Below are 69,642 nucleotides of genomic sequence, written 5' to 3'. Positions count from 1 at the left end.
GCAATGTATACATGAGACACAATAAATCCTTTTAATATCAAAATAAAATCATATATTTAGAAATTTTTGTTTGCAATCAAGATCATTGAAAAACACATCATTTGAACCAATATTAGTATACTTTGAAAATAAGAAATGATATGTTTCGGATGCGTATCGGAGCAATCAAAATAAATTCTGTTTTTCTTACATTAACATTTTATTTAGTAATCATATGGAGTTTAAGCTTTTATACAAAATCAAATTCTGAATTTCATAAAGATTTTCAATAGAGCCCTTTTAAGTCATAATTTGAGATATGTATCTTTCACATTGTGGCTCATCTTAAATTATTACGATTGAAAAGTACATATTTCAATAACATTAAAGCACTTTCAGAATCTTTGTGTTTAATTTTGAGTTTTGATACAAAATAAAGGATATTTTAACAAGTATTAGGACATTATGTATCAAAGTTAGGCGAGTAGAAAGATAGATCAAAATCAATTTATTTTTCCTAAATAGAGATATTCTTCTCTTCTCCTTTCTACAATGATTGTGAATGAATCTATTTTATTTCTTTTCAATAGGATCAAACAAAAGATGTTATGTAGCAATTCAAACATTCAATCAAATTGTCCAAGTATGAAGCATTACAAAATATTGAGAACCCATAAATCAAGACATCATACCATATGCAAAACATCTCATGTGTTAAATCATGCATTAAAATATTAAGAACAAGCATGTCAAGGATCCAAATCAATACTTTTCAAATAAACTCCCCCTATTTAAATATAATCTTGCAATGATTTCATCCTTAAAGTGTGTTTTCAAGTGATTAAGAAATTTGACTTAATTCTACTTTCATTTTCTTTGTTTTTCATTTATAACTTTCTTATGCTCTATACTCTATTTGCTCCCTATCCGGTGGAGTTGGGAAGGGGCACGAGGTACTACCACTAGCCTCCCTCTTGTGCCGTCCCTAATATGCCCTACACCGAATAGTTGGGTCAAATAGTGCCGGTACTACCACTAGCCTCCCCATTGGCACCATCCCTATGATGAGCAATATAGAAGGGTTAAAATGTTCACTCCAAACTCTCCCTGTTTGAGTGTAATTAATTATAGATTTTATCCCTTCCAAATGTGCCGAATATATTATGCTTGTTTTGCTTTTCCTTAAGATTGAAGCACTTGCCTATGCTCAGATTTTTCATCTCTTGAACAATGTCCATTTTCTTTTCTTTATCTCTCTCTCTTTTTGTCATTCTCAAGTAATTTACATGAAAGAGTAGAATAAAGAGATAATCTTATGTATCATATAGATGTATATTATGCAAACAACATTTTCATTGTGCACAAGGATTCATAACTTCTCAAGTTATTTTACATCAAAATTTTAAGCATATACTTGTGTATTTCATGGTTATGATATAAGCTAAGAAATCATTTAGTTTGGGCAAACCATGAAACAATTTCCAAAAGCATAAGTCAATTAATACATATATGGACATGATATCAAAAGATTAACAATTAATGATTTTAATCATGTCATAATAAGATTTAAAGTTATTGACTTTGCTCAGTTAATTTATGAGAGAGATATCTAGAATTACTTATTCATTATATATTCTTCAGGCCAAACTAGATTTCTTATGTGTGAACTTTTGACTGAAGAAGATCCTTTCTCTTGTTTGCATGTGAATGTTTATTGTATCTTATATGAAGATATCCTTCAAGTTGAAATCTCTCATTTTTCTTTCTTGAAGGAAGGTCATTAGTTTCTTTAAGATACAAAGCATTCATCCAACATAAATATTTTTTAACTCGATGACTCAATATAAGATATGACAATAGTAGCATGTTGAGTCACTTTACTCAAGAGATTCCCTAAATATAAGCAGGCACATATCACTTGAACTAAAGAGATAGATTCATTAACCAAGATAGTTCAAGGACAAGCATGTGAGGCAATAGACAGATTTATCAAGGTCAAATCAATTTAGTTTAGATTCTATTTGCTTAAGATAATTATCAATAAGATGTGTTAACTAAGTTTTAATCAACTTATCTTAAACGTTTGTTTCTATCAAAATTCAGATTATGACTTATTTGTTATTAATAAAATATGATTAATTAAAGTTAGATTGAAGTCTTGCACAAGGTCACATAATGAGCATACAATCTGGTCTACTAGCTGTATGATAAAATAATTATTCTATCATGCTTCAATACAGCTTTAACACAATAGATCTACTTTGCTCATCCTTTTCAAATTCTACAAAATGGGGTCATAGATATACCTTCTTCATGCCAATCTTCTATAAGAGTTTTCTTGTGGACTAACGTTGGTCAATGAAGATCCCCTTTCCTGTTTGTCTTAATTTGGAGTTTGAGAGAAGATGTTAATTCATTCACCATATTTATTTCAAACTCACCTTACATGAGCTAAGTAAAATCTTCATATAACTCTTCATTAGTAGAACCAAAAATGATGTCATCAATGCATACTTTGAGCAAATAAGATGCCACAAGTCCTTCTTTTTGATGTATAGATTTATCACTAATACTTTTTATCAAAAATGTTACTTAAGCTTTTATATATCATGCTTTTGATGCTTGTTCCAAATCACATATTGCTTTATCATATATGTAATGAGTGTTTTCAAATATGGTGGTTATCTAACATATATAAAGTAAGCACATAGGAGTCCATTTTACACACTCACTTGATAGGATATAACGTTTATAAAGCAAACAAATGATAAAGGTGATTTTTACTTCTAATCATGCAAGAATCTTATCAAGATCTATTTCATCTTTTCTTGATTTAATCTTCTAATAGTCATCATTAAGTGTATATCTGAAAAAAAAAATCCAATTTGGTTCTAATTAACAAGTTTTTCAGATTGTTATATGTAAAAGATTTAACCATATAATTTGATTTTAGTATTTTGATAATAAATCATTAGTCTCATAAAGAATAAAATGACTTGATATTTCTGCAACTAAAATCTTTTCATTGAATATTCTATATGCATTGCTTGATGAATGATATCCAAGGATAGACATATCTCTATCAGATTTGGCATTATTTTCATAATAACATGTACGACTGAAAAATATGAAAGATATGCAATGGTTCATTTTCCATTTTTCAGAAGATCAAAATTTTCATCAAAAATAGAAATCATATGTATGACAAGCAGTGATGATAGTCTTTTAAAAATTATTTAAGTAGATGACTATCATACATAATTGTCTTTTTCATTTCTTCAAGAAATCTATTAATCCTATTTTACTTATGGTGTCCTTGGTGCTGAAACAATTGTATTCAATATTATTTTCTATGCACAACTTGATAAAAAATTGGTTTTCAAGACTATCCCATGATACTTTTGCAAACCTTTTTCATTTGAACCCTTTTTGTGAGTTTGTGCCAATGCAGAAAATATTTCAATTTACGTGCCAAGAACAAAGCCAGTGTAAGCTTTTGAAAACTTAGTATTGGAAACAACATCATTAGATTTAGAAATTGATTTTGTTTGTTTCCTTAGTTAACATGCATAGCAAACTTTGACCTTTTAGAAGATAATCTAAGTAAGGCAATGACAAGGTCTTTTGAGATTAAGTACATACTAGCATGAGTTGATTTTATACGCCAAAGATGGTTTCTTTAATCTTGGTATTCATAGTGCATATATTCAAAAGCATACCAAGTACACATTATCATTTAAACAATAATGCCATGGATAAAAACTCTTAATCAAGCATATAGAGAATTCATAGAGTTATTCTTAATAAATTAATTAATCATTTAGCAACTTATCCAATAGTGAGTGGAGCATACTATAAAAATAAAGTGATTTGAATATATTTTCTTTTCATACCAAAAAAAAAATCACTTATATCACAAAAATGATTAATACTTTCAAGTTATGTTTTAATCAACTAATAAAGTAATTTCAATACGAGAAGATGTAAGAATTACTTATTTCATTCTTTCTTTCATTTAAATCATTCTTTTAAATTACATTTTAAATTCAATTCTTTAACACATGTCTAGAGCACCCATTGTTTAGATAACATCTTTCATTAGAACCTTGGATAGCTAGACATGCATGCTGAAAGAATAATCATATTTTCAATTTAGGAACCCAAGCTCTTTTGGGTCCTTGTAGGTTAGCTATAATTATTCCTTTTGGAACCCATATTCTCTTAATAGCTATTTTGTCCATGAATTTACAGATTTTAGGATTACAAGGGATGTATTTCTGTATCCTCTTGTTGAATTTAACAAACTTAGATCGAACATGAGTAGTAGGAAAACTTTTAATTTTCTGTTTCTCCCTTTTTGGTTCATCAAATTTGTAATGTATAGATTTAGGAACAACAGAAGAGATTTTACTTAGCTTTTGTTTATAAGAATCTGTTTTAGAGTAATTAAAAACTGTTTTAACAAACATATTCTTAAAAGATTTTTGGGTGTACCAAGGTTGATATCCTAATGTAACTTTATCAAATTCAGCTCTTTGATTATTTATCATTAGGTTCAATTTTTCAGAGCTGAGGATAAATCTTTCAACAACAAGTTTTAATCTGTCAACTTCTTTAGTTAATCTTCTGTTATCTTCTGAAAGTAGCTCATTGTTTTTCTTAAGTTTATCATGACTTTCAGTGAGAAGTTGATCTCTTTGATTTAGTTCTTGATTTTCTTTAATTAAGATTTCAGTTTTACTGGTTAGTTTCAGTTTTTCATCTATTAGAATTTGATTTTCAATCTTCAAGTTTTTGTTCTTACAAATAAGTTTCTTATATTCTAAATACAAATCAGAAAAGGCATCATGGAGTTCATCAAATGTAAAATTGCTTTCAGTTTCAGCATGTACCTCTTGTGCCACCAAGCATGGATTTTCAATGTGATACTGCTCTCCTTCTACACATGATGTTTCAGATTTGTTAGTGCATTCATATTTGTCTTCAAGCATATTCCATATTTCTTTAGTAGTCATGCAAGAAGATATGCAATTAAACTCATTTCTATCTAGTGCACAATATAGTAGGTTCATGGCTTTTGAATTTTGTTGAGCCATTTTCTCATTATGACTAGTGTTTGTGTGTGTTCCATTGACTATAATGCTCCATAAATTATAATCAACTGATTGTATAAAAATGCGCATGCGTATTTTCCAATGTGTATAGTTTATGCCATTAAATAGTGGAGGTGTATCAATTGATTGTCCTTCTCCTAGAAAACTATCTATTTGAGTTGTCATAATCTTTGGCTCTAGTCGGTTAAGACTACAAATAATATTTGAGCACCTGCTCTGATACCACTTGTTGCCCAAGGTGACAACCCAAGAGGGGGGGTGAATTGGGTTTTTCAAAAATTATGTTTCCTAATTTTTACTTTGAATAGAATGCAGCGGAATAATAAGATGTTATTTACTTAAGCTCTAGGCAATTACAAGTAAAACAGTAGAAGATTAAGCTAGAGCAATTATACTATGGCTTTAGGGTGCAATTGATCTAAAATTAACTTATAGTTGTATGATCAAATTTAATCTATGTGTATGGTGAGAATGGAGTGGAAGCTAGGCAAATCACTTATAACTCTATAGAAAACAAAGCTAGAGATGTTACACACTCAAGCATGAATGGAAGGCATGAAATACAAGAGATAAGGCATCACAAACACAAAGATGTATAGTGGTTCGGTGCACCCCAGCACCTACATCCACTCCCCAAGACCTCTTGGGAATTTCACTATAATCCCTTAGATTACAGTCGGTTGTTTTACAAGCTCACAACCCAACTTGTTGTTTTGCGAGATCACAACGAACTCGGTCGGTTTTCACAGGCTCACCGACTAGAACCAACCGATTGTTTTCACGGGCTCACAATCCAACCCAGTTGGTTTTCCCAAAGGCTCACCAACCACAACCTTACAATGATTGTTTTCCGGGTTCACAATCAACCCAGTTGGTTTTCCCCAAAGGCTCACCAACCACAACCTTACAACGTTGGTTTTTCCCTTTGGCTCACCAACAAACCTTATCCCCTTGATTCAATCCCTTGATTGAATCAAGTTACAAGATATTAGAACAAGAGTTTAAATCAAATACAAGCTTCTCAAATAAGCAAATATAGCAAATGTAAATAAGTAAAGAAAAGAGAAGAAGCCCTCAAACTAATTTGTAGATGGAGGAACTCGGCTTCTTCTTCACTTGCCCCTCTTCTGATTTTGCACGAAGTAGAGGATCTCCGAGGCAGCACACGGATGGAGAGGAAGCTTTGGGATTCACTTGGATGCTCTTCTTCTCTCTATTTTACTTTGAATGGCCCTTTTGTGCTTATGGGAGATTTTCCTTGTAATCTCTTCCAAATCTCTTTTCTAAATGTTTTCTCCCACTTCCATGACTTCTCCCCTAGCTCTCTTCTTGTTTTTATAGCTTTAGATGGCGTGGAAACAAGAATATAGCCGTTAGAGACAAGAAAAAGAGCCGTTGGACACAGTCTGCACTTCCTGACAATATTACCGTTGGGATCGGAGTCGACTCGCGCGATCAGGAGTCGACTCGCCTGTTGCAGGAGTCGGCTCGTGCTTTACTGGAGACGACTCGGCTACTGTTCCAAATTTGAATTAAAGTGCATGCCTTGACTGGGAGTCGACTCGACTTAACCCGGAGTCGACTCGCCAACATCTGGAGCTGACTTGGCATCTTCGGAGTCGGCTCATCCCATGAATCCAGAGGACATACTTTCTGATTTTCTTCCTCGAGTCGACTCGGATTCTCTTGGAGTCGACTCGGCTCTCAGAGCCCGAAAACTGATCCTCTGCATTTTTGGGGTCGCGCTGCCTTGGAGTCGACTCGAACTGTCTGGGAGCCGACTCGAATCTCAGAGGCAGTAACTTGGTTTTCTGTCTGTTGATGGTCGCGGAGTCTCGGAGTCGACTCGTGCAATGCGGGAGTCGACTCGAATCTCAGAGTCCCAAAAATGCTCTCTGACTTTTTCCTTGTGCTCCGCTGAGAGTCGACTTTTGCTTTCTTTGGAGTCGACCTGCCAACCATCGGAGTCGACTCGTGTTCCACTGGAGGCGACTCGAATCTCAGACCCGAAAAACTGCTCTCTGACTTTTCTTTGTGTACCTCTTGGAGTCGACTCTTACTACCCTGGAGTCGACTCGTTGAACATTGGAGTCGACTCGAAATCCTCAGGAGTCGACTCGAAGACTATTCTTTTGAATTTTTTCTTTGATTTTACTCTTCCAAATTGAATCCTTTGAACTTTAAGCTTGGGCCAATAAATTGTAGCTTTCTTCCAACTTGAGAGCTTTGGAGGCCTTCTTGTGTTCTCCCAACTTGCTATGTTCCTTGCAAAATAAATATCTTTCTCCTTGCAACATAAACATTAGTATCTATACTTCAAGGTTTTGTGATCATCAAAATCAATCTATGAATCCCACCTACTAACCAGGCCATCGCCGTTGGCAGGCGGCAGGACATGCTGACAGTGACCCTCCCTGTGCTGCTCAGGGACCCCGCGGGTATGGCCCGCACAGCGGCCGAGTATGTCCAACATCCCCCCCCCAACGCGATGCCTGGGTTTCGAACTCGAGACCTCTGGCTCTGATACCAGTTGTCAGGATCAAGCGCTACCATTACACCAAACCGACCGGTGTTAGTGAAGGCGCAACTCTATTTCCTTAAACCCCACCAAAGGCAGCGCCACGAGTCGACTCCGACCAAGGCCTCGCCCAACCCCGGACTCCGACCTGGCCTCGCCATGGGTTCAGGGACCCCTCAGGTATAACCCACCTACTAACCAGGCCATCGCCGTTGGCAGGCGGCAGGACATGCTGACAGTGACCCTCCCTGTGCTGCTCAGGGACCCCGCGGGTATGGCCCGCACAGCGGCCGAGTATGTCCAACATTCCCCCCCCCCCCAACGCGATGCCTGGGTTTCGAACTCGAGACCTCTGGCTCTGATACCAGTTGTCAGGATCAAGCGCTACCATTACACCAAAACCGACCGGTGTTAGTGAAGGCGCAACTCTATTTCCTTAAACCCCACCAAAGGCAGCGCCACGAGTCGACTCCGACCAAGGCCTCGCCCAACCCCGGACTCCGACCTGGCCTCGCCATGGGTTCAGGGACCCCTCAGGTATAACCCACCTACTAACCAGGCCATCGCCGTTGGCAGGCGGCAGGACATGCTGACAGTGACCCTCCCTGTGCTGCTCAGGGACCCCGCGGGTATGGCCCGCACAGCGGCCGAGTATGTCCAACAGCCTCCATCTCCAAATTGAATAGGGGGTTTGCCCTAACTAAAGTTGGAAACGAGCCATGCTTTGGGACCAGGTCGAGCTAAAGTGGCTAGGCCACATCCTACCCTCTAGGCTGGTTAACAAACTATGCTTGTGTTTAGTTAGGTTAGCCAATGAGTTCAGAAGCTTGTTGTGAAAATAAGTAATTGGCTGAGTTATACCTGGACCGAGTTTGACGCCATTATCTCCTATACGCTATATGGATGGTGAGGAACGGACAATCCATATCAAACTACCAGTACTCCTATTTGCTCGAACTATACACCATTTACCTCTGCAAAAGCTCATGGATATCCTGCCCCTAGCCCCCATATGCGTCCTACTCATCTAACCCTTATAATAGAAGGTTAATTGGATTCCATATCTTAGATGGGTCATACTATACAAGGTAAACTAGAAGGTTGGAGCATTTACCAATATGGTAATAATCTTCGGAAGAATAATAATAAACACCAAAGATAGTAAGGATGGAATACTTTACCAATATGGTAATTAATCAAGCAATAATAAAAAACTAAGGATAGCAAAGTTGCAAAGTGTACAAATATGGTAATCAATCATTCTCAAGAATAATAATAAAGTACTAAAGATAGAATACACTTTTTTTGGTAAGCCAGATACATCATATCGTCCTAGTATGGATACATCTAAGAAAGTCAGAAAGAAGAAAGTAGCAAAGAGGGGATGGTGAAGACTCATAGTTATTAGTGTTGCGCAACATATGATTCGACCCAATCATTATGCCCATTCGCCTCATAGTATATATATTTTCACCGAGTACCTTTATATGTAGTAGATGACCTAGACATTTTTTATTAAAATATAAAAAAATACGCTTTTTTTTGAAAAAAAACATATGCCTTCCATATGGAAAAAAAGAAACGTGTTTCTTTTTTCTTTTCTCGTCTTATGGCAATTTTTTTCACAACCCAAAGAGGAAAAAAAATGAAGGGAGAATCTCAAAAATCAAGACTTGAGGGACAGAACTCAGTAAAGCTCGCCCACCTTTATCCAACAACATTCCACCACAATCCAATACAAGTATGCCTTCCTTACTGTTTGCTTCTTTATCTTTGGTACACGACTATATGTATATATATGTGTGTGTGTGCGTGGGTGCGTGTGTATATAGGATAGTGGTGGAAAATTGAGTGATCGTCTATTACACAAGTCTCTGACCTCCGGAGAACAAGAAAAGAAAAACCAAGCTCATTAGGAATCTTTGCTCCAAGTTGGAGAAAAGGGTTTATGTATGTACCTTAAAAAAGATTTCAATTTATGTCGTCACATAATAAAGCTGAAGAGTAAGAAAATTGTTTGATGAGAGATATGGTACCTTCTATCATCATCTATCTACTTATTGTGATACATGACTGGGACACTTACTACATATATCCTAAAGCGCTATGGACTATCATTCAGCCATCAGCACATATCTCAAAGCAAGCAGCTAATGATCCAATAGTGATTTGCATGAAAGAAGATGGATCCTTTTACATGAAAGACACACCCTAACCAGATTGATATATGGCGACGCAAATTATTTCCCAAAAAAATCTTTTTAGTTACTTTAAAGGTTTGTGGAACCCATGCCTCTTTATGAAACAAAACAATCCATCCACTTTATTATTTGAACAAAATTACAGAAACACCCTTTCAATTTTAGCTAGTCTCACTTACATCCTCTCGACTTTAAAAAGTACCAAACTGGTCCTTCAGCTCATTGACTAGCGGACGGTGTGAGTTTACTATTTAATTAACCAAAATGCCCTCTCCATCTTTTAGACTATTTAGAATTGATTTTGACTACCCCCTCCTAATTCGATGGTTGTTCCCTTCGAATTGCCTAGTCCTCCATCCTCTAGCAATTTTCTAGTAAACACTAACAATCCCACCCTTCGCTTAGGTTCGATTGTCTCTCTTTTCTTGCACACCACCATAGTAGGCATCTGAAGAGCCTGAGAAGTCTCCATCAGGCCATGAAAGAAGCTTCACCTCTTCTTCAGCTAGTAATTCTTTTTTTTTCTCGAATTTTTTTCTTGATAGAGCTTGATTTAGTGCACTTTGTGTGCTGTGGGGTCTATTTAGACGTCGGCTCTAATTTAGCCATCAAAACCTAAGATTTAGATGTTGAAATTTGTTTGTTCATGCATGCAGTTGATTTTTCTATATGGTTCTATGGTTTAATGTTGTTTACTTGCATGCAGTTTTCATTAGTATGTGGTGTGTTGTGGTCTCTCTTACCTGTAGTCTAATGATTGTTGTTCGATAATCTCTTATGTATGATTTGGATACCACATTCACTATTTTTTTTTTATGTGTCCTATTCTCTTTTCAGCCTAACTATGTTATAGTAGAAGTATAAAAAAAGTCTTTTTGATTGCAGTAGCCATTGGAAGATAAACTATGTTTTTGACTGTAGTAGCCACAGTGGAACCCTTAAGAGCACATAGTTTTTGATTGATGTGGTGGCATTTTGAATGCATAGTGGAAGCATAAAAAAAGCTTTAACCACTGTTGTGATTTTTTATGCTAAACTAGCCAACAAAAAGCTAGTTGACTTTAAAACTTTGTTTCAGTTTTTTTAACTCCTAAAACAGGAATCAAGGCATGCTTGCAGTAATTTGTAACTTAGTGCAAAGCATAAAACTATCTCTTACAATGGATTTTATGTTATTTGTGCACCTTGGAAATGTGCAAGGGTGATCAAATTACATGACTTTGAAGTTGCCATGAAGAAGATTCAACAATTGGATGCGAGGGCATGGCAATGGCTTGCGCAATTGCCACTTGAATTGTAGTCAAGGCACGCATTCAACCTAAGATGCAAGTCCAACATGAAGCTGAATAACATATGCGAGTTTTTCAATAAGTATATAATTGATGCTTGAGACAAGCCTATAGTCATCTTGTTGGAGACTGTAAAAAGATTGTTAATGCAGCAATTCCAAACTAAGAGAGAAGGTTTGGATAAAATTGTAGGTCTTCTACGCCTTAGGATACAGAAGAAGCTAGAAAGAGATAAGTTAGAAGTGATAGATTGCCATTGTATATGGGGAGGAGGGCAGAAATTTGAAGTTGAGCATTGTAATGAGCAATATTGCCGAAGACTTGGGGGAGAGTTCCTATGGATACAGGAGATGAGGTCTATCAGGCATCCCATTTTACTATGCTGTGGTAGTAATTATGTTCATTGAAAAAGAGGCAGAGCACTTTATCAGTGCCGAGTACAACAGATATACATTTGCCAGGGCATAGGAGCATATTATTTAGCTAGTCCCCGACATATAGTATTGGCCAAGGTTACGGTACCCCACTATTGCTCCTCCTCTCCTAAGGGCTCCTCTAGGAAGACCCAAAAAGGCAAGAAGAAATGAATAGGATGAGCCAAAGGATTCTACTAGAATCAGAAAAAAAAAGGGTACCTCTCTAAGATACAATAATTGCCTTCAATAGGGCCATAACTCTAGGACTTGGAAAGGACCTAGGTAGGAGAAGACAAAGAAGAGGGATCAAGGCATTGAATCCAGTCAAGCCAGTAGCCAAGGGCACAACAAAAGGGAGAGAGGGCAGGTAGTATATACTTATGTTTCATGACTTAACCACTATTATATCATATGTACTTATGTTTCATATTTTGTCTATTATTTTAGGTTCAATACACTAGGCGATCATTAAAGAAGAAAGATGTAAGCTCCCAGCCTACCTCCTCATATCCATCAACCTCTCTGCCTTCCTTCTCATAGCTTGTAGCCTCCTTGGCTACCTCCTCATAGCTTGTAGCCTCCTTCTTGCCTCCTCACAGCAAGCACCCTTCTTACATCAACCAAGGCCACGATGTTCTGCATCTATTTTCAACATACTTTTAGTTTAGCATACTTTTGGCTATGGTCATGTGTTGGTATACATTGAGATACTTTTGGTTCAGCACACTTTTGGCATGATACTTTTGGTATAAATTGTGGTACTTTAGTATATCACTTTTGGTGTTCATTGTGATACTTTTGGTGTATATTGTGGAATAACATGATACATTGTCAAACATTATGGTACAATCTGTTTTTATTATTGGTATTGATTCTTCTCTTTTGATTATATGTTATTTGTGTTTCAATTCTGATTTTGAATTGTTTGTGAAATAGCAGTCGTAGCATGCATCCAAGTGTTATAAATGTAATAGGTATCCAAGTGTAACAGTCTGCATTTGCTAGGATACCTCTTTTACCATTTTGAAAATTACAGGAGGTGTGCTTGCAACATCTTAAAAGTAGAGGTGATATATTTGAGACATAAGTAAAGTATAGAGGGTATCAGTGTAACAGCTAGAAAAGTATAGAGGGTGTAACTGGAACAATGTAGGAGTTTAGTATATATCTTTACTAAATATTCAGTTATGTATTTTGCTTCAAAATGAGCGAGGCATTTGGAAGATGTTTAGGACTGAAAATCTTTGGAATGCTTCTAATGCAAGAATTGATCTTACTAGGTTGGGTAAAGATATTTATTTAATACAAAAAATGATATTCTCATTACATAATTATCTTAGAGATTATAAAACAAGTTGGGATAGCCCCCAAAATAAAACATCCAGCAGAGGGCAAACTCCAAAACATCTAGCCTCGAACACTCCACAAACCCCAAATATTCAACTTGGTATCCTTAACACATTCATTAAGATAATATAAAATAACTAGCCATAATAGCCCAAGATGTCAGCAAGCAGAATACTACCCATTTGATCCTTTTTTTTTTAGCTCGAAAGCTACGCCTCGAGCTACCTGTTCCATTGGAACAACTTGTTAATGATGTCCTCCTTTTTTACATTTGAAGGCGGATTATGCCAACGAAAGTAACTACAATCCTTGTTTACTTAGAACACTAAGTTGAGGCTAGAGATGCCTTCATGGTCTCCCCCCCAAATCCCAAACCTTCCTTTTTCTATCCATTTGATTTAGGATTTCTTTGATGTAGGGACAATGATTAGTAGAAAGAAATCACATGAGATTAGGTGATATCTTATGTGTTGGGAACATCTTGGCATTAGAACTTATAACCCACTAGCAACTGATGCCACAAATAGTTTGGTTATTATATAATTTTATACTACCATAAGACGGTCATGTTGCATTATTCCGATGATCAACGAAGGGACCAATTTGTAAATTTTAAAAATATGAAGGCCAGTTTGACATTTGTTAAATGTGACTGGCAAGAGGGATGTCTCAATAATTTTTTCTAATTTTTTTTTCGGGTTGAAACTCGGAAGCGAACTTCTCACGGCAGCACCTCCCATCGTCGTCCCTCCGGTGAATGGGGATATTAGACGACTCCATCTCGGCTTCATGGCCGTGCTCTTACCTTAAACTCTGGAGAAAAAATAAAGAGAAAAAAGGGGAGCTATTTTGATTTCGTTCTTGACCGCTGCTCTGGGTCTCGGAGGAGCTGGGGGAGATCACGTGGGTTTTGGGGTCTGGATTTGGGATTTGGATATCGGCTTCTTGAGGGAAGGGAGAGGGGGATCGAAGGATGGGGTCACTCACCAAGGTGGAGGAGCTGATGGCGGAGGAAGGATGGTCCAGAGAGGCGATCATCTACGTCAACGGCGTCCGTCGGGTGCTGCCCGACGGCTTGGCTCACCTCACGCTCCTTGAGTACCTCAGGGGTATAGCTTTGCTTCTTATCCTCTGTTCTTTTGGCTTCTTTAATATTTCAATATAGTTTGTTCTTTTTACCTTGGTTAAAATTATTTTTTTTTAGGCTTTGGATGGTTTTGGGTGTCGATACAAAAGCTTAGATTTTTGCTTCAGTAGCTTCAGGTTGACTGGAATTGCCTTAAGCGGCATTAGATTTAATGAAATTGTACAAAGTTCTTCTTTTGCTGTTATATGATGGAGAAGTTGGTGATAGTTTTGTGGTTTTTTGTTTTTGTTTTGAAGAACAGGAGTAACATATGTAAATCTGTATTTTTTCAATTTTTTTTTCTTACTTGATATCTTGAATTGTTATTGGCACTAAATGGTGGCATGACATGGAGTGCTACTTCATTTCAAGATCTTAGACATGAAGAAAATGGAACATGTGGAACATATGCGGCGATACACTAGTGTTATAAAAGAAATTATAATTTTGGAGAATGGAGAGGAATTAGTGTTATGAATAAACTTAAGGAGCAAGTATGGCTTTTTTTTCTTTTCCCCACAAACCAAGATATGTTACTTGGAGGAGGATACCTTGTTTACACTACCATTTGCTTTTACTTCTAATCCATATTTGTAACTCCAGTTTTGAATTAGACTTGGTTATTTCTAGGTTGGTTCTAGATCAAAAGTAGATCAATCCAATCCGTTGGCAGCCTTATGGATTAGCCATGGCCAGTTAAGGGACTGGTACTATATGTTGAGTTTTTGTGTGCATCTGCTGTTTCCATGTTAAGGGACCTAACATAGTGGAAACAAATTTTCATTTTTCATTTTCTGCTCTGTTGTTTTTTTTTGGCTATAATTTTAATAAGTCATATTAAACATGCCATACAACTTCATAGTCTCTAAGAATATTACACTTTTGTAGCATTTGGCATGTTTCATTACAAAATAATCTAGGAAGGGCTAAATGCATCAATATTGCACAAAATGGACATATATGATAAGTATGATGACCAAGGACACGAACATGTTGAACATCTATACTTTTTTTTTAATTTCTTTTTTTGATCTAGATAAAGAGGATTTAATGGAGAGGCCTGACATGCACTATTGAGTATTGACAGTCAATGCTAGAAGCCTGCCCATTGTGTTGCTACATGTCAAGCTAGGAAATAATTAACTTGATTATACGATGAATGGCTCTGCCCATTGTGTTGCTACATTTCAAGCTAGGAAATAATTAACTTGATTATACGATGAATACCTCTCATTGTTCTTGAGCATGAGCCTCAAATGTGGCGCAATTTGTTGATGGAGATTGTGGCTTGTCGGGTCTTTCAAATTTTGATATATTGTAGAAAATGTCTGGAATATTGATTTTGACAGGTTGGTTATGTTCTAGTCATTGAAAACATTATAGAACAAGTAAATGCTGATGGGTTTTCCTAACCTGTCATGATGTGTTTTGAAAGATGGCTTTTGCTTTGACACCAAGTAAGATAAGGAGCAGACAAAATCCTGTTTTTCATTGAACCATTATTTGAAGGTAGTCGTTTAAATTATATCCTCTGATATTATGCCATTGTGGACCACTCTATGAAACACAATGCTTGAGTATTGTGGTATATGAACACATACAGAATACAGATAAGTTCCAATATGTGTCAACAGATTGTACTTTGGAATGTATGGTGGAATTTTAAAAGGAATAAATAAAAAGCGGCAAGCATTAGCAGGTGGACAAAAGGTTGCAAGCTAGTATTTTGTTTTAGTCATTATTTTTGAACACTAAATACTGCTTACTTCGATATTAAAATATTGTACCTAGTCAAATTTAACAATAATAGAACTTGTTAGTCGGCACTTGATACCTTAAATATGAATTCAAGCAGGGAGTAAGGTGCCAACCTACATAGATCTGCATGTGCCATGGAATACCAGTCTGTGATGGTCTGAGCCGACCATGCTGTGTCAAGCCAGGTGCATGTTGACCCATACCTTTGCATTGTATGGGCCTGTGCACGGTACACACGCTGCCGGTTGTTAACTAACATGGTTATTGGCATTGACTGTATATAAAACCTTGTTGCTTTTCTTTTTTGTCAAGATGCTTTCCAGGTGAGTAAATTTTGGAGGGCTGTTCCTAGATTGCATGATTATAATCTGCTACCAGGAGGTAAGTCTGCATATGCACCAACTAGCCTCCATGATCAGCCCTTCTGTTACCTCGAGTTTGCACTGGTCAGAAATTGCCAATGATGTATAGATAGTTGCTGTAAAATTGTCAGTTGTGAAATTCTGCTCAATATTTCATTGGGGCTTTCTCAACTTAAGAGTTTTAATCCCATTTTGATAGGAAAACGGCCTGGGTGGTAATAGCAAAGATACATGAACTTATCATTTGTTGTTGGTCGTTCTCATTTTTATTAATTATTGTAACTTCATATGTTGACAAGTGATGCTTTTCTAATTGCAAATAAAGGGGCATGTTCACTTTTATGGCTATGTAAAGGTTCAAAGATTATGGAGGTGAATTTGTTGCAGATTAGGAAAAGCAATATTATAAATGAGGACAGAACTTTAACTTAGGCATTAAAGTATAAGAAAATTGACTTAGGTGCAATAACTTCTAAATATGGTGGTGGTCAAATATTGTTGGAGCATCTGAAATGCTGATAGTAGAGGCTGAGAAAAAAAACAGAAAATTTTGAATGTCAATTATTAGGTGTTGAGGAAGCTTTTTATGCCGAAACTTGACCTTTGATGGAAAATAAATTGAGGAAGATCTGTATGCTAAATCTTATAGAGAGAGAACATGGAACTAAATCCATTTTGTACTTATCATTCTGTTACTTTTTTTCTATCTTCTACCTTACATACAATGGTTCCTTATTGTGTTTTTTAAAAATATTTGTAACTTTTGTTTGCAATTAGCTTAGTGGAGAACAAGATTTACACTGTATGGCTAGAGTGAATTTTTATTATATAAATATTTGTTGTTGAACCAGATTATGACTTTGGTTTTTGTATGGGAATATAGATATACAATTGACAGGAACAAAGCTTGGTTGTGGTGAAGGTGGTTGTGGAGCTTGCACAGTCATGATTTCTTATTATGATGAACATATGAAAAAATCAGTGTAAGAATCTTGTCCTTATGCTTATGGCCAGCTCATGTGTTGATTCTTTATTATGTCAACTTGATATTGTGAGCTAACGATGTTTTGGTTGTTTTGTTTGGTCGGTAGATTAAAGCATCAATTTATCTAAGTGCAATGACTTATCTCTTGTTTCATTTTCTTCATGAAGTCATTCTTTGTTCTTTAAGTAAATGTTTTGAGCAGGGGAAGACCCTGAAATTTTTCTTTGGGGAGGGGGCAGTATAGAACTTATAAAAGTTTACTATCAAAGAATATATTGTGAATTAATGCGCGATATTTTTTTTGTAAAGAACTTATAGTGATTAATCTAATACATCAGAATTCACATATCATAGAACTATAAAAAAAATATATGCTGAGTACATAACATGGAGATATGTTTATTTTTTAACTTTACTTTCAATATAGATGACTTCCCTCCCAATTTTAGATAATTAATAGAAGAAGAGCTTAAGAGGAAAAATAATCATGAGAAAAAGAAAACATGAATTATGCTAAATACTGATATTTAATTGTTATCTAGTATATAGAGATTCAAGTGAATAAATAGTTACAAAAAACATTAACAATTAGATGGTAACATGTGAATTATTTTTACAGTCTTATAGATAAGCAAATGCAGTAAAAACTTAAAAATAAAGATATAAAATAATACATAAAGGCTAAGAATCTAAAAATAGATGATAAAATAAATCAGAAAAGAGATTGGAAAAGATGTAAGATTTGATAAGAATAAGAAATATACCTCATTAGTTCTTTCGTGCCACCACTTCTTCCAAAGTTTTCCCCTTCGTTTCTTTCTCATAACCTCAAGGCAGTTGTTTCCAAAATGGAATAGGAACCTATACTACAATGGCAAATTGAATAACATTTACTAAATTATGAGTGTATGTAATCTGTATAACTATCAATTGGAGCCATCTATCATAGGATTTATACTAAACTAAATAGGAAAGGATTATTAGTGGCTTGCACGATTTCTTGGTTTTTGGGAATCATAACTGATTTGAAAAGCAAACATGATTGTGCAATCAGAATTTTTTTAGAAATGGAAACCTCTATCGATTAATACCAGATTTGTGGATTCCTAGAGGCTTTTTTCCCCTCTTTTTTTGGGTTGTGGGCATGTTAATAGGAAGGTGGAACCAATGGGGACTTAAGCACTTACTAGCAAGGAGTTTTCAGAATCCTCGGGGGTAGGGAGTGCGACCCCCCGGAAGTTGCATATGTGTCTTCTTTTTCTCTGTTATTTGTATGCACTTAGGTTCAGCTTGTGCTGTTAAAATGCTTTGTGATGATAAGCTACTATGCAGGCATTATGCAATCAATGCGTGCTTGGCTCCGCTATACTCTGTTGAAGGAAAGCATATAATTACAGTGGAGGGTATTGGAAATTGTCAACGTGGCTTGCATCCTATCCAGGTGTAACATTGATTTCAACACCTATTTCCTTTACTTAATGCATTATGTTGAAATATAAAAATGCTATATATGATTGTTTGATTGGATGTTTATTAGTTTGAGAATATTTCATTTAATAATGACAAATAAATCAACAAATAAGGGTACTATCTAGAACTTCACATATATTGATAAATTCCTCTTTGTCCTTGATAATGTAGTGCCTTGTCGGCATTGTGATATGTACATGAAGACAATTCCATAATAAGCATGATATTATACATTTAATTTTTTTCAAAATTCTAATAGCCTGGTACATTGTTTTTCCACAGGAAAGTGATGCCCAAAATTTACAAACATAATAAGAAAATGTATTTATGAGCTTAGATGCATGGGAAGGAAAGGCAATGTAGTCCAGAAAAATGGGTATTTTTTTACATGTAGACTTATTGCAACAAGCAAAATGCAATGTAATGGTTTAAATGCCAATCCTAGGATTGTTTTGGTCCAATGCTTAGTCGAGATGCTATTGGGGGACGCCCCATCTCAGCACTTGTGAAGGTTTGACATCATGGTGAGTCACTAGGATGTCCTTTTTTTTCATGTGTTTATTGTTAAAGATTTCTTAGATGTTCTTTGGAGTTGTTTATCAACATTTAGGTGCTAAACTAGGACTTTTTTAGCCTATGTTGGGCTTGTGGTGCCACTAATAGTATTTCCATCCATGGTTTAAAAAATATTGTAAAAACAAAAATAATTTTAAATATAACAGTATTTTCAATCATGATATGAACAAGAAACTGAACAGATTTAAATAATATAACATTCAAGTCACTTTAGTTTTAGGTTGAGTTTTTGTGGGTCTAGTCATACATTTGCATCTTGTTGATAGCTGGGGCTTTGAATCTAATATCAGCCAAATGCTGTCTGCATATTGCTACTTGTACTATGTTTGTACTATCCCAGTCTCCTAGATATTTCTCTTGATAGTATGTTTGATACGAACTTGGCCATCCTATCTAGGGTAATTAATGGCTTTTTAGTTCTATGAATCTGAACTATGATTCCCCATGAGTATCATCAGATGCCTGGCATGATTGAGATCCCCCCTAGTCTCCTTTGACAATCTTGGCATGAGATCTCTTTAGTTAGTGTATCATGTCTTTTTGAACAATTTTGTGTCACTTTGTTATCACCATATCTGGTATTTTTCTTCTCTGCATGATGAAGATTGCATTTATATCCATCATCAATCATTCTAGATTATGCTCCTTTCAGTTTTTTCACTATTAGAAAGCATTAGAAAGCAATATTGGCTATATTTATCATTGTATACACTACTACACTACAATTATTTATTAATCTCTGAATATTCTAACTCCTGATTGATCTTTAGAACCTAGCTTCTTTACCTGCTTCCATTCATTTAAGGTGAGAACTTTTTTTTTATTTTTATAGTTAGCTTGTCTCTTCAATGTGGAATTTCCAAGGGCTACTGATGGAGATCCAAGTTAGTGCCATGGTGGGGTTGTGGCTTTAGAGATTTTAATAGATTTAATTCAGTTATCATTTTCTGTATTTTTCTTTTATTTTCCGGTTATTTTCAGTTTAGTGGGATATTTTAAATTCTAGAGTTGAGATTAAAATATCTCAAATTCTCAATGTTTATCTAGGAACCTAATAGCTGCAGCACATTACTGTTCATGTCACTATTCACAGTACAGTAACTGTGAATAGTAACTATTTCTTATTAGGCACATTTTTGGGATTTTAGAATGGGGTTGAATTAGGGTTTCTTTTTTGTTATTAAAAAAGGGACTCTTAGGGTTTGATCTAATCGCACTTTATGCAGATTATCAACGAAACAATGGAGTTTTTGGTTTTCTTACTCTTGTGATTTGATTCTGCAATAGAGTTGGGAGGACTTCAAACCCTAGGTATGATTCCTTGGTCCTAGACATCCTAGGAATGTTTTGGTCCAAGGCTTGGTCGAGATGCTATTGGGGGGCACCCCTGTCCCAGCACTTGTGAAGAGTTGATATCGTGGTGAGTCACTAGGGATGTGCTTTTTTCTTTGTTTTTTATGTGTTTATGCAAATGTTTTTTTAGATGTTTTAAGGAGTAGTTTATCAAAATTTAGGTGCTAAACTAGAGCTTTTTCAGCCAATCATTGGATTGTGGTGCCACAAACAGTATCTGTGTCCATGGTTTGAATAAAATTGTTAACACAACAATAGGTTTACATAGAACACTATTTTCAATTATGACGTGAACAAGAAACTCCCGAATTTAAATAAAACAACATCCAAGTCACTTTTAGTTTTAAGTGGAGTTTTTGTGGGTCTAGTACACATTTGTATCTAGTTGATAGCTGGGGCCTTGAATCTAATATCAGCCAGATGCTATCCACATCTTGCTGCTCGTACTATGTTTGTACTGTCCTAGACATTTCATTTGACAGTATGTTTGAAACGAAGTTGGCCATCCTATCCTGGGGTAATAAATAGCAGTATAGTGCTATGAATCTGAAGTGTGAACCCCCATAAGAGTGTAGGGAGTGTGAAGGAGCATACCACTCCAAAATATGATGACTAAGGGTCTACATGTGGGTCATTTGTTGAAGTAAGACCATGATGTCTACTTTCGCTCTCTGATGCCCTGATGAATTTGGCATATGCTAACCACAAGTAGTACTGGATCCTTAGACATCCAATTGATCCACTTGGTGTGCAACATCGTTAGTATCATTGGATGCCTGGCTTCATTGAGATTCCCTTAGTCTCCTTTGACAATCTTGGTATGAGATCTCTTTAGCTAGTTTGTCATGTCTTTTTGAATGATTTTGTGTCACTTTGATAACTCCTTATCTGGTATTTTCCTTCTCTATTTGATGACGATTGCATGTGTATCCATCATCAGTTATTCTAGATTATATTCCTTTCAGTTTTTTCACTATTAGAAAGCAATATTGACTATCTTTATCATTGTATACAGTTATACACTACTACACTACTATTATTTATTAGTCTCTCAATATTCTAACTACAGATTGATCTTGAGAAACTAGCTCCTTTACCTGCTTCCATTCATTTAAAGTGAGGACCTTTTCTTTATGGTCAACTTATCACTGCAATGTGGAATTTGCAAGGGCTACTATTGGACATCCAAGTTCATACCGGTTTGCATCATAGGGTTGCGGCTTAGAGATTTTAATAGATTTAATTTAGTTATAATTTTTCTATATTTTTCTTTTATTTTCTGTTTATTTTCACTTAGTGGGTTATTTTGGATTCGAGGGTTGAGATTAAAATATCTCAATGTTTATTATGGAACCTAATAACTGTAGCACATTGTTTTACACAGCACTGTTCACAGTACAGTAATCATGAATAGTAACCGCTTCTTACTAGGCATATTTTTGGGATTTTAAAATTGAGTTGAGTTTAGAGTTTTTTTTTTGTTATTAAAATGGACTCTTAGATTTTGATGTAACCAGACTTTTTGCATATTATGAATGAGATTATGGAGTTTTTGATTTTCTAACTCTTGCCGTGTGATTCCACAATGGAGTTGTGAGGCCTTCGAACCTTTGGTGTGATTGCTAGGTTCTGGAGCGGTCCGATATTATCTTCGGTTTTTTCTTGGTGATTTGGTAATAACTTGTGTTTTGCTTTACTGTTTCTTTTTTCCTTTTGCATCCATTTTGCCCCTTGTTTTCTTTCTGTTATTAATTCTATATTATTTCTTTTGATATCTAAACTTATATATGCACACATATCAGCTGGTTAAATCCTTTTGTTTCCTTGATTTGATTTCTACCACTGGTTAAATCCTTTTGTTTCATAAGCTCTGGGTTTGGGCTGAGAGAGAGAGGGAGGGGGTGGACGATGCTCACCAGTGATGCTGGGGGATGGGGAGAGGGTGAGCGTTGAGTCTTGATGGGGGGTGTTCTGAGCGCCGGGTGGAGGGGGAGTCTCGAAACATTGCAAGCCGAAGGAGGTGGCTCAATAAATAAACCAAACCAACTCTAATCGGTTATCACCCCCCAAGGCCCGGCTTAGTTTGATTACCTCTCTCCCCCTCACTCGGTTCGATTAAACCACTCCCATCCCGTAACGGACATTCTATACTAGTATGGGACCGAGACTTGGTATGAGTTGTGTACCAAGTCTTGGTATGCAAATCGATCCCCATACTGGGCGTACTGGCACTGTATTGGCATGGTATTAGTATAGGGTCTGATATTGAGACGACATACCTTGCTATAGACCCCTACCATGTAGACTGTCCTACATCAGCGACCCTAACTAGTTGTTGCCCATATCCTTCCCTCAATTCCAACCCCCCTCTCTTCCAAGAAAAAAGGAAAAAAAAAGGTAAACAGAGAGTTAGTTAAATTGTGGCGTGCCCTAGACAACTCAATGCTTATTTCTTACAATGTTATGAATGATGATTTATATTATGAATTGAACAAGTCTAACCACACATGGGCCTTTGTATTTTAATATTAATTGATTAATATGCAACTTTTGAATGACTTCACAGGACCCAAATTCTTGATCTTTCAGCTTTTTCTCATGGTCCATGCTAGAAAGGTTTATAACCACACGAACAGAAGAAGACTTCTGTTATCTGATTATGGGCAACTAATTTGCTGTTTTAACTTACAGGCATGCCTCCTATTTATATTTATGATTTTCTTCCTGACTTTCTTATTGAATATAACAATATCTCTATGTTTGTTCATGTATGAATGAGTTATTTCTCATCTAACTGATTTAGAACGGCAATTTTTGTAATCATACCTCTTTTGTTCACCTAATTTTTTCTAATTGGGTTAAGTTGGCCTTCGACATTTGCAATCTTGTGCCATATCGGAATTTACAAGCATTGATGCAGGAATCTGTAGCCAGAGCTCATGGTTCACAGTGTGGATTTTGTACTCCTGGATTTGTAATGTCTATGTATGCACTACTTAGATCTTGCAAAATGCCACCTAGTGAAGTGCAAATTGAAGAAAGCCTTGCTGGAAATTTGTGTCGCTGTACAGGGTATAGACCAATTATTGATGCCTTCCGTGTTTTTGCTAAACGTGATGATTCCTTGTATACCAATTCATCATCCAGAAGCACCTCAACCGGTGAAACCATTTGCCCATCAAGTGGGAAACCATGCTCCTGTGGAAAAGACGAAGTTAGCAATGGTGAAAGTCCAATTGAAGTTTGTTGCAAGCAACACATACCCTTTTCATATAATGAAATCGATGGAAACTTGTACAGTGAAAAGGAACTTATTTTCCCCCCAGAGCTTGTTTTGATGAAGAAGACGCCTCTTAGTTTGTGTGGGTTTGGTGGGCTCAAATGGTATCGTCCTCTAAGACTTCAGCATGTACTAGATTTGAAGTCTTGTTATCCAGAGGCAAAACTTGTGGTTGGGAACACTGAAGTAGGAATTGAAACAAAATTCAAAAATGTCCAGTATCAAGTTCTGATCTCTGTCACACATGTACCAGAGCTTAATGTATTGAGTGTGAAAGAAAATGGTTTGGAAATTGGTGCTTCTGTAAGATTGGCACAACTGCAACAAATTCTTAAAAACGTGATAGCAGAACGTGACACTCATGAAACCTCATCATGCAGGGCCATTTTGGAGCAGCTGAAATGGTTTGCTGGAAAACAGATAAGGAATGTTGCTTCTATTGCTGGAAATATCTGCACTGCTAGTCCAATATCAGATTTAAATCCACTTTGGATGGCTTCAGGAGCAAAGTTTCAAATTATTGATTGCAAAGGAAATATTAGGACTGATCTTGCCAAAGATTTCTTTCTTGGTTACCGGAAAGTTAACCTGGCACACAATGAAATATTACTATCAATATTCTTACCGTGGACCAGACCTTTCGAATTTGTGAAAGAATTTAAGCAAGCACACCGAAGAGAAGATGATATTGCACTCGTGAATGCTGGAATGCGTGCATTTCTCAAAGAAGATAATGGAAACTGGATAGTGTCAGATGTTTCTATTGTTTATGGTGGGGTTGCTCCAATTCCTCTGATTGCCTCAAAAACCGAGAGTTTTCTTGTGGGAAAGAAATGGAATAAGAAGCTAATGCAGGATACTTTGCAAATATTGAAAGAGGATGTTCCTCTTGCTGAAGATGCACCAGGCGGGATGGTTGAATTTCGCAAATCCTTAACATTAAGTTTCTTTTTCAAATTTTTCTCGTGGGTTACTCATAAAATGAATGAGAAAGTATCCTTTATGGAAGGTTTGCGCAAAACTGATCTATCAGCAATCCAACCTTATTCTAGGCCGTCTTCTACCGGAAGTCAATGTTATGAAATGACAAGACATGGAACAGCTGTGGGCCTACCAATCATTCATCTCTCATCAAAATTGCAGGTATATCACTTAATTCTAGATCTTTTTAATGTTAATATGATGGTCATTTCTTATTTTGATGACTGTCCTATATGTATGAGTGTTTTGGTGCATGAATCATTCTATAGGTTGTTAATCATCCTATTCCTGTGCTTTCATATTCTTTGTAATTCTTATCATTTGGTTGTCAAACATTAGCCAAACTGTTATCTATGCATGACAAACAAAGTCCGCCAAACTGGTACCGGGACCTGTACCGGTCGGTGTCAGCGGCCGGTCCGGGACGGTATTGGTTCGGTACCGTACCGACACACGGTATGTAGAGGCGTGTTAGTTCCGAACTGGCATGCTATTTTTTTCCAATGTTTTCTAATTTTGAATTATTGGCAATCAATTTTTTTTTTAATTTTTTTCAACGATTTTAAGTATAATTTGATATTTTTTGATATTTTTTGATGTTTCTATGATTCCGATATATCCTAAATAATGCCTCTTTATGTTTTAGAGTGATGCGAAACATAAAATAATTAGTAAGATGTTGCTTGCTAGAAGAAGCAACATGAAATATCCTAAAATCAATTAGTAAGATACAAAATATAAAATGATACAATCAATTACATATATTTAAAGTACCACATACTTACCAATATCTAAAATCTCGTCGAGTGGTTATGTTTTTTGTAGATATCCGGATCATTAGTATAATCAAGAGGCATATCAACCCACCCCTCTAACTAAGCGGCATTGGAGTCCTGTACGCTCGTCACATAAGAAACACGTTTTGGGTTATAACCAGTCTTGGATCTCTCACTGAAACTCTGGCTTTGAGAGATGTTTTCTGACCAATGTCGGAGGAACTGGTACCGGACACTGTACTAGTTTTCTGGCAGGATGAGTCAGTACGGGCCGTGCTCGGCCGGTATCGAGAGAGGGATCGTGCAGAGAGGAAGAGAGAGAGAGAGAGCGAGTGAGGGAGGGAGGGCCAGAGGAGGGTGACAGATATTGGTGGAGTGCCGGTGGAGGCTGGCCTTGGTCGCGGGGAGCGAGGCCGCGACTGTTACCCCTATTTTGAACGAAACAAGGTCTGACCGTGGCCTTAAAACTTTTTGCATTTTTAAGTGAAGTCGGCAAATCTTTTGCCGACTTCACTTAAAAATCGTAAAATTTTTTTGTTGGTAAGCGATTTGCCGACTTCACTTAAAAAACGCAAAATTTTTTAAGGCCGCGATTGGACCCTGTTTCGTTCAGCGGCTGCGCGGACAAAACAGGGTCCGCCGCGGCCTCGCTCCCCACGGCTGAGGCCAGCCTTCGCCGGCCTCCACCTGCGTCCCGCCCTCTCTCTCCTTCCCTCTCCGGCTAGCTCTCTTTCCTTCTTCTTCGGCCAATTCACTCAGATTCAGAGACCAGGAGCAATAATTCTGGTAGTCATGGATCTGCTGGCCAGAGAGGAAGTGAAGGACATTAGACCACCATTTATGAGACAGCCGTAGGGTGGTATTCGATTTACCGGTGAGTCTTAATTTACGTATACTACATGGGATAGAAACCATGTTGCACAATCTAGTAGAACCCGCGAGGATCCAATTGCATATAGGAGACGAGCTCCTCGAGGTCATTTAGGAGGAAACGATGCAGTTACAGATGATCTCGCATGTGAAGTAGGATTCATAGACGTATCAAGTTTAGAGTCGTATACTGGATTCTATTACCTGCAGCTACTGGCAGTTTATGACCTATACGGATGCAGATATGGATATGGTGCGTCTGAGGTATTTTTTGGTAGCTACTACCCTACATAGCTCGGAGCATCTTACGGGTCAGATTTTGCTGCCAGTTTATTAAGATGGCCCCCTTCACTGCCGTTTTATCAGCCAGTTTATTAGCTAGAGGACATCTCTCAGAGCTAGACTTCGCAAGAGATCCGAAAGTGCTTATAACCTGGAATACATTCCTTATGGAATGAGCATACAAGACTACATTGCTTGGTTAGAGGGATGGGCTAATGTGCCTCTTGACTATACTAATAATCCGGATATCTACGAGAGGTATTGCCACTCGACGAGATTTTAGATATCGGTATGTATGTTGTGCTTTAAATATATGTAATTGATTGTATTATTTTATATTTTTCACTTTATTACTTGATTTGAGGATATTTCATGTTGCTTCTTATAGCGTACAACATCTCACTAATCATTTTATGTTTTGTATTATTTTAAATCAACAAGGTGCATCATTTAGGTTAAACAGGGGATCATAGAAAATCAAAAAATATCAAAAAACATCAAATTAGACTTAAAATCATTGAAAAAGTTCAAAAAGATTGATTACTAATTAACTCAATTTGAAAACTCCAAAAAAAAATTAGGCGTGCCAGTACGGAACCGGCACATTTAAGCGTACTGTGTGTCGGTACGGTACCAAACTAGTATTGTACCGATCCGTCCGCCGACCGCTATGGGTCCCGGTACCGGTTCGGCGGATCTTGGTTTGACCAGCCCGTTTTAGAGCCTAAACGATGGAATTTCGGCCTGATCATGACCTAAAGTTGTAGATCTCGAAAAGATATCCAATTTTATAAAAAAGATCAGCTCAATCAGGCATTGTATGACCAAGTTATATCATCTGGAAGTTTGGTATGCGACTCGGCTTTTCGATATGGTGGATCTCGCTTCTGAACTCTGTCTAGCCCTGCTCGTAGTGGCCAAAGTATTCCACATCGAGTTTAGTAATCCTCCTGAATACTCATGGTGGCCAAAACAGTCGACATCGAGTCCGGTGATCCTCTTGGATCAAAAGGAGAGGGGTATTACCTAATCTCAACGAAAATCTAGGTTGATTGACGAAATCGGCAAGATCTGGCCGATTTTCATTTTTCTATTTAAAGATTTTGGGAGGCGCTGAGAGCTCATGGGATGCTCTCAGTGGCCCCAATCATTTAAGCCCCCATGCTCCCATTGTGCACGGTTCACGCCCTAGCACCAAACCGCCCAGTTCAACGCGGTTCGGGCTATTTTCCGAGCTATGGAGGGGAACCGTCCCAACTCATCCTTTGTTCAGAATGGTATGCCCACCGAACCGGGATGGTACCGCTAAACTTGCTACAAGGTATTATCCATTTTTCTGTTTCAAAAATAATGCATTTGCATTCTCCTAATTGGTTTGAAATTATTTGTCACTTTAGAATTCAGTTTTGGATTTCTTGGCCCATGAGCAACTCAAAATTCATGAAGTTAATATCTTATGCTGTGTATAATCTCTAGTCATTTATAAGATTACTTATCATCATCTAGTTACCATTTTTAACACCCATCACATGTCTACAATCAAAATGATTGCTTCTACCATTATCATTATCTTCATTGCTGTGGGTTATTGCAAAAATAGAATAGTCACTGTCTTATAAATGCTTTTAGTTGCTGCTCCTTGCCCTACTATTATCTTGAGGGTAACCAGATACTAATTCTGCCCTTCCTTATTCAATGTTAAGATTTCATGACCCAATTTGTTTTCCAAAATTATTATATAGATGATATATTATTAATAAATAATCTATTTTCTGTCTGTTAGTGTCATTTTTACTCTAGAATTAAGATTTGTACGTATTTTCTTTTGTAGTCAGTATGCAATCAGTTATTGGATCAAATCAGATGGGTGACCTTTCACCTTTGGTTCAGTTAAGAATGAGAAAAGGATTTTTCATTTTTTTCTTAGATTTGTGGTGGAATAATGGTTTTATGAAAGCTTTGATTGATGGCTTAGTGAAAATTATGATATTTTGTAAGAGCAATTTGAATGCCGTTTTCTACCAAAAACAATATTATGATATTTTGTAGATTGATAACATGTAAGTGCATTGTTCAATGTCTTAGTTAATAAATTATGTTTCATGGAGTGATAACTTATTTAATAATATACCTTTTAGTTTTTTCTGTATTTGATTAGTCGGATTATTTAAAATTTAAAATTGTTTGAACCAGATGAATTTATGTAGAAGCTCAAATCATGCTTTAATTGAAGCTTGAACTGGACTTTAATCTTTCTTGAACTACACTTGACTCAAGTTTGTTACAATCTTGAATAGTTGAATTGGTTTTAGTTCAAGATTGAATATGCTTATGTTTGGCTTTGTTCAATGTCAAGGTCAAATTAGGCTCAACCAAGTAATATATAATCTAGGCTTGATCTCAAACAGTGAACTTGAAAATATTTCAAGCCAAGTTTGCTTAAAACTTGGGTCAATCAAGATAAGCTTGGTTGCACTAGTAACTAGGACCATAATAATTTTTCATGGAAAATGTTCTTATTCCCCAAGAAGTTCCCAAAATGGTTGTAACCTTTGCTCTTAGGAACTTCCAAGGGCAAAGTTGGCACTTTGGCCCAAATTAGCGCCTAACTCCGTTATGGCACACTAGTAACCTGGTTTAGACCCTTTTTGGGCATTCTCTTGGGAAAACATTTGGGCACTCTTTATAGTTTATATATACTCTACATGTCTCCATGGTGGTTAATGGAAAGCCTTTAGACTTTAAAGATCTGTTGATAGCCAAAAAACTCAATTACTCATAACTATTGGCGGTAGTGTTGGTCAAATCGTGCCAACTTGGGCGGTTCGGGGCAATATAGAACTGGGCTAGTCGGTTACTTGCACGGTTCATCACATTGAGACGGTTCATCATGTCGTATTTTAATTCACTTCAAAGCCCTCGGTTCTCGGCCCTCCTGACCTCGAAATGAAGGCTTGAAGGTGAAGCTCCTCCAGCTCTCCCGACACTGTTCTAAGCCCCCCTGTCTAGGTGAGTCCCCCCCCCCCCCCCCCTCTCTCTCTCTCCCCAGACTAACAAGGCTTGAAGCTCCTCTGGCTCTCTTGACGCCATTGAAGCCTCCCGGCCAGGTAAGTCCCCCTCCCCTCCCTGCTCTCTCTTGCTCTCCTGAGACTTTAGAAGTAGGAGAAACAGGCGGGTGAAACCTTAACCCTGACCTTGGCTTTTCGATTGGGGGCGTGGCTTCGATCCTCTCTCTCTCTCCCCCTCTCTCCTTCCTCCTCCCCCCTCTCCCTCTCCCTCCCTCTCTTTCTTCCTCTTTGTCCCTCTCTCTCTTCCCGTGGTTCTGGCATGCTACGGTTTAGCATGATACGGACCGATAGCATACCGTGTTAGTTGATGGCCAACATGTCTGTCAGTACCGGTTCTGCCAACCTTGATTGATGGGATTAACTCAACTAACAAATCACAACCATAATGTCATTGTAGATGCAGACATAATATATAGCCAATAGGTGTATGTGTTTAATCTTTGATTCATAACATAGCTAGTGAAAAGCTGATATAGATGTTGCTTTTATTCTTGTTCATATTCTGATAATGCATTTGTATCCAGGTAACTGGTGGGGCTGAATATACTGATGATGTGGCAGTACCTCCACATTGTCTGCATGCTGCCCTAGTGTTGAGTAAAAAGGCTCATGCACGCATTTTATCTATAGATGATTCACTTGCCAAAACTTCACCTGGTTTTGAAGGTCTTTTTCTTTCTAGAGACATCCCTGGAAGCAACAAAATTGGAGCAGTTGTTCATGATGAGGAACTTTTTGCCTCAGAAATTGTCACTTGTGTTGGTCAGGTATTCCATAATTTGTACTGTGTTAACTGCATGTAACTGTTCTAATTGTTTGATTCAGAACCAACAGACAGGAGCAACTACAGCTATTTTTCACTTCTTTAAACCATAGAATTTTGCATGATCTCTCATGCAGGTCATTGGGGTGGTTGTGGCTGATACACATGAAAATGCAAAAATTGCCGCAAATAAAGTAGTGATTGAATATGAAGAACTTCCAGCTATTTTATCTATAAGAGAGGCTGTTAACTCTTGCAGTTTTCTTCCAAATACTGAGAAATGTCTGGTAAAAGGAGATGTGGAATGGTGTTTTCAGTCAGGTGCATGTGACAAAATCATAGAAGGGGATGTTCAAGTTGGCGGCCAAGAGCATTTTTACTTGGAGCCGAATAGCAGTCTGATTTGGACAGTTGATGGTGGAAATGAAGTTCATATGATCTCCTCTACACAAGTAGGTTGAAGTTCTTTGGCTGCTAAATATTTTGCAATGAACAATTTGTGATGCAACATATGATTGTTCAATACATAAAATATTGAGTGATTCAGTTCATTTCTGATGGCTTGAAAATTGTTTTATCATTTTTGTCTTGACATATATCTTTTTAACAGACAAAGTATTCCATTTTTATCTAGAGAATGGATTCATTATAGAAAATGGATTCATCTTGTGAATCATTTTCCTATGTAATACATTTTCTATCTTTTTTCTTATTTCTTATTCCTTTGTATGTTTGTATGTATATATGTATGTACTATATATATAGCTATATGAATTATGATGCCTTTTGGACCTTATATAATGCAGATCCAGTAGGTGACTTGATTGCAATAAGTTAAAAGAACAACAAAAGGGACGAAAGGAGTGAGACATCCACCAATCTGAAATCTCCATATACTAGTATAATGGACAGATTAGATAGAGGAGTTCATCAGAATTAATATAAAGTATGAATCATTAATGATAAGAACGAAGGAGGTTGCTTGGAGAAGCCTCTTTGGCTGATTTTTAGTAGTGGGAGTTAATGTTCTCTGGTTTCATAGGAAAATTTTCTGACTTGTTTTCTAAGGTTTTAGGTTTATGTAGGCTGTAATATATGCATGGGACTATAATCCATGGTTTGCTGTGTCGGTACTGGGCCTCAGACCGGTTGCCCGGCGGCACGGGTCGGTACGGGCCCGCATCGTGCTATGCCGAGCTTGTACCAACATAGTAGAGGAGGCGGGGGAGAGGGCGAACGGGAGAGAGGAAAGAGAAAGAGAGAAGGTAGAGAGAGAGGGAGAGAGAAGGGTGGCGGAGGGCCGGCGGAGGCCGACCATCCGGGTAGGAGGCGGAGGAAGGCGCTGCGGCCAGGTCCCCTATTTTGTTCGAAACAGGGGTCTGACTGCTTCTTAATTTCGCGACTTTTAAGTGAAGTCTGCAAATCGCGGCCTCCGCCGGCCCTCCGCTGATCGGCCTCCACCTTCCTCTCTCTTTCTTCCTCTCTCTCTCCCTCTCTCCCCCGCTCGCTCTCTCTTTTTCTCTCTTTTCTTCTTCTTCTCCTCCTCCGGAAACGGATTTCATTTCTATTGCCGGAACCGTCCCGATCCACTGCTGGGACGGCTCGGTATGACCAGAACCGCTCGGTTCGGGACGGTTTCACTGACCTTGCTATAATCTTTAATTTTGTACCACATTTTTTGTTTGCATTATTTGTTTCTTGTAATGTGCTCTTTAGTAATAAGTTGTTAGATAGTGGCCACATCTTTCTTCTTCTTCTTCAACTTCTTCGATTTCTCCTCCTCCTCGTCCTCCTTGCTGTTTGTTCTCCTTCTCCTTCTGCATCTTATGCTTCTCCTTCTCCTTCTCCTGCTTCTTCTCCTTCTTCTCCTTCTACTTTTCTTGTTCTTCTCCTCCTCCTACTCCTACCATTCTCTGCCTTTCTCTATCGTCTTCTTCTCCTCCTCCTCCTCCTTGTTCTTCTTCTCCTTCTTATTCTCCTTCTTCTCCTCCTTGTTCTCCTCCTCCTCCTCCTCCTCCTTGATAGAGGACTGTCCATTCATAAGGAATCTAGCGCAGTTATGTTAGATGCAAATATAGAAATTAGAAAATTTTATTTAAATGAAAATTAGGAAATTTGAATTTTATTTCATTTGGGTTCTAAAATTTTATTTGGATTTTAGTATTTTATTTTTATATGGACTCTGATTAGGGTTTTAGGTTATCTACATAAATCCATTACTATGTTAATTGAGAGTACAATTTGCATTATTGAAAATGCAAAATATCGAATATCCTCTTTCTGTCCCCCTGCCTTTTTCTCTTTCCTTCTCTCTTCTTCTTCTTCTTCCTCTTCTCTCCCCTTTTCTTCTTCTTGTTCTCTCTGTCCTGCGTCAATTAGTATCAAAGTAGGGTACATCAGCCAATCCTGAAAAGGTTAGAGCTATTAGAGAGTGGCCTGAACCTCCATCTGTTCTTGAGGTTTGTAGTTTTTGTGGGTTAGCTTCTTTCTATAGGTGCTGTATTAGCCCTATCATGACTCCTATCACTGATTGTATTAGGAAAGGAGAGTTTCATCGAGCCCCTGCAGCTGCAAGAACTTTTATAGAAATTAAGCAAAAGATGGCTAAGGCACCTGTTCAGAGGCATTCTTATTTTGATAAATTTTTCAGGTTGCTTGTGATGCTTCCGTGGTAGGTACAGGTGGAGTTTTAAGCCAGAAGGGACATCCTATATCTTTCTTTAGTAAGAAACCTTCTGACATTATGTAGAAGTATTCCACATATGATAAAGAGATTTATGCTGTGATCTAATCCCTTCATTATTGGAGATATTATCTGCTACTCAAAGAGTCTGTACTTTGTACTCTATTCTGACCACTTAGAATTGCGGTACTTAAACTCACAAAAGAAATTGAACATAAGCATGCTGAGTGGGTTGAGTATTTGAACGTGTACTCCTTTATTCTCAAACATCGTTTAGGTGTTGAGAATAAAATAGCTGATGGCCTTAATAGGAGTAGTGGAGTAGTTGCCATCCTTAACTCTATGACTACTGAGGTTATAGGATTTGATAGGGTTACCTATTTAGGGATACTAGGCAATGCATCCTGCGTACTTTAGGGAATTCTTAGCATGGGAGATGCATGCAGGAGGTCTATCTGGTTATTTTGGAAGATGAGACTATTGACTTAGTTGAGGATAGGTTTTATTGGCCTTCATTGAAGAGGGATGTAGCTAGAATAGTTTCCCAGTATTGTACTTGTCAGTTAGCTAAAGGCAAGAAACAATACATGGGACTTTATATCCCTTTGCCTATGCCGCACATGCCATGGAAAGACTAAAGCATGGACTTTGTCTTAGGATTACCTAGAACAGCCCGAGGTCATGATTCCATCTTTATTGTAGTCAATCAATTTTCCAAAATGGCACATTTCATTCCATGTAGTAAGACATATGATGCCTCACATGTAGCCAAATTGCTTTTTAGGGACATTGTCAAGCTGCATGAGCTACCTAGTTCCATAGTGTCTGGTAAGGATGTTAAGTTAGTTATTTTTGGAAGATACTTTGGAAATTATGTGGTACCAATTTGATGTTTTCCTCTGCATTCCACCTCCAAACTCACTCTTAATCGTAGTTTGCGTAACTTGCTTAGATGTATTGCTGGAGACAAACAGGGTAATTGGAACTTGGTGCTACCTACCGCTGAATATGTTATAATAACTTTGTTCATAGGTCTACGGGTAAGAGCCATTTTAGTGTGCTTATGGATATCAACCCCATACCCCTATTAATCTTGTTCCTTTGCCACCCGATACCCGTGTGTCCAAACCTGCAGAAAATTTTGCCCAACATATGAATGATTTGTGTATAGAGATTAGGAGCGAATTACCATGAGTAATGCGGATTATAAACTTGCTGCTGATTTGCATTGTAGGGCTATTTAGTTTGATTTAGGAGTCGATGTCATGGTTCGCATTCATCTAGAATGCTTTCCCAAACATTCCTTCAAGAAATTGCATGCTCGTGCCATTGACCCATTCCCCATCATTAGAAAACTTGTACCTAATGCGTATTTTCTTGATTTACGTGGTCATATGAATATTAGTTTTGTTTTCAGTATGGAGGATTTATTACCTTATCAAGGCATTTTTGAGCCTCCTGCTTTGTCATCTAGTGTTCTTGCAGGTACTTCAGTTCCTCAAACGCTACATTTTCGTCAGAGAGAGATGAGATTGAGAGAGTTTTGGATGATGAGGTTATTTCTTCTGATGGTGGTTTCCATCGTTATCTTGTCCGATGGAAAAGGCCGTCCTTCATCTGATACTTCTTGGATTTCAGAGGTTGAGTTTCACATTGTGGATCCTAAGCTTCTTGAGTGGTACTTATAGTCAACCTCTCCAGAGCTATTTTTTTTCAATCGGGAGAGTATGATAGAGAACCGTCCAAGGTCCGCTGTACCGGTACCGGTGGCGCCCCGGACCGGTTCGAAACCGGTTCCGTACCGGTCCGTACCGGTTCCGTACCGGTCCGTACCGGTTCCGTACCGGTCCGTACCGGTGGCGTACCGGTCCGAACTGGTCCGTACCGGTTCTTCAACAATAAATTACCGGTACCGGATTTCACGCTGATCCGGTACCGGTCCCAGGCCGGACCGGTACGTACCGGCCCGTACCGGCCGGTACGGACCGGTACGGCAGACCATGGGACCGTCCATTAATAAGGAGTCTAGATGCACTTATATTAGGCATATATATATATAAATTAGAAAATTTTATTTTATATAAAAATTAGAAAATATAAGGAATCTGGAATTTTATTTGGACTCTATTATTTTATTTTTATGCAGCTTCTTCTTATTCTCCTCCTCCTCTTTGATGGTATAATAATCCTTTATAAATCATGTTAGTTGCTTTTTAAAGGTTTTAGCCTGAGTTGAAGTCCCTTATTAGGGTGTTGACGGGACCTATTAGTTTTTTATTCTTTATGAATTCAGCAATATACATAGAGAAGTTATGAAAACTTGTAGAACCCTAATTCTTGTTAGTGAGACTCCATGGAATCTCTTAACTTGAGGACTCGATACCATTATATTTAATCTAGTATATGGATTCTTCTTCTTTAATATTTTTGAGGATTGTCCACTATTAGGTCTGGATTGCACTTCAAGATTTAGATGAACATTGGTAAATTTTGCCCATGGGAGTGTGGCATAACTCCTCACTTATGGAAATTTTGTCTATTTGTTTAGCAAAATGATGTTTAGATCTTCTAAGATAGACTCTCAAATTATTTCCAGCATATAGTTGGACTCTAATATTTTCAAAACTGAAGTTTAAGTATTAAAGCAAAAGCTTTTCTTGATTAAGCATGAACCTATCATATTTGCACTTTTAACACTTCCATCCAATGTACATGACTATCATTTCTTGTATATAGCTATGATATATGCTCAAGATGCATAGATTAGAATGAACAAAATAGACATCAACTGATAGCATGCTGTCACAACCCAAAATTCGAACTTGATAGAATTCTGTAAGCAACCAACATAATCGATTAAAACTTCATTGAAATATAATATCCTCAAAAACAAGTTCTACTAGACCGGTATTGAGGCTCGTATCGGCTAGCGACCGGTTTGGTATTGTTTCGATAAGTATGGTACCAAGCCATGGTGTACCAGACTAGGGCAAGGGAGAGGGAGGAAGAGAGAGCAAAGGGAGGGAGGGAGGGAAGGAGAGGGAGGGAAAGAGAGGAGGGCTTACAAAGAGGGGAGAGGGAGAGGGATAGGGAGGGAGAGAGGGAGGGAGGGGGGCTCATGGAGAGGGGGAAGAGGGAGAAGGAGAGGGAGGAAGAGAGGGGGAGGGAGGGGGGGAGAGAAAGGTGGGGGCATCAATCAGTGTCAAAAGGGGAGAGAGCAAGCGAGGAGAGCGAGCGAGCTCCCTCTCGCATGTTCGGCATGGGGGTTTATAAACCGGACCAACCCACCAAACCATCCCGATTTAGTGTCAATTCAGTTGGGTATAAGCTGAATCACTTGGATTAGGTTGATTCGGCAAACGATGCTCGAAAAAAAAAAATGGCGTCCAATAATACATAACCAAAATTACTGTATAACTCAACATTTAAGATGAAATCTACTTTACAACTTGAACATATCCTTTAATACACAATACTATACCTTCAAATGATATCAATACAACATGAAGAACTATGTTTCTAGTGTCACTTTGGTCATTGTTAGATCCGCATATTAATTTTGAAATATCAAGTCCACCTCCTCAAATAAGCCCACTCATTCTCTGTCCGATCACTTTGTAAAATTCAGACAGAAGAGCTCATCAAGTAAGCTTCTATCATGGTCAAGAATTTAAGTTTTCATTGAATCTTAAAATCATACTACAAATTCAATTATTATTGAAAATCCAAGTTTCGGTTCAGTGAAATAACATAGAATCAAAAGGTTCCAATAAGAAAATACAAATTTAGTGAAAAAGTCAAAACACTTGATTGTAAAGAAGAGTTCAAATAATTTATAACAAGTCATAAATTCTTTGCACCCTGTATCGAGCATATTGACACTGCACCAACATTGGACTATTATGAGGTCTTGTATCAAGATGGCGAATGTTATGGAAGAGCTTCTAATTAGAATAGAATGTCAAGACAAATATGTGTTTAAAATATCATTAAGGATACATGCAATTTCATAAGTGCATATAGAATCTAGAACATGAATTGAAGGTAGCATAGGACCAGGAACAATTTAAAATCATCAAAATAGAATATGGTTTTAGAAACTAAATTAATAGAAAGTCCAAAATTCAATAAAACTCTAGGTTTGAAAAGTGGCTAGTGGTCCAAGGTATCAAAAGTGACTAGTGGTCCAAGATATCAAGATAAACACTATGTACAGGAAATTCCTAACATGTCTCCATGACATAGGCTACCGGGCCCATCCAAAATTAACATTTGATGTCTCTTTCTAAGTGCAAATTCCCTTTATAAGAATATTGACAAGAGATGCACCACAATCTGTCAAGTAGAATTTTTACAAATGTTTGGGCCTAATCATTTTGTCATGCTGAAACATTTTTTAAATTTTTCTATTTTAGTACAAATGGTCAAATGATACATGAACATCCATCCCAGTGTCCCATCCATGACCTCTCACCCACCTTTTTTCCGCCTCTTTTAGATTGGACAATTAGATGTTTGAGACCTGGTGATCACTGTATCTTGTGGAGACTAGATAGGCTTATGTCATTCACTAGTTTCTATGCCGATAACCTCTCATCTTGCTGATGCTACAATATATATTCATATGTGCATGGTAATAAGGCAGGAAAATGGTTATTGCACCATAGGTCCCTTCCACTGCTGTAGGTTTATATCCGTAGGTTTTCGGATTGTCTTGAAATATGAGCAGCGATACAATGGGGTGGTTCATTGGCTGAGAAACAGGGTAAAATTAGAATGAGATATTTAATAAGAAAACATGGTTGAGTCTCCATTGCTTTCATGGGGTAGAATGAAGGAGATGTTTTTTATTTGCATTTGTGCCTTTTGGAAAGAGCTGCTAAATCAAATTCTCATTAGGTGAAGGGAGTATGAGGGGAGCCGGCGACCGAAGCCCCGATGAGCGGCGACTATAACTATAACAGTCCTAAGGTAGCGAAATTTCTTGTCGGGTAAGTTTCGACTGTGTGCTTATTATATAGATCATTAATTTTCAAAAAAGATTTGATGTTTGAGATGGTAAATAGTAAATACAGTTATCTGCACATGGATGTGAAGCTAGGTGCAAGCTGTTTGCAATGTCAATGAAATTTAGAATACAAAGGGGTCTGTTAATATAAGGAAGATAACCCATTGTGTACTAATATTTGTTAAGTGAATTTCAGTTAGATAACCGATGGAAAATAAACTAATAGCTTGCAGTATGTGGCTGTTTGTACAAAAAAAGTACATTTGTTGTTTATGCACATTTCAAATGATGTCTATATTGAGAGCACATATATGAGTTTCCAGGAGGCAAGATTCTTGCTTTCTAAGTCTTTCCTTTCTTACTTTTGTCTATTATTGCATGCAAAATTGAAGTTAAGAGACTTCGTCCCCCTGATATTATGTTTATCTTTTTCTTGGTACTCAGTCACCCCAAAAGCACCAGGAATGTGTTGCTGCTATTCTTGATCTTCCAATGTCAAAAGTTGTTTGCAAGACCAAGCGCATTGGTGGTGGATTTGGTGGAAAAGAAACAAGATCTGCCTTTATTGCTGCTGGGGCTTCTGTACCATCCTATCTTTTGAAGAGACCAGTAAAAATTACTTTAGACAGGGATATAGACATGATGATAACCGGACAACGGCACAGTTTCCTTGGAAAATACAAGGTGCTAAATTCAAAAGAGTATAATGCATTTCTAATTTTCTTCTGCATTTCATGCTTCTTCTATCGACATTTCTTATTGTTGGAGAATGACCACAATTATATTTGGAACTGTATTTGTAGATTGCCATGGATGTTCTCAGAAATTTGCTCTGGAGACATTAAAATTTAGACTGTTGTATCACTTGAAATTCATAGAAATTCATGGGCTTATGGCTAGATAATGTCTAACAATATAAATGACAAAATGATAAACAATCCTTCTATTTGACCAAGCCATTGTAGTTGAGTCTTTTTGTTAATCTTCATGCATGTACTACAATTGTTCCTAGTTCACCTTCTTCCTGTCTTAGCTCACTAGATGTTCTAGATGTTAATTTTGTCTCATTGAGCATCCACTTCTTGTGCTCGTCTACTTTAACATTGCTATATTTCTCTTGGCACTTCAGATGACTGCTTGTATCTACGTTGGCTCCTGATTCATTTGTGGTAAGACTTGCCCTAATGGAGTCTGGCTGGCATTATTTCAAAGTTGTGGACTACATCATGAGTGTTGTTTTAAGTAGTTTGACTCTAGTTTTAGAAGTTTTGGTGGAATTTTGTAAAGAAATTTTAAGATTCAATTAGAGTAAGTAACCTTAACAAGAAAACTACAATTAGTTAAGGACTGATATATTAAACATTATTATGATAATATGTTTTTTATTGTTGGGGACCTTTAAATGCATTGCTTAAGTACTTCTGGATGGAAACCCAAAAAAATCATTATAAAAAATGAAAGTTTCAAAAGTCATGTGAAACTTGTACTATATTATTGGTAATCTAACATATATTAATAGAAATGTCTATGAAATTTGAGGTCCTAGGATAACCAAAACTACAGTAAAAAAAATCATATTTTTATTTCAAATATCTTTGAAACTGAAACCTTGCAAAATTCAGGTTTAATTTAGAGAAAATACTTTCCAGCCCTATAAATTAAGTTGCTGACTAAAGTCAGGAATCAGCCTTTTTCAGATCAGGTTTGGGCCAAAATCAGAACTTTAGTTTGGTTTCAATTTTCAACTTTCTAAGTAAAATTTCAGACCAAGGATTTAAATCTTGGTACTGGGTGATTTCTCAGTTTGCTCCTAGGATGGTATGGAATTGGGACAGAAGGTAGCATCATGATATCCCAAAACAGTCTTAGCGACAAGCACAAGCTGAAGAAAAAAAAAATTGTCCTAGACTGTCTTGATTTTCCTGGTTTTTCTTGAGTGTTAGGATGCAATTGCAATGGTTAGAATGGACCAGGACAATCGGGATGTCTCATTTCAAGAGAAAATCATTGTTCCACACAAGGTTTGTTGTGCCATACGGATTCGGATGGCATGGATGTACTATATCGTACTGGTTCAGTACCGGTACATGGTACGGGGGGCATATTGACACTCGGTACGCCAAACCGGCTCCGTACCATACCGTACTGATACAGTGATAGGGTGGCGCTGGTATGGGTTCTAGTACCAAGATAGTATACCTTGGTTCTAGACTTGTCCTAGTTTTGTTTTCTTGTCAGAATGGTATGGTACTGTTAATGCCGTCCCTGTAGGACTTTAAATCCTGCTTCAAACTGTGGATCATTATATGCTAGGTCATATTGATCGCTCAAATCAAGGTTCATATTGTTTGCAATATCAAACATGTCATTTACATTTTGTGCATTCTCTTACATTTTGAAACCTTGAAAGCATGCATGATATTATTAATTAATCAGCTCTCTTTTTAATATATAAGAATTTTTGGTACACAAAAATGGTACAAGACTTTGAGATGCTATAGCACGATTAGGAATTGACCTCTTTACTTTTGCAGGCTTGAGGATTTTTATGACCAATGCAGGAACAATGGCTAGCTAGATCTTAAAATTTGGACATAATGTTACTCAAGAAGTTTCATTGTTTTATAGAATAAGAAATATTTTCAACCTTTTTTTTGCTTTAAGAATTATACCTAGTGAACGCTGAAAGGCAATAAAAACCCGCATATTTTTCTCATTTTTTGTGTTCTTATATCTTAGATGCTTAAGTTGTGAAAGTGTAGGTTTCATGAGCTTTTTTGTGCTTTGTTTATTTGCAACTACATAATGATTCAAGTATTCAACTTTCTTCAAATATTAGTTTAATGCTTTTGAGCTTCTGTAGGAAGAAAAAGTTTTTATCCCTAGTTAGCTGAGAAATTCATAGATACTTAACTCTTAAGGGGGAAAAAAAAGTTGGTTGGACCGTTACTTTTTTGTGTTTTCCATGTGCTATGTAATTTATTTACGTTTAAAATATAATTTTTGTAAGAACTTCTTCCAGATTGGGTACACAAATGTTGGGAAGCTGCTGGCATTGGATCTCCAACTCTACAACAATGCTGGAAATTCTTTAGACCTGTCTCTAGCAGTTCTTGAGCGTGCTATGTTTCATTCAGATAATGTTTATGATATACCACATATCAGGGTTGGAGGGCAAGTTTGCTATACCAATTTTCCAAGTCATACAGCTTTCAGGGGTTTTGGAGGTCCTCAGGGTATGCTTATTGCAGAAAATTGGATCCAGCGAGTTTCTGTAGAGCTTAAAAAAAGTCCTGAAGAGATAAGAGTAAAGTGTTCTTCAATTGCATGTTATACTGCTCTGTAAATATTATTTTAATCATTGTGGTCCTCATCATGCTCTAACCTATAAATCAATGTCAGGAACTTAATTTGCAAAGTGAAGGATATGAACTGCATTATGGTCAGCAACTTCAAAACTGTACGTTGAGGCAGGTATGGGATGAACTAAAGGCATCTTGTGATTTTTCGAAGGCTCGTGAAATTGTAGACCATTACAATATCCAAAATCGCTGGAGGAAGCGTGGAATTGCAATGATTCCAACCAAATTTGGTATCTCCTTTACTACGAAGTTCATGAACCAGGTAACTGAGAAGCTGCAAAAATAGTTTGCTTTCTGCCTTTCTCAATCACCATTTGGCTTTGATTAAATAGCTCCAAAATTGTACAAGGCCATCTCTCTCTGTCAGCCAAGTTCTACTTAATTAACTTTGGATGTTTGGGATGGCCATGCTAGAGGAATAGCTATTTGGCCACCATAATAAATATTTTCTGTGAGCTTGTACATATGAAACAAGTGCACTATCTATATCAATTTTGGAGTTCAATATTCTATTGCATACAACTTTTATATTTTTATTATCATAGATTATTTATTGTATAGGCTGGTGCTCTCGTGCAAGTGTATCATGATGGGCATGTTCTAGTGACGCATGGGGGTGTTGAAATGGGACAAGGCCTACATACAAAAGTTGCCCAGATTGCTGCCTCATGCTTTGATATTCCAATAAGTTCTGTATTTATATCAGAGACAAGTACAGATAAGGTGAATTTGTTCCTCAAGCTATGTCATACATTCTGAACATTTGCTCTTGATCTTTAGAACGTAAGATGAAAAATAGAGATGTTAGTAGTGAATAAAATCTTAGCGATGGCAACAAGAGTTTTACATTCGTCAATCTGTTATCATATGACTTTTGTCTAAATTCTTTATTTTTAATCTAGATTCCCAATGCATCACCGACAGCAGCTTCTGCAAGCTCTGACATGTATGGCGCAGCAGTTTTAGATGCTTGCGAGCAAATTAAGGCACGCATGCAACCTATTGCTAACAGATACAAGCACAGTTCTTTTGCTGAGGTGATGTGTCTATAGTAACTTTGTCTACCTTTTTGAGCTTAAGTTTCGTGATTTATTCTCTCAAATTTAATCATTTCTTGCCAGAAGGAGTGCTGTACATCTGATATGATAACAACCAGGGCATTTGTTAATATGAGTATCACCCAATGTTGCAATGAAAGGTCCAACATTTTTGATTAGCTAACCTCCACATTATTATGCAATGCATTGTTCTTCAAGTTGGCATAATTCAGTTAAAAACTTCCTTTTACAATTGGCAACTTGATTATGAAGCACTGCAAATACCTTTTCCTTCATCAATAATTTTATATTAAATAATAATTAGAACTTTTTACATGCATTAAGAGTGAATTATGATTCCTGTTGTTATGAAAAGTTTAATTGCGGTCTTTATCTTTGTTATGTTTTTGTTTCCAGGTATTTTATTCAACGAATCATAAATAGTAAGCCATCTACAATGCTTTGTCTTTTTTGCAGGACATGAGTTGTCTCACTAATATAACTGGAAAAAGAGAACAATAAAATCTCAATCCTTCTAAGATGGTCGATGATTGTTCTTTTAGTGCCATAATACATGAATACTAATATTTAATTTTCAAGGACATTTTGTGTACAACCATAACCATAACCATTCAACTTAGTCCCAACTATTTGGTGTAGGCTTTATGTGTCTCATTTGCCAAGCTTGGCTTTATGGGTCCTCATTTGCCAAGCATTAATATGTTGTGCCAAATATGATGTTACTTCAATAGCTTTTCCCTATCCATTTTCATAACCTCCATTCTTGTTATTTTAGGTCTTCCCTTCCTTTTCCTATATCCTTTAACACAAATTAGACTACCTTTTTTAATAAAGCCCCCTCCATTCTTTATCATATTTGTCCATACTATCTCAATCGATTCTCCATTCTTTATCATATTTGTCCATGCTATCTCAATCGATTCTCCATCACTTTCGCTTTAATTTGTGAAATTTTTATAGCTCCTTTTGTTATACTTATTTCTTCACACCTTCCTAGCTTTAGGATAGTTCCATCTTAACAACCTCATCTCTTCTGCACTCAGCATGTCCTCTAGACTCTCTTTATTGCCCAACATATTGAGATAATACAACAATGCAAGCTTTTTATTGATGTTTAGCTGCACATTTTCTATCTTCACATATATTTATCGATTTGTAACTCAAGAACTTTTTGGCATTCTTAGCATGTTGGCAAGCACACCTTGTATATATGCATCGTCTGCTTGTATTTATATGAATGTATGAAGATTTTACTTTGAAGTGTCATTGCAAGCGGGTGCATTAATCACTCACCTAGCTAACACTAGCCCAGCTCAATACGTGTCAGCTGGCATGTTTGGAACTTAAAACACATGTGGCACATTGGACGCAAAATGGCTACTAAGGCTTTATAACCTTGTGATTGGAGATCTTTCCCAGCCATTCTTGGTGTCTTAACTATAATAAATTCAATTATAAACATAACTAGAGACATGATAAAATAATGATTTTATAGGGCAATATTTATCTTATTTAATACTTGGGAATGGTAGTTTACAGGCTTGAGGCAAGGTACGCCGTATTAGCCCGTATCGGATGGTATGAGGCGTGTCATACCGGTACTTGGTATGGATGGCATTTCGACACTCGATACGCCAAAAAAAAATTTATACCGTCCGTACCAACACTGTGCTAGTGTGGCACCGGTACTAGGTCCGGTACCGAGATGGCGAACCTTGGCTTGAGGCATATTCTTTTTAGTTTTCAGGTATAGAATTGCTCACTAAACTAGACTTTCAAAGAAAAATAAGGGACATGATTTCCTTTTTTTAACAATATGTTGCCTAGTTTAGGCTTAGAAAGAAAATTTGATTGGAGAAGGGAGGGGATTATACCTTCTTAGGGCTTAGATTTGTGTAGATTTTGGTGCAAAAAATCTCAATCTCTCAAGCTCTCCCCTACCTAGACCCTCTTCCATGTTCATTGTTGAAAACCGAGAAGGCTTATGAAAACCTCTCTTCACTTTATTCACATGACAGTGCAAAAAATCAGGCAAAACAGAGTCAAACTAAGCAGTTCAAGTAAAATAGAGTGGAATTGAGTGAAACTAGATGGTTTTGCCCAGTTCGGACCAGTTCTTACCGAGTCCCGAACTCGAAGGCCTAACTGACTCAGTTTTGTGTCAGTTCGGTGTTGTATGCCCCAAACTAGGTGGTTCAGGCTAGTTTCGTAGACCATGATGGCAATAGTTATAATGGTTCTATTGGAGCAACTTTGCAAGTTGCTCCTACTAACAAATGATGAAAGTACTCCTTGTATTACACAAGATAGCCTACATGCATGGTGTTATTGCTGTCATTTTAGACATGCCATCAATGCATCTTTTTCATGCATTTATTGTTGCAATGATTGCTCCATTTTTAGTGAACAATACCATGGACTAAATGACTAAAATATTGCGATGCATTAAGGCTACCTAGTGTAATACATGGTCATTTGTCAATTAGGGCAACTTATGAAGTTGCTTTCGTAGGACTATTATAACTATTACCTATATATGTACATATATATGCACATACATATATGTGCGTGTGTATATGTACATATATATGCACATACATATATACACACACACAAGGTTCGCGGTACCGAGCGTATCGACGTACCGGTCGGCTTCGGTAACGGTACGGTACCGGTGCCGAACCGAGCCGAACCGATACTGTACCGATAGGGCACATTCGGCCTGATTTCGACCCCATCGTTTTTTTTTTTTGGAGCTCTTTCACTTTTGGATTTTTTTTGATGTTTTTATGTTTAGGTTTAAGGTTAAAACTAGATGATGCAACTTATTACTTTCAAATGATTCAAATAATGAGATGGAGAACATAAAATATCTTCAAATTAAGATACAATCAATTACATACATTTAAAGCACTCTCGGATATCTAAAATCGGGTCGAGTGGCGATGCTTCTCGTCAATATCTGGATCATCAGCATAATATGGAGGCAGATCAACCCATCCCTCTAACCAAGCGGCATTGTAGTCTTGTATGCTCAATCCTCGAGGAATGTGCGTCGGGTCATAAGAACTCTCGGATCTCTCGCTGAAGCTCTGGCTCTGAGAGGTGTCTTGATAAGGGGCCCATCCGAATATGCCAGCACCAAAATCCGACTCGTAAGACCCTCCGGGCTGCGCAGGGTAGTAGCCATCGGAAGATGACTCCGATGCACCATATCCATAGGCTGGCTGAGGCCGCGGATAATAGGAAGACTCGGAACTTGATACATCAATGGATCCGACTCCACATGGGACGTCATCTGCAGCTGCATCCTGGCCTCCTGAACGACCTCGAGGAGCTCTTCTTCGATATGCAATGGTATCTGACCGGCCTATATCAGACGGCCTACCATGGTCCGTATCTTATGTAGCATGCATAAACTGAGACTCACCGGTGTATTGAAAATCTCCCTCCGGCTGTGTCTCATAAGTAGTACCATACTGTCCTCCACTCCCTCCATGGCTAGTAGATCCATCACCACCAGAACCTTCATCGCTGCTGGTCCAAGTCTCCTCCTCGACACTCTCCATTGGGGCCCTTTTCTTTTCTTTTATCGTTTACTGGGATTGACGCCCTCCTGATCGAGTCGACTGGGTACTAGAGCATTCTCGTCCTCGCATGAGAGGATTATCTCTCTGAATGGGAGCGTCGTACCAGTCATGCAGTGACTGGCTCCCCTCTAGCCACGTCCTATCAGCTGTAGGAGTGCGTGGAATGTTGCGCTTAGCCCATTGCTGTGGATCGACCATATTCTCGGTAGCTATGATGCTGGCTGGTCGTCGAGGCGATCCTGGCTCATCAAGCTTGGGCTCCTGCTGCTGGGCCGCAAGCCAGTCGAGCATAGGATTATCATCATCATCTGTAAAAGTCCTATAGATAGGATCTGCATACTTGAGCTCCACTTCCTCCTGAATGCATTTTAGCCTCAACCGCAGATTGTAGTGAACATAAACTAGGTCGTTGAGGCGCTTTTGTGTCAAACGGTTCCTCTGTTTGCTGTGGATGAGGGCGAAGGTAGACCAGTTGCGCTCACAGCCACTCGAGGAGACCGTTTGGGAGAGGATTCGGATAGCTATCCGCTTAAGATTTTTTGCAGATCCGCCAAAATGAATTCACCATTCAGCTGCAAAATTATTGAAGATAATTACATTTTACATATATGATGGCCTCATAGTTGAAGATAATTCAGATGCAAAAATGTCTTGCAGATTTGTATTGTACCTGGATTCATAGTTGTCTTGCTCACGACAGCTGGTTGCTGTCCAAAGCTGTGGTTGCCCTCTCTAAATAATTTGATCTGTGAAAAGAAGCTTGTTGTAGTATGTCAATAATATAAGATCCGATATATTTACATATATTACTAAATCATAGTTACCTCTTCTATACATGATGCGGCGACTTCTGGATCAGGCTCCATCTTATAAATAACATTACGCAGAGCATGAAGAAGTTCATCATCCATACCAATTCCACTCTCGTACTGAAACTGGAGATTCAGGTAGTATGCCGCACATAGATGATACCATATAATTATACAAATATATCAATCAGTATAATTATCAATATTATTGCTTACCTGCTAGATGCAATTCTTTACCCATTTGGGCTCCCCACCGCCGCTCAATGATGTCGATGTACTCCTGGGCATGGGCTACATCTGCCTCCATGATCTGAGCCTTTGCCTTTTCCATCATGTGATACAAAAAGCCCATTTGGGGGTACCTCTCGCTATCCACGGCCTGCAGCACTTCATATAATGGTTTGATAGCCTTGACTATTGCATTGGCCTGCTGCCAGAATGACTGCCTGCTTACCAAGTCTTTTATAGCCAACCGTTGAGGCACTGTGGCACTTTGAAAAGTGCCACATTTTGCCACAGCGCGGCACTTTCGAAGTGCCGCACAAAGTGGCACTTCCAAAGTGCCTCTGGCCTCTGGCCAGCGCCACAAGTGCCACAGCGCTGGCACTAATTTTAAACATCGAACCGGTGCGAACCGGCTCGGTTCGCACCGGTTCGAGCTCATACCAGTGCGAACCGCTCGGTTCGCACCGGTTCGAACTTCGAACATGTACCGGTGCGAACCGAGCCGGTTCGCATCGGTACGAAGCTCATACTGAACGGTTCCGACCCAAATTGGGTCGGAACCGTTTTATACCCCTGTACCGGACCGGTGCTAGTCGATACCGGTCCGGTATGGGCTGAACCGACCGGTACAGGCCGGTTCAGTAGACCATGCACACACATATATAGATACAGACAAATAGATGTGCGCACATAGACACACACATATGTGCGTGTGCATGTATGTATGTTTTTACATATTTATGTATGTACATACTTATGTATGTATATCATTCAATTCATTGTCTTTACATCATTCCTCTATCTTGTTAGCCTTTCTCCCATCATAGTTGTTGGGGGACAACCATAAAGAAATGTCTTGTTTGACCTAGCATACTTGTGACTATCTTCATATTCTAAGCATGGTGTCAAAATGTCCAGGTGAGATTTGTTCTTCTTAGCAACTATTGGGCATTAATTCTCTATAGCTAGATCACTGCATCGGCACTAGTATTTTAAAGACACCACAATCTCTACAACGACCTATTTACTAAGTTAAGATTATTACCATGTATAATTGATTTCTTAGGAGACTGATTTACATTGGATAGAGTTGAACTCCTTTTGTATTGCTTTTCCTTATGTTTCTATCAGTGCAGAGGACTTTCATCCATTTGATTGAGGCTTGGTTCAACCTATGCCGGAGGGAGTACTTTGTACTGGTACAAGGGTTGTATTGTTTTTAAGAAGAATATTTTTACAATTGTATTTGTGGAGGGTTGGCTTAAGAGATGAGACCTAGGGCCTCTCAAGTGGTCATCTATTACAATATTAGATCTCGTAAGGGCATCTTAATGATGAAATGGCTGTACTTTTTCTTGTGATTTCACTAGCGGATGACTAGGACTTGGCAAGTTAAAGAGAGAGTCTGGCTTCAAAAGCATCACAAACAGTCTTCTTAAAGGAATATGTATTTTAATAATCAAAATACTATCTATCGAGGCAGTCAGAGTTTGATCAAGATATCCTTTGGTCTAATTTATCCTTTTAAATATCAGTTGGAAAATGTTAAAGATCTTAAAGTTTGTTCTCTATTCTATGTTATCATTGGACCAAACTTTTGATACTTTCAAGTTTCAACTCTCCTAAAGCATTCTAGTTTCTTTTGACAAAATTTAAACTAGGTGGATATGCACCCTTTCAAGTGTAGTAGATGGGCAAAATAGCCCTATGTCTGAGGAATTTTGTTGTGGATACATATGATCTACAATAGATTGACAAATTTTGTTCTCCAATTTGCTAATTCCTCTTTGTTCGCTTTGATATGGTTTATCCCAAGATGACTTCGCCAGTAAAGTTGCATGTGAAGTAGTGAAAGATGTCAATGAAACGTAAATAGAGGCCTTAATAGAAGAAATTAGATACTTGGCACCCAAATAAAAACTAATTGAAATTTTATAATGATTAGTTGTGAAGTTAAATTCTAAACCTCTATTTCATGAACATTTTGATATGTTTAAATATCATAGTTAGTATGGACATGCTTTGTGGTCCTTAAGCAATTTGTAAATTGAATAGCTAGTTAATATGTTTGTAATTGCATGCGAAAGGTGTTGAGTCATGTTTGATAAGCTCAGAGATTGAAGAATGGATGGTTTACCACGTCTCCTAGTTTGGTAGGATTGCAATAGACACACCGCCATGTTTGCAGTTTGGAACTATCTAATCTCAAGGGAAAAATTTATTAATAGAAGCGATCTTTCCAATTCAAATTCGTTAGGCCATAGGTGTCATTTTTCATGCATTTGGCATTTAATCTACCATTTCCTTTTGAACATTATCCATTATCCTGTTCCTGCATAAAAATACACACACATACACCAGAAGACTGAACACATTCCACTTTACAAAATCTTGGATTTCACAATCAAAGAATTGTGCTTCACTTATATTTTATTAGATAGCTGAAATTTGTTGTTATTCTCTAACTGGCCAGTTAGCAAGTACATGCCACAAGGAACGAGTAAACCTCTGTGCCAATGGATTTTATATCACACCTGATATTGGCTTTGACTGGAAACTGGGAAAGGGAACCCCTTTCAACTACTTCACCTATGGAGCTGCATTTGCGGAAGTTGAAATAGACACTCTGACTGGAGATTTTCACACGATAGCAGCAGACATTGTTATGGATCTTGGAAATTCTCTTAATCCGGCCATTGATGTGGGACAGGTTCTCTGATCATACCGTTGCCATTTTCAGAACTAAAATTTCCATTATTTTAGTTAATGTTAAAATTTGTATATTATGAACATATTTCGTGCCAAATTTTTGTTAATGTTGTACTAAAGGAGTTACTTTCCCAAGGCTGTGGAGTATGTTTAATGGTTTGGAATTAAATGTGATCCACAGTATATACATATGTTCATACATACCAAAATACATGCATGAATGTGTGTGTATGACAAACTTTTGTACTTGTATGTATTCTTATATAAGATGATGACAACATTGCTTAATGGAAAAATATCTTGTTTTCTTATTTCATGCATCTTTAGCTAGTTATGCTTGGAAGCGCTAGCATATAATTAACTTCTAACTTGTAACATGAAGTCTAATGAATAAATATTAAGCCTTTTTTTTCTTTGAAAATGTTGTATCAAGATTATCTGAAGGTTTTGTGATGCCAATAGAAACTGCTAATACATTGGGATGTTATTGGCAAAGTTTCTGAAAGTACCTACATTCAACATGGTGCTCGAATAAGTCCTATATTTTGACTTGAATGACTTGCGAAGGAAGACTTTGCAGTCTTAGGAAAAGGATCAAGAGAGGAATGCGCAATCACCACACAAAAAAAAATCAAAAATCATCTTTAAATTATAATTTTCATTCTCCATTTTGGATCCTTTGAACTATGTACATTCATACATACATACATGATACATGTATATATATGTATATGGTATATTTGACATATACATATATTTATATGTATATATAGATACATTTGTAGATACAGAAGTATGAGTGTATATATATGTATATGCTAAGCTTATGTGGCTAGAAACTCTAGTGAAAGTGTTGGGCTTTGCTGTCAATAATCCAATAAAATGTATTGTAATAATCAAACAAACCATATTGCCAGCAGTCCTGTCTTCCATGAGTGAACAAAGCACATTGAAGTGGACTGTCATTTTATTAGATAAAAGGTGGATTGTCAAGAGAAGGAATCAACTTGCAGATGTTTTCAGAGTCTCTGGGGTATTCTCAAAATCACACTTTTGGTTCCACGTTGGGCATGGAGAATGTGTTCCAGCTTGAGGGGGAATTATAAGCATCAGTATTTTATTATAATGGGCTTTGTTTCTTATGGGCCTTGGTCGCTTACTTACACAGACATTGTATTTGACCAGCCCATTCATATAAGGTTATTTTTGGAATTTTAAAAACTGGATTGCCTTAGTTAGATGAAAGAAAAAGGTGGAGGCATGTAAGTGACTTTTTTGTGTGCATCTTTTTCCTTCTTTTTTTTTGTTTCTTTTCTTTCTCCTGTTTCTCTCTCTCTCTTCCATCTTCTATGCAAATTAAATCAGCAGCCTTTCCAGATATCATTGCTGCCGAATAAACTGACTTTTCAGTCCTTACACCATAAATTATTTCATTTAGCTTCAGTTTTTCTGTTTATTTTTCTACTTTTGGTGTCTCAAGATTTTTCTTATTTCCTAAAAATCCAATTAAAAATTACTGCATATTACCTGAAAGCTGCTGCAGTTTAAGCTATTATTAGTATGAACTGTTGATTTTAGATAGTAAAACTTGTTTTTCTGCATCTGCTTATTAGAGAAGTTGTAATACATGAAGAACCTGGAATTCCTTTTCCCCTCCAGTTCATGCATCATGTTGATTTTTATCTTCATTTTTTGATTCATAGATTGAAGGAGCCTTTGTTCAAGGTTTGGGTTGGATTGCCTTGGAAGAGCTAAAATGGGGAGATGCTGATCACAAGTGGATTCGGCCTGGCAACCTATACACTTGTGGACCTGGAAGTTATAAGATTCCTTCCACGAATGATATTCCTCTGAATTTCAAAGTTGCACTTTTACAGGTAAACACATGGCTGCTTTATATTGCTTATTGCTTTATGTGTTGCATCATTTAGTTTCATAGTTCAAATTTACTACTTCCACACATTTTGCTTTCTTGGATTAGCAATCCGAAAGTGAAATTTCAAGAGATCTCATGTCTCCAGTACGGAAACATGATACACGTGCAGTTAGAAAGTTCAAAGATGAACGTCATAAGTTATGACTTTAAATAACTTTAAGGGGTTAAATTTATTTATGGTATTTCCATACGATAGAAAGTGTACCAGAAGGTAGATATCTTGCTCTGATTGTTCAATTTCTATGCTCTGATAGTTCTGTCAAGTCACCAAATCATGACTAAAAATTTGTAATCATATCAACATGTTTGACAACTGCCTTCTCTATTGCTTCCAATAAAGATTTCATTTATTAAATTTTTCATACGACATATTACTATCTAGAACATCAAAAACGTGCATAAAAGAGAGCTTACAAAAGGTTGAGTTCAGAATAGAAATTGTATCTCATATTGTGTGAGTTTGGATGAGTATTCAATCTCATTTTCTCTAGCAAGGATAAGAATATAAAATTGTCTCATATACAGATAGGCTCTCCACATCTTCCCCATTTTGATTACATTTAGCATTTTTTTGGAAGCCATCAGCAACCGTATTGCCATTCCTCACTACATATCTCACTGGTCCATTTTCCATTATAATTCTCCATGTATTTGTATTCTACTGATTCATTTAAGATGTAGCATGGTTAAGCTGTGGATTATCCACAAGTTGACACAGGTGTGATTTTCACTATATATTACCAAGTTCCAAATTACTTGATCTTCCGAATTCTTCTGAACATGGCTTTAGTATACATTTTTGAATATCAGTAACGAATGTGGCATCGGTGTTTCTCAAGAACGGTACAGTAGCAGATGGTCCTGTACTGACAATCGGGATGATAGTGCATGCTGGTACCCTTCCATTTTTTTTTTTTAGTTTTTTTGCATTATCTAGCCTTTTCATATTCTTGAATCCTCAGCCACCTTTCTTTCTTTGATTTTTATCCAATCATTGGTAGGGAGGTCTGCAATGCCAAAGGATGAAGAGGTGAGCAAAGAATGTGAGTGAGAGGAAGCAGAGGATTTGGCGAAGAGGCATAGAAGGGGTTTAGGGGTTATGACCTCGAGTTGGGTTTAGGTTGGACTTGAATGGTTTTTTTTTTTTTTTTTTTTTTTTTTTTTGAGTCAAGCACTCATTTATAATGCACAAAACTTGGTTTAGGGCTCATTCTGGGCATCTAGGGGAATAAGGAAATATAGTTCTCCATCACTTCCCAGACCTCCTCTCTCTTTCTCTTTGTTTCCCTTCCCATGCAGCCGTCATCTTCCCCCACTAGGCTGCGAATTGCTCGTCGTGTCCTGGTGCTCTTGAACACCGCAAACCACCACGAGGTTGGCTACTGCCTATCCTCCACCTCGGCCTCCTCTCCTTTTCTCTTTATCTGTTTTTCTGAAATTTCACAACCACCAAATCAGTATACATTGGTTTAAATCAAGCTTTGTATCGCCAATACCGACCCACTTCGACCGATATAACACGATTCATGCATTGTATTAGCCGAACTAGATTTGGGGCCAATCGCAAACAGGCAATGTTGTCTCATCTCGACTGGGATGATTTGCTTTCCTCTATTTTGACTTCCTTGACACTATCCGAGTGCTACTTTCTCACTAGAATGGTATGGTAATGGTGGTACCATTTTGTTTCGATAGTATTTCAAACCAAGGTATGTCGTACCGATACCAGTAGGCGTATCAATCGCCTACCGGACCGGTATGGTACTGGTTCCGAACCATTCTGCCGCGGGACCGCGCGCCCCAAAGGAGTCGGAACCGTTTTTCATGCTTGAACCGGACCGGTCCGATATGTGCTGAACCGGACCGTACCGGTTCAGCATACCATGTTTCAAACTATGCTCAACATCCAAATCTTTGAAAGCTGAAACTTTATCAGCAGCCACCAATTCCTAAGCATTGAAAGTAGGTGGCCCAAGGTCCAAAAAAGAAAAAAAAGGTGTAATAATGATGACCTAATTGTAGTGCTTTTTTTGTTTTGTATGCTTTCCTTTAGTTTTGTGTTTAGATTAGATGTTGTTGCACCAACTCTTCCGTAGTAAATATACAAATGAACAAATAACATATTCCATTATTACCCTGTGGTCCATATACAGAATTGTTTAAGATGGTATAAGCATACACTAAAACAACAAATATCAAGAGGGGCTTCATCAGGGAGAGGTACTTTAATTTGCGTTGAAAAATATAGAAAAACAAGCGGAAGAACTAAGGGAGGTAATATTGATGGATCTTATGAAAGGAAATATCAAAACAAACCTGACATAATGTTATAGGTGGGCCTAATCTAACACCTTATTATATGTAAATGGTGGGTTTGTTCGGACCATCATTGGAGCCATTTAAACAATTTCATACATAGTCAGGTTTGGAAACAGAACTTAGAGATTACCATTAAGTAAATTGTCTTCCTATTCAATTAATAAAAAGAACAACCATAGATAGAAGTTTTGACAAGAGCAAAATGAGTTGTTATAATCAAGGTTTGTGGTACCGGTCGGTATTGGTGCGCATCGACTGTACAATACCATACCGGTATTGAACCATTATACAGCATAGGGGGCATACCGATATTCAGTATGCCAAATCGGCCCTTGTACTGAGCATACCAATACTATAATAGGATAGCACCATTATGGGATTTAGTATCGAGACGACGAACCTTGGTTATAATATTTGCTTAGGTTATGTTGTGTTGATCTTTTCTTCTAAGTAGACCCTCAAATGTCTAGAATAGTTCTGTGACATAGATCATTGTAGAGATGAATTATGATATGAAGCTTGTGGTCTAAGAAATGTATGGAACTACTATTACATGTGTATCACTATGAATGAGTTTAATGCTCCTAGTAATCATGAGTAGTTATGAGGATATATTGAAAAGATGAATTGTATAGGAAACAATGATTTTGTATGATAACAACATAAAGGGGCACCAAGACAATTATCTAGGGGAGATGGTTTTGAAGTCTGGGTAATGTCTTAGGAAAAGCATTATGAAACAACTATAAGAGCATACATCTATGGTGAAAGATGTAAGTGGCGATCATAGTTTATGCAGGTATAATTGTGGGTTCACCTGTGACCAAAGGAGCTACAAGGGCAATGTGGAAAAGTAAAGGGAAAAAACAAAAAACTAATGGAATGGACATATTTGTCAAAGACCTAGGGCCAAGAAGTTTCAAAAAGGGATATTTTAAAGGGGTCTTGATAATTATTCGCCTTACAAAAAATGGAATGCCTTGAGATATGAAGGCACCAAGCCAAAATGTTAACATGATTGTCCTTTTCTTAGTATCATACTCAAGGTATGGAGTCTTTTTCCGCGATGGTTTCATTTCTGCAGATTTATCAAGCACGTTAGTTTATTAATTATTTAAAAATAGTAAAATTTTGTTATGATGAAAAAAATATTTTGTACTTCAGAAAATACTTCGTACTTATCTAATACATAGTAATAATTTTTCATATTTTTGGATTATTTATATATTTTTAATAATTTTTAAATTTAAAAAATGTTTAAATAGTAAATGCAGAAAAATATGTTTTCTACTTCAGAAAATACTTCTGAATTATGTAATATGTTTTACAATTTTTTGTATTAATTATATATTTTTAAATTAAAAAAAATAATTTTTAAATATAAATATTTAAGAAAATTAATTTGAGCTCATATTTATGGGGAATCCTACCATGGATGCTATATATATTTAATTTAAAAATTATATATAATCTAAAAATTAAAAATTTTAGTTGAATTGTGTAGATCATTCATAGATCTACAATATATCATGAAATCATACCAAAATCGAAAAGTTTGGCATGATCTTCCCTTATTTTGGAAATTTTTTTGGCATTTTTCAGCGTTAAAAAAAGAAAAGAGGAGAAAATGAGGTAGGGAAGGGAAAATATACCATGTTTTTGGGCTGGATCCTCCTTGAATCGTTGAAATCAGTGCTTTTTTTTTGGCTCCGGGGGGTGTGGGAAAATGGTGTAGGAATGCTTGAGAAGGCTTAGGAAGCCTTCGAAAAGTGGATCATCCACTGGTGAAGGATCAGATGACTCCTACAAAAGTGAGGAGGCCCAAATTGGGAATATTATCAAGACTTTAATACGTGTAACAAAAGCTATGGAGTTAGAAAGATAGGGCTAACAGAACCAAGTGAAACCCCAAAAGAGTCGAAAAAAGATGAGCCAAGCAAGACAGGATCTTGGCAAAGTTTTGACAACGAAGGAAAAGGGGTCCAAACTGAAGAATAGACCCTAACAAAGCATAAGAAAGTAGAGGTTAATCATTGATTCTCAGTGCAGTTCGACCAAAAATCTTGTATGAGAAAGGCTAGGCTACATGGTAGATCGAAAAATGGCAAGGCTAGAAAGGAGAATAGCATATTGCCAAATGTGCAATAATAGACCTCGATGATGGTTTTCCAGATGGAATATAAGATCATTTATTTAATTGTTGTCAAAGGATGTAGGTAAAGGTGTAGAAGTCCAAGGCAACATCGAACAAACTTATGAGAGTTTATAGAAACGCTTGAAAATAAGGATGTAGAATGCTTGGTGAATGAGGACTGATAATGCTGCTGTTATTAGCTGAAACAAGATTTGTTCTTTAAGGTTATGGTCTAGGGTCATGTATCATTGGTGAGTATGCCCTAACAAGTTAGTATGATCCGTGCAGGAAGTCCCGAAGGACAGCACTACATAAGGTGTGAGGGTGGATTCAATAATGTTGTCTTCAGTTATAGGGTTTATTCCTCAAAGGAATGAATGGTCGAAAAACATTTATCAAGGCTGACCAAGAAACAGCGCAATGCATATCAAATATTAATTTGTCTAATAATGTGTCGATCCTGAGTTACTTATCGTGTCTACTTTTGGATTTCCTGTTGTTTCTGCGATAAGCAACTGATATACTGTTTATGCTTATTCACAGGGTGCGCCAAATCCAAAGGCAATTCACTCTTCAAAGGCTGTGGGTGAACCTCCGTTCTTTCTTGCTTCTGCAGTATTATTTGCCATCAAAGATGCAATTATAGCTGCTAGAGCAGAGGAAGGTTATCATGGCTGGTTTCCACTTGATAACCCAGCAACGCCTGAGAGGATCAGGATGGCTTGCATAGATGATTTCACCCGACCATTTGCAAGTGATGATTATCATCCCAAGCTCAGTGTTTGATGTCTAGTCTCTGCAATGGACATGCTTTCATTAGTTATCTGGTGTTTTTATCCATTCAGGCTTGTAAAGTCCCTGCGTACGTCTTTTTGCAGGGTGTGGATAATATTGTAATAAAAACGCCGACTGCTGATTAGATTGTGTCTAATATGCATCTTGTAATTTGAAAGATAAAATTCAGATAGAAGCCATGTATGTATAATGATACCGTTGCTCAAAATGATGCCTTCTTTAGGAATTAGACACCATTCATGCTAGAATCTTACAGGTACCATGGGCTTGTTTGGAAGATAAACAGCCAAACTTTAAATATAGGCTTATTTTTTCTCAGAAAATCTGAAAATGATTGATATATACATATGCGAAAGGTTATATCCAAACTTTATGTGCAGTAAAAATTTGGATTAGATGGCTAAATATTGCTAACCTAAGATGCTTTGCGAGAAAAGTTAGAGAACGCATGCCTTGGTTGCACGTAACAACATTGCATGGGCCCTTGTGTACGATAAATTCATCGTTTGGCATGCTACAAGGATTTGTTTCTCACTATTCGGATACTGGACTTTCTCACTGCTCTTGCCAATGCTAAAATTCTTTTTCTCTAACCAACCGTGTTGATAATTTGGGATCTGAATCAAGCATTATGTCTAATTTGCGTGCTCGGTATTCTGTGAAGCAAAGTTAGATAAGGGAGAAAGACAAATCAAAGTCCTGGTATGTTATTGATTCGGTACAATATGGATTGGTATGTAGCAGTATGCATCTACAGCAAAACAACTTCTGTTCTCTTATTTTTTGTCATGGTACTACTTGAAATTAGACGATATGGGTGGATATAGTCTGATACACATTATGGTTTTGGACAGTATTAGATGATATGGTACAATACAGCTCAGTATGGGTCGGTATTGGATTTATATGGCTATATCAATCTGAATAGTATTTTTGTGCCAGATCTGGCATGATACGGTACCATACATCTCGAATCCGATGATTTGGGTGTATAACAAATATTGCTTAGAATTGATAATTGATAGGATAGACAAATGGCTAAATCAGAAGTTTGCAAAATTTGTATTTGCCGGTTCGAAGTTGACTAGTCGCTTTAGCACCATTTCATCCATCCTTCTATTATATTTTAATTTGACAAAATATTTTACCTAAAAAAGTTCAATGAATTTAAGGAGTTAGAGTTGCATATATATTGAAAATCATCATTTGACATGCTATACTAATAGTCGACTCGAGGAGTCAGTGCAGTACGGCTATGATTTACATCAGCTAACTAGGTGAGCTTGGACAGATTCCTATCAGATTATTTGCATTAAGGTCATCTCTAACTTTTTTTTGTGAGAAAACTTTAAAATGTATTTTGCAAGTAGAGATTTGTCTGTTCAAATGCAGGGATTTGTAAAATCATCATTTTATGGCATGATTGAAGGCTATTAGTGATATAACATTTAAATTGGAAGAAAACATATACAACTGATGCAATGCACAATATTTAAATTCCTATATAGCTTCTCTCTCAAAAAAGAAAATAAAATCCCAATATACCTAAAATTGTCATATTTTGAAATTATTTTCTAATTGATATTCCGACCATAATCATATTTATTCTCTATGGTTGAGTTAGAATAATGAGCTTGTATATAGTCAAAGGACCAAAGCATAACCCCTAATTGGAACTGCATTAAAATGCCAACGCATAACTCCTAATGACATGATATCGAAGTACCAATAGATAACTCTCGCTGGCAGGGTATTGAAGTACCAACATATAATCCTTTTGGTAGATTGTCGAATTAACATATAATTCCCACTGGTAAGATATCAAAGAACCAACATATAATCATCACTAGCAGAGTATCAAAGTGCCAACATAAAACTCCTGTTAGCAAGATATTAAAGTGCCAATATGTAATCCTCACTGGTAGGATATCAAAGTGCTAATATGCAACCTCTACTAGCAAGGTATTAAAACATAGCTAGCTAAGATTCCAAATTTGAAATATAGTAAGGCTCTTTTTATAGAATAATATAAGTCATTCTAATCAAAATGTGCGCATTCCATCATAAAATTATTCTTGTTTTTTACTTATCTTGACCATTAGCATATAGGTAATTATTCCTGCTTTAACATTAATCCAGCAGCTTGCCGATCGGATTCAAGAGAAACGGTGGCCCAAGACCAAAGAAAAGAAGGAGATGTAGCTCACCTTGCCTCTGGCGATCTTCTCCGGCAGGCTAGACAATGAAAGCTCCGAGCTCCTCCAACGGAAAACCCAGAGATCCAAGTCTCTAATAGAAAATCTCCAAAGATGATGCCTAAGGAGAGGGGAAGAGTGAGGATTGGCTCAAATTAGGCCGGCTAACGATCTTCCTCATATGGTGGAATTGGAGGGGAAAACAGAGAAGGGAAAAGGAAACTCCGACCAGGAGTCTCCCTCCCCCACCATGCGGGCCGAGCAAGCGCTGTGGCCCAAAGGCCAGTATAGGCACAATAAGGTAGGTGCTTATAGCCTGAAACTCGGTCAGGCCTCGAATTCAAAGCCCAAGCATGATCTGAACTTTTTAGGCCAGGTTGAAAGCTCGGCTCTAGGTTGGGCCAACCTACATTGATCTTGCCAAATGCTTCTTGAAGTAATCCCATTTATATTGGACTAATATTTAGCCATTAAGGTTTTGAAATTATATGTATAATTGAGATAAAATGGCTTGGAAGGCCAACCCTACATGCAGTTTTCTGTTTTTGTCAGTGTCATTGTCGTTACCTAATATATATCTATAGATAATGTAGTAGGAATTTAAAAGACGTACGGTTGGATTATTTAGGGGAGAAGGTAGGGTCGTAGTCCTTTTTGGACTTGTTCCGAAGTCCCTTCCTTTGTTTTTTTTTTTGTTAATTTCATTCTTTTTGTCTTTTCTTGTTTTTGGCTTCCCTCCTCTATCCAGTATATTATTTTAAAATGATCTGTAATCTCACAAAGCTAACAACTCTGGGTTCATGACTGCCTTAGGTAATTTTGGATAACATTTCCTTATTTCTATGCAGGTTTGGGTTGCATTCTTGATGCCAAAAAAATAAATAAGAAAAAAGATTAATCTTCTTTCACAGTATTGACTATTAGATCTGTTAGGATGGCCATTTATGATTTGATCTGACAATTCGACCCACAAACAATCTGCTTTATATAAATTCGAATTTGATAAAAACGGATTTGAATTATAAACGGATCAACTTATCTAATTTCTTTTATTAAATGAATTGGAATCAGATTTAGATCTTTGACTTATTTAATCAGTTCTGAGGTCAGATTATGAGGTGACTCGTTTAATCCATTTATGATACAACCTCTGTCCTTCCCTAACAAAAGCAACATGACAGGCATACTGCTTGAAGCAATCAAGACAGCTTGGAAACCAAGAAGGCACTCTTACTTTGGACTTTAAAATGTAAATTAAAAAATAACACAGTAAGAATGGGTGCACAATCAAACCCGTTGCTAGATTAGGCTTGGAATGCTCGGCGTCGCGGGGCCACTCAAACCGCGAAACGCATTGTTAGATGGAGCAAAACTTTGGGATGTTCGGCCTCATGAGCAGATTGGCCATAGGCAAGATGATGTCTCATCAAGCTTTCCTGTACTCTCATAGTAAAGCTAAAAATCGAAAATAAAAAGGCAAATGAAATATGTAGTTGATGAATTTTTCATCAAATACGTGACTGGTTATATAACACGACTCTTAAGTTGTAGAAGACTTTTACAACTTGCTGTTTAACGTCATCCCCTCAGAAATTGGTGGAATTCTAGTGAAAATTTAAGGCGAGAGGATGGACTTGTTGCTAGTGACTAGTTTCTTACAAAAAGGTACAAACAACCCTTAGGACAATGGAAATGAGATAGAATCTAGCCTAGTAGTACTCGGCATGGACTTGTTCAGGATGTTTGGCTACTTCTAAGATTTTCTCCAACTCCCAAGATTTTATATGATCTACTTCTATGTCATCGAATAATAATTAATAAAACATGATGTCATAAGACCACAGGGATGGAACGGAGATCGTTTCAAATGACAATGGGCATGTGTAAAGCTTAACACGTTTCAGATGCAGTTAAACTATGGCAAGTTGCTGCCTTCACTTGATGATTAATATAGTTTCACGGATAAGCTTTCAAAAATCAGAGAATTGACAGCTAGTCCTGAGGGATGGCCAACTTCGGAAAACAAACAAGAAATCAAATGCGCATCCTGTGAAGTATCATCTAGAACGATGAGCTGGTCTTAAGGAAATCATTGTCTCCTTTATATACAATTGAAGTATAGTAGTATATACAAACTGAAATGATGACACTCCTCCATATCAATAATTAACTTAATCATTCAGCTGAATAATTCAATAAAAATGATGTCACTCCTACATAGCAATTAACTCTAGTTAATCATTCAGCTGAATAATTCAAACTCTGACAAATGTCTGAACATTTACTGATTCAAATCTATAAACATGTTGATCTTTATCCGGATATTCTCTCTCCTCTCTTTTTCCGAGCTTACTTCCATGCTCTGAATAAGGTATCGACATGACATTATGACTACATACCTCAAGGATGGTACCCTCCACAACTATCCGTAAGGATGCTTTGTCCTCCCTTTCGCATTAATAGTCTCGAACTTGAGATGTTTTGAGGAAAAGATGGGGATATGCAGCAGAACTCTTGTTATTTCTTTCGCATTGATATTTCTTTCTTTTTTTAATAATCTAGCATGAATATAGAGGGGTTATTTTAGCATAAATAAAGAGTGTACATAGGACACATAAGAGTGTATATAACTTGCATGAAAACCAAAGTCTATTTTTGATGTCAAGACTATAAGAGTGTGGATGGCCATGATCCTACCATAAGAAAAGCTTTCTGCAAGTTGATTTTTACTTTTTAAAAGCCAGATAATTACAAATTGGTGGCAGACTCGAGCTGTGATGGGAAATTTTACTTTTTAATTTTTTTGTCTGATTGGACTCAATATTACTTTCTTGTTTTTTCATTACCCTTTCCTCCCTCTTTGGGTAGGCACCTGTTATAGTTTGGAATAAATTTGGAATTCAATCTTTAGATACCTACTACCCGAATTCAATTATATATTATATATATATTTTTATAAAATTATATATATATATATATATATATATATATATATATATATATTGTGAGAGGACTTGAATTCCAAATCTAAAGAATATTTAAACTCTATATTTACCACAAAGCTGCAAAAGTTATTTGTATTTAGATTGTTTGCCAAATTATTTATACCTATTTTTATTTGATATTATCCCTCTTTTTTCTTTTATCTTTTTCGTAAATTTGGGTCGGGTACCTAACCCAATTACTTAAGCATCCCAATCCTAAAGACTAATTAGATGGCTTTGGATATCCGACAGGTTTACTTTTTTTTCTATGAGATGGATTTAAGATTTTGGGGCAAATTTTTAATTGAACTTTGGATGAATTTGGGTAGTAGAGTTTTAAACAAATTTGGATACAGGTAGGACAAATTTTACGAAAATACTACTTGTTGTCATTCCTAATACTAAGCTTGGTCATGTAGAACCATTCAAATTATGGTAAGTGTAACTTGCAGGCGTCATCTTTAACAAACATCAATTAGGTTATTGTTTATTATATTACAACAGAATTAATAAAAACGTAAGCTCCATATATTAAAGTTTAAGCTTCTCGTAACACATATTGCCGGGTCATCGATAATGATAATACTCTGCATTTAACTAACCTCGTCAACCATCAAGTATTGGTTATAAAAGGGACAGAGGATTGTGCATTGGACGACTCGCAGCCCATACTTCAGAGACTTGAAGATTTGCTTAGCTTTTGAAGAGATCGATGCGGATGGCTTGTCTAGAGAGCGCGAGGCTCAAGCTCGCGGTGTTGCTCTTTGTCATGGCCTGCAGCGTTATGACAGATGCATTCCCAGAACCCAAATCTCCTCCACCACCATCTCCTTCACCTCCATACTATTACTATTCACCTCCACCACCACCACCACCTTACAAATACACCTCACCTCCTCCACCACCTTACAAGTACTCGTCGCCTCCTCCACCACCTTACATGTACTCGTCGCCTCCTCCACCACCCTACTACGATTCCAAGAAATACCCTTCTCCGCCTCCCTATTATGATTATTATTATCACTCACCACCACCTTACAAGTACTCATCACCTCCCCCGCCACCATACAAATACTACTCGCCTCCTCCACCTTCCTACTACTACAACTCTCCACCCCCACCGGCTTATAAATATACCTCGCCACCTCCACCATCGTACTATCACCACTCTTATTATTATGACTTTCCATCTCCACCGCCATACAAGTACTACTCACCTCCTCCACCGCCATACTACTCACCTCCTCCACCGCCATACAATTACTACTCACCTCCTCCACCGCCATACAAGTACTACTCACCTCCTCCACCGCCATACTACTCACCTCCTCCACCTTACAAATACTCCCCGCCTCCCCCACCTCCCTACCATTAACGCTTCCAGATTCCCCTCTCCACCACCTTAAAAGTACTCCGCACCTCCTCTACCACCATACAAATACTACTCACTCCTCCACCCCCTTACTATTATCACTATCCACATCCTCCACCTTACAAGTACTCATCAGCACCACCGCCTCCCTATATTATTACCACTATCCTCTTCCACCAGCTTATTGTAAATCACCACCTCCACCATATATATTATTCGAAGTCTCCCGTTTCCATGATCACTGCCATCGTCACTATGGGCATGCAGATATATACTCCCTTACAGAATACGTATCAGAAATCTACTACCGAATGCTGCTAGATCGGGCCTTTATATATATTGTCTTATATTCTGTGTAGTTCTAAAAACCAGCATGGGGTTCCGAATCCCTGATTGTTAACAGCTCATATCTATGGGTTTTCGTTATATTTCTATTTTTATTTTGAAATGTGGAGCGAGTTCCTTGTGAGCTCCACGTTGCAGTAGCCCAGCTGGTATTCGTTGCTGTATGGATTGTTCATGGAAGACATTTATATATACTATTGCTTTTTCCATAGCTTGGATGCTTGTGAATCCGTGCTGCAACTTTACATATGGTGAGCCTGGAGTCGACTCCATTATGCTAAGGCTATACCTACAGGATATATTACTTTTTCTAAAATAAGAAGAAAAATAAGTAGGTTGAGTGGAGCTTTCCTGGGGCCGGAGAGCTTGCTAAGAAACAATATCTTTGTTGACATTACATGCATGGCATTTGAAAGTTTCCGTGTAATTGGCATGGTCAACCGACCGTTGTCGATTTTTTTTCCGAGAAAACAACCATTATCAATTTTCCAGTTAATAGAATAGCATAGAGTGATTTAAGACGAGAGAGATATATACGGTGGTTGCTGTGCGCGTGAGAGAGAGATGCACTCGACGTCAAGGAAAATTGTCAGAGATACCAAAATTGTTGGTGTTACAACAAATGAATAGCTTCAAAGTGATCTTTTGCGTCCGTTCAGAATCATTGGTACAATATTTTGCAGCGACTGTGACCATTGCTATACTTGCGTAGTAATAAAGTGTAACAAAAAAACTATAATATAAGCTGGGCCCCACCAAAATGAAAGAAAGAGACCCCTTTGCCATAGCTTCTCATGGGGTTTGAGTCCCCTTCGCCATGAGAAACCTTCCCCTGCTCAAACCAACTTCGCCATAGGCCCCTCCTCCTCCTCCTCTAAGACCTTACAGTCTCAAAACAACCCCCCTCTTACCACCATCTTCTCTCAGCCCCACCTGTCTCAGCAGCAGCTACTGTGAAATCCCACTACGTCGACCTCAAACTCCCCTTGACAGGAGCTAACGCCATTCCACTGGGCGTCCGACGACAACCAGGAAAACTCCAGCCTTCCCCCATTCACCCCACTCCACCCCCACCCCTACCTGGTTACCGACCACAATCTAGGAGTGAAAGAAAGCGGTTTCTTAAACCTCCTCGGCCTAAGACTGTAGGTAAATGGATCAAAATAATCTCTGAGCCCCGTCCTGGATTACCCAGGCGACCTAGCAAGCCCAGGCAGTACCACAAAAACCCCATCCTCCCGGAATGGTGGTGGTGCCCAGCTTCTGAAATTGAGGTGACAGATGAGGGGTGGAAATTTAACGAGCCCCTCACACGTCCTACCGAGGGGGAGAGACGTACGCCGGCGTGCTCCGAAGGAGTATTCTCCAACCATCCCAACCGGCAGACATCAGTGAGCTTTCTTCCACTTCCCCCGGGAAAAGAGCATCAGTGACTTCGTCCTCACACAACTCCTCCAGCATTGTTGACCATGAGGTACCTAGAGCCGACCGTAGCAACCACTTTCAGCCATTGCGGAGCACCATCCCCTAGGTAGCTAGTTTAGGCGGGCGTCCCACCCCAAAGAGTCTTACCCTTGTCCAAAGCATATGTGAGGCCCAGGAGGCTCAGGCCGCTGCGGCCCAGGACCGGCAGGCCCCGCCATAATGCAGTGCATTTCTTTTTTCTTTTTTTTTTGGTACAACGGTGGTTCATGTTTGCCTGGCATGAATACTACCCTCAGCAACGTGGTGCCTTCAAGGTGGAGCGAGTAAGGGGCTGCATGGCCCTCTCTCCGCGAGCCAAGACAAGGTTCACGGGCCCTTCTCTTTCGCGATAACAAAAGAAAAAAAAAACAAAAGAAATGAAAAAAAGAAATAAAGGAGGAAGAAACAGAGCAACAAATTCTCTGTTCCTCCCTCTCTCCTCCCTCCTCCCTCCTCCCTCCCGTGCCCATCGTTCCCACTCCCACCTGTGCTTTCTCCATTCACCTCCTCCTTTCTGGCAGCCCTCGATGTCCGCCGCCTCCTTCTCCTCTTTCATCATCTCCCTCCCACTCTCTCTCTCACACGCCCTCTTTCTCTCACCATTCCCCACATCCACGCTCTCCCTCTCTTCTCCTCTTCTTTTTCCTCTCCTTCTTCTCTTCTTCTACCACTCTTCCTCACTCCCTCCCGACTACTCAGATTGGTCCGAGCAAAGAGAATTAATTGGCAAGTGATCAAAAGTGGCCAAATTTTAAAAGATCTAGCTGGGGCTGAAATAATGAGCCAATCTACCATCCAAGTACTGGTTTGTTCGGGGCCTCCACAATGGAGTCAATTTCCTAAAGGTGCATGGATGCCATATAAATTGCATGCCATTTTTAAGGATATTAAATGACTGAATTTGGAAAAGTTAGTAAAATAAAAGTTGTAGGTATATTTCTCTTCTTTCCAATAAGTACAAGAATATTAATATCATGGTTGAAAAGTTATAGATATTTTAAGAGGCAGGTATCTTTTGACCTTCCAAATTCTCTAAGAGAATTTAGTTTTGACTTTGATGTCTTTTATTACATGAGTTACCCATATCAAGATGACTCTTGACTTTTTATTTTCTGAGTTACCCATATCAAAGTGACTCTTGACCTTTCATTTCTTTTGTCTTTTTATGTTACCTATGACTTGCCTATAAATAGTCATGAATTATAACGAGAAGGCATTCAAGTTTTGAATGAAAGTTATCTTCCTCTTTGCAAAAAAAAATTGTTCATCTTTTCTCCCACTTCCATTGGATTTCAAATCGATCCAAGTGATATTAAATGGTATCAGAGTAAGGTTATCAACTCTTGACGTTTCGAGAGGGATCCTATCGCGTTTCTTATGGTGGTGTTAACGTAAGCTTCAACCAACCATGGCAGGCCGAGACAACCGAGGTCCTTCTAGCGATGTAGTACCTCGTAGAGATCGAGATCTTCGCGATATAGAGAATGATGAGTTGCAAAACCTTACCGAAAGGTTGGCTCGTTATGTGTAAAACCCGAGTGAGGAGGAGGACGGCACTACTGAAGAAGATCGCAACACCTTGCATGACTAAAGTTCTCGTCGTGGTAGGAGGAGCAACTCTTCTTTATCTCACCAACATTATCATCAATTTCAATTTCCAGACATCAAGATAGATATTTTCGAATTCGAAGAAAAAATACAACTCGACATCTTTCTAGATTGGCTCAGCACTGTTGAGCGGATCATTGACTACAAAGAGGTTCCCGATAAGCTTAAAGTGAAGATCGTAGCTATCAAACTTCGAAAGCATGCATCAATCTAGTGGAAGCGCCTCAAGTTGCAATGAGAAAAGGAGGGCAAATTCAAGATTCGTACTTAGAAGAAAATAAAGAAAGAGCTTCGCAAAAAGTACCTTTCCAAAAATTACCTTCAAGATGCTTTTCTCACTATGTATCAATTTACTCAAGGGATGTGAACTGTGGAGGAGTACACTGAAGAGTTCGACAATCTTATGGTTCGTTGTGGTGTAGCGGAGCCCGAAGAACAAACAATAGCTCATTATCTTAGCGGATTGAGGCGTGACATCCATGATATGGTACACCTCCATTCTTTTGTTTCTCTTAATGATGTTATTAAACTTGATATTAATGTGGAATGCCAACTTCAACAACGGCGAAAAAAGCCTTCAACAAATGCTTCTGGAGGCCGAAATTTCAAGTGTGAGGGCTTTCCTATCTGGGGGAGTGCATCGCAGTCTCATTCATCTTTTACATCCAAGACAACCACAACAGTGAAAAAAGATGCTTCATCTTCTTCTCGGCCAACATCATCTCGACCTCAATGTTTCAAGTGTTCTGGCTATGGGCACATTATTTTTGAGTGTCCAAATAGAAGAGTGGTTTCTCTTGCAGAAGAAGGTGATGAAGAAAATGAGTCAGATTCTATATATGAAGAAGTTGAAGAAGACATCACATATAGCGATTATGGTGAAGTTTTTATGGTCCGTCGAACCTTGAATTCAATATGAGGCGAAGATGATCATATGTGGCTTCGGCACAATATCTTTCATACTCTTGCATCTCAACGGTGATAGTGAAAAAGTTGAAACTCAAGATAGAACCTCACCACCATCCATATTCTCTTTCTTGGCTCAAGAAAAAAAAATGAGGTAAAAATTTTCCAACGTTGCCTTATTCAATTTTCAATTAGGAAAAATTACTTTGATGAAATATGGTGCAACGTGGTTCCTATGGATGCTTCCTATTTATTTTTGGGGAGGCCATGGTTATTTGATAGAAGGGTCGTTCATGATGGATACAAAAATACTTACGCATTCTTAAAGGATAGTGTCAAAATAACCCTTAGATCTTCAAGAATGGACAATACACCCAAACCCATTAAGGAAGAGGGAAGTACTTTTTTGTTCATGGTAGAATTTGAAGTTGAAATTCGAGAAGCCTCCCAAGCATATGCTCTTGCGGTGGTGGAATCTAACCCGGAGGGCAACTTATTGCCACCCGAGATTGCATCTTTTTTGCAGGAATTCCGAGATGTGGCTCCTGATGAAATTCCTTCTGGTCTTCCACTAATGAGAAAAATTCAACATTGCATTGATCTTGTACTAGGTAAAATTTTACCAAACAAGGTGGCATATAGAATGAGTCCCAAGAAGCATGAAGAATTGCAAAGACAAGTGAACGAGTTGGTGGTCAAAGGTTTGGTATGTGAAAGCATGAGTCCATGTGTGGTTCCTGCCTTACTTGTCCCCAAAAAGGATGGAATATGGCGCATGTGTATTGATAACCCAGCTGTTAACAAGATCATCATCAAATATCGTTTTTCAGTTCCTCGGTTGGACGACATGTTAGATCAATTTGCCGACGCTTGCATCTTCTCGAAGCTTGATCTTTGAAGTGGCTATCATCAAATTTGCATGAGACCGGGTGACAAATGGAAGACGATATTCAAGACAAGAGGTGGACTATATGAATGGCTTGTGATGCCATTTGGGCTCTCTAATGCACCAAGCACGTTCATGTGCCACTAGTGCACCAAGTACGTTCATGCGCCTTGTGAATCAAATCTTCAAGCCTTATATAGGTAAATTTGATAGGCATTCACAGCAGCTTATATATGCACTGGCTCCATCCGGCCCGGAATCCAATGAACCGATGGTTACCTATCTTTTTTTAGTGGTTGCCATACAGAGAGAAGTTCGCGCTTTCTCCTTAGAAGGAAGGTCCTCAAAACTCCCGGTGACATTCCTATATTGGTTTTTGATAGGCATTCACAGCAGATTGCGGCCTCGCCAGATCAGACATCTCCGGTTGTCGATCCTCCGACTAAGCCACAGGTTCGTAGGTCTTCTCGCATTTTCACTCAGCCTATTCGTTTCGTTGATTTTGGTCCATAGCAGGGATCAAGAGCAACACTTGGAGCATCTTAGACAAATCTTTACGATGTTGCGAAAGGAGAAGCTCTATGCCAACCTTCGCAAATGCGACTTCTTGACCAATAGCCTAATTTTTTTGGGTTATATGGTTACTGCCAATGGCATCACAGTTGATCCTAAGAAGATTGAAGTTACCTCTAGTTGGCCGGTATCTCGTACCATTCATGAGATCTGAAGCTTTCATGGGT

The 69,642-nt window shown here is 37.8% G+C and overlaps 1 protein-coding gene across 5 annotated transcripts; it reads left to right on the top strand.

Annotated features, from left to right (window-relative positions):
- Positions 1–13,512: 13,512 nt before the first annotated feature.
- LOC103715913 (xanthine dehydrogenase-like) lies at positions 13,513–57,350 on the top strand. Of its 5 annotated transcripts, none has more exons than XR_015967279.2 (15): positions 13,515–13,973; positions 16,994–17,093; positions 18,428–18,536; positions 23,415–24,917; positions 30,276–30,518; positions 30,652–30,966; positions 38,650–38,889; positions 41,228–41,512; positions 41,608–41,829; positions 42,129–42,290; positions 42,470–42,604; positions 42,689–42,765; positions 49,723–49,959; positions 51,662–51,835; positions 56,891–57,350. XR_015967279.2 is itself a non-coding variant. In XM_039127449.3 (14 exons), the coding sequence occupies exons 1-14, from the start codon at positions 13,838–13,840 to the stop codon at positions 57,131–57,133; spliced, it is 4,104 nt and encodes a 1,367-aa protein (XP_038983377.3). In that variant the 5' UTR covers positions 13,513–13,837; the 3' UTR covers positions 57,134–57,350. The 5 variants fall into 5 exon arrangements, 3 of the variants coding, with proteins under 3 accessions (XP_038983377.3, XP_038983376.3, XP_088557308.2); XR_015967278.2 differs by having other exon boundaries at positions 41,216–41,512; XM_039127449.3 differs by lacking the exon at positions 42,689–42,765 and having other exon boundaries at positions 13,513–13,973.
- The last annotated feature ends 12,292 nt before the right edge of the window (positions 57,351–69,642 follow it).

Source organism: Phoenix dactylifera, chromosome 7 (assembly GCF_051530095.1).
Source record: "Phoenix dactylifera cultivar Ajwa chromosome 7, Ajwa_hap1_PhDact_Kaust_v1.1, whole genome shotgun sequence".
Taxonomy (NCBI): domain Eukaryota; kingdom Viridiplantae; phylum Streptophyta; class Magnoliopsida; order Arecales; family Arecaceae; genus Phoenix; species Phoenix dactylifera.
This window is presented reverse-complemented; position numbering and strand designations above follow the sequence as displayed.

Bases quoted from the DNA above. Each gene is read 5' to 3' on its own strand.
- LOC103715913 (XM_039127448.3), top strand. From the start codon at position 13,838: ATGGGGTCACTCACCAAGGTGGAGGAGCTGATGGCGGAGGAAGGATGG. The intron at 18,537-23,414 runs GTGTAACATTGA...GCATTGATGCAG, and splicing joins GTGGCTTGCATCCTATCCAG to GAATCTGTAGCCAGAGCTCA. The intron at 30,519-30,651 runs GTATTCCATAAT...TCTCTCATGCAG, and splicing joins TTGTCACTTGTGTTGGTCAG to GTCATTGGGGTGGTTGTGGC.